This window comes from Coregonus clupeaformis, chromosome 16 (genome assembly GCF_020615455.1).
Source record: "Coregonus clupeaformis isolate EN_2021a chromosome 16, ASM2061545v1, whole genome shotgun sequence".
Taxonomy (NCBI): domain Eukaryota; kingdom Metazoa; phylum Chordata; class Actinopteri; order Salmoniformes; family Salmonidae; genus Coregonus; species Coregonus clupeaformis.
This window is the reverse complement of record NC_059207.1, coordinates 31532610-31604430: the sequence shown is the minus strand read 5'-3', so window position 1 is coordinate 31604430 and position 71821 is coordinate 31532610. Positions and strand designations below refer to the sequence as shown.

Genomic DNA, 71821 nt, shown 5'->3' with positions numbered 1-71821 from the left:
CTTTCGGGCTACGACGGTCTACATCTCAGCCAGACAGCTCAAATTAGGAATAACATAGTAATATCTCTGTGCAGTAGGCTAATCTATTGGGATAGTATGCCATCATTAAGCAAAGAAAATCCCGGGTAGTTAATTTTCCTAAACAGCTTAGCCACATAGATGCCTAGCATTAGAAGACGTCTACTTTATTTTTAGTAGAAACATTATTGTTCTTGGCCAGCTATGGGAAATACGATGTTGGAACAGACATGGCCAAAAATACTTTGCTAAATTCTGCTTCCCGATCTGATTCAATACTTGACAATGGTGGGGCTGGAAACACACCACGCTTGGTAGGCGTTGATGTCGATCGATCCCTGTCATAACTGAAAAAGCCGCAATATTTTTGTTCAAAAATATTTTCTAGCTACAGCTTTGTCGTCAAATAATGATCATGGCTATTCCGTGCCACTATTGTGAAGTGAAGTAGCTGACTAGCCAATTATATGCACGGTTTTAAGATCACAGACATCAGAAATATAACACAAGGTCAAGGATACATATAGCTAGCTACAACTTAATAGCGAAGCAACATTTTAAATAAAATGAAACAAACAAATGCCTGGTGCAGTCAGCTAGGTAACAAGCTAGCTACACTAGCTAGCATGGCTTGAAAACAACATTCCAAACAAGTAATCCATAGTAGCTATGAACACTCACTTCCATATTTACAACTTAAACGCAAACGCAACATATTACTTTATATCTAGCTAGCAAGATAGCTACATTAGCTAATGTATGTCTTACCTTTTCAGCAGATCAGTTTTGAATCCCTTAGCTAGCAAGCTCTCTCCATTTTGTGAACACAAATAGAAGGTTCACTCTCGACCCTCATCTTGGCACGGGCGCAATCATTTTCAATTTTCGCCAGTTGGCTCTTCAAAGTTCCCTGTTTCTTTGTTTTAGATGTGGTCCGAACTGCTGGGACAGGTTGTGTGCTACCCGTATCTGCCATATGGGCACCGAAGTCCCATTCATATCCATTGGAATCTCAGTCTGAGCTGGCACCACCTGCGGAAACTCGTCATTCATTATGTGCAGTAGTAAATCTGGCGGGAAAATCCGACCCGACAGGGAAATTGAATACAGCAGTTTTCAGGTAGGCTGGAGTCGCAATACTGTTACTGTTGAATCACATTGGATGACCACTAACAACTTAAGAGCTTTTGAACATTAAAAAAAGACTAAAAGTGACATATTGCAGCTTTAAATTCCTGACTTTGAAAATACAAGTACTTGGAAATGCCACTTAATTACAGTAACGAGAATAGTTTGTTACTTTCCACCTCTGGTCGCGTGTTGCATTTGTCTGTTAGCCCAGGGCTTTGGCATACAAGTGTGAATCCTTAGCCCAGGGCTAAAGCTTAGCCCAGGGTTAACAAATGCTTGTGTGAACAAAGGATAAGCTAGCCAAGGGCCAGTCTTAGGTCTCTTTCAGCCACTATTTGTGCAGTGTGAACACTCCAAAGGCACTCAGACCCTTCAAAAGAGCCCCCAAAGCGAACTGACACCATCTCGAGAGGTGGTCTGATTTCGGTTTGCTTGAATTCCGCGGTCCGGTTATAATTTTTTTAGGACAATGTGAACGCAAAGCTCCCCAGGTTCGCTTGTCATTTCCCGCACCACACACTAGACTACTGCAACACTGTTTCCCCTGCTATAAACCCTCACTTTGGTGCCACAAATGAGAGAAGATGTGCAGGTTCACAGAAAAAAAAGTGTGCTGTTTTTGGATATTGATTAGCGATTGTCAGTGACGCACAGAAATTCCAGTTTTTAGTTTAGATTATTTGTTTGAAACGTGATATATAGGCTAAGAGAGCTTCATAAGATGTTTATTGATTGTGGGGTTTGAATAGTGTGAGAAGACAATACAATTGGTGAGAATCACAACACACGGTACAAAATCTATTCTAGCTCTACCTTGGGTGTGCAATTTTCAGTTACAGCATTATTTATTGTGCAGTTATTGTGCAGACCCCTTGACTTTTTCTACATTGTTACGTTACAGACTTATTCTAAAATGTATTACATTGTTTTTTCCCCCTCATCCATCTACACACAATACCCCTTAATGACAAAGCATGTTGTCTTGGCTGTGTGCTTAGGGTCATTGTCCTGTTGGAAGGTGAACCTTCACCCCAGTCGGAGGTCCTGAGCGCTCTGGAGCAGGTTTTCATCAAGGATCTCTCTGTACTTTGCATCATTCATCTTTCCCTCGATCCTGACCAGTCTCCCAGTCCCTGCCGCTGAAAAACATACCCACAACAGGATGCTAACACCACCATGCTTCACCGTAGGGATGGTGCCAGGTTTCCTCCAGACGTGACCCTTGACATTCAGGCCAAATGGTTCAATCTTGGTTTCATCAGAACAGAGAATCTTGTTTCTCATAGAGTCTTTAGGTGCCTTTTGGCAAACTCCAAACGGCCTTTCATGTGCCTTTTACTGGGTCGCCGCTTCAGTCTGGCCACTCTACTATAAACGCCTGATTGGTGGAGTGCTGCAGAGATGGTTGTCCTTCTGGAAGGTTCTCCCATCTCCACAGATGAACTATAGAGCTCTGTCAGAGTGTCCATCGGGTTCTTGGTCACCTCCCTGACCAAGGCCCTTCTCCCTCGATTGCTCAGTTTGGCCAGGCGTTTGACCGGGCGGCCAGCTTTAGGAAGAGTCTTGCTGGTTCCAAACTTCTTCCATTTAAGAATGATGGAGGCCACTGTGTTTTTGGGGACCTTCAATGCTGCAGAAATGTTTTGGTACCCTTCCCCAGAACTGTGCCTCGACACAATCCTGTCTCGGAGCTCTACAGACAATTCCTTTGACCTCATGGCTTGGTTTTTGCTCTGACATGCACTGTCAACTGTGGGACCTTATACAGACAGGTGTGTGCCTTTCCAAATCATGTCCAATCAATTGAATTTACCACAGGTGGACTCCAATCAAGCTGTAGAAACATCTCAAGGATGATAAATGGAAACAGGATGCATTGGAGCTCAATTTCGAGTCTCATAGCAAAGGGTCTGAATACTTACAGTACCAGTCAAAAGTTTGGATACACCTACTCATGCAAGGGTTTTTCTTTATTTTTTACTATTTTCAACATTGTAGAATAATAGTGAAGACATCAAAACTATGAAATAACATCATGTATTAACGAAAAAAGTGTTAAAGATTCTTCAAAGTAGCCACCCTTTGCCTTGATGACAGCTTTGCACACTCTTGGCATTCTCTCAACCAGCTTCATGAGGTAGTCACCTGGAATGTATTTCAATTAACAGGTGTGCCTTGTTAAAAGTTAAGAAGGAAAGAAATTCCACAAATTAATAAATTTAAGCCAATCAGTTGTGTTGTGACAAGGTAGGGGTAGTATACAGAAGATAGCCCTATTTGGTAAAAGACCAAGTCCATATTATGGCAAGAACAGCTCAAATAAGCAAAGAGAAACGACAGTCCATCATCAGCTTTAATATTGCAGATAGATTGTAACTTCCATCAATGTAATTGTCTGCATCACTTCCAATCCCCCATATGTTTTTCTCGCAAATACATACATAAAAATATTGTCATTTAGAGCATTTATTTGCAGAAAATGACAACTGGTCAAAATAACAAAAAAGATGCAGTGTTGTCAGACCTCGAATAATGCAAAGAAAATAAGTTAATGTTCATTTTTAAACAACACAATACTAATGTTTTAACTTAGGAAGAGTTCAGAAATCAATATTTGGTGGAATAACCCTGATTTTCAATCACATCTTTCATGTGTCTTGGGATGCTCTCCACCAGTCTTTCACATTGATGTTGGGTGACTTTATGCCACTCCTGGCGCAAAGATTCAAGCAGCTCTGCTTTTTTGATGGCTTGTGACCATCCATCTTCCTCTTGATCACATTCCAGAAGTTATCAATAGGGTTCAAGTCTGGAGATTGAGCTGGCCATGACAGGGTCTGGATCTGGTGGTCCTCCATCCACACCTTGATTGACCTGGCTGTGTGGCATGGCGCATTGTCCTGCTGGAAAAACCAATCCTCAGAGTTGGGGAACAATGTCAGAGCAAAAGGAAGCAAGTTTTCTACCAGGACAACCTTGTACGTGGCTTGATTCATGCATCCTTCACAAAGACAAATCTGCCCGATTCCAGCCTTGCTGAAGCACCCCCAGATCATCACCGATCCTCCACCAAATTTCACAGTGGGTGCGAGACACTGTGGCTTGTAGGCCTCTCCAGGTCTCCGTCTAACCATTAGACGACCAGGTGTTGGGCAAAGCTGGAAATTGGACTCAGGGAAGCTGGAAATTGGACTCAGGGAAGACGACCTTACTTCAGTCCTCTACGGTCCAATCCTTATGGTATTTTGCAAACCTCAGCCTGGCTCTTCTTTGCTTCTCATTGATGAAGGGCTTTTTTCTAGCTTTGCACGACTTCAGCCCTGCCCCTAGAAGCCTACTTCAAACCGTCCTCGCCGTGCACTTCACCCCAGCTGCCGTTTGCCATTCTTTTTGTAGGTCACTTGATGTCATCCTACGGTTGTTGAGTGACATTCGAATGAGTTGGTGGTCATCCCGGTCAGTAGAGAGTCGTTTTCGACCCTCTGCCGGTCTGTAGCTTTGTTGTCCCCAATGTCTGCTGCTTGACCTTGTTCTTATGAACCGCCGTCTTTGAAATTATAAGGACGGAAGCAACCTGACGCTCACTGTATCCCTCTGCCAGTAAAGCCAGAATTGAACCCTGCTTTTCCTCACTCAAAACTTTCCTTTTCAACTCTTTTGGCATGGTCAATAGTTATTTCTTGATCAATATTACGTTTGAGGTACTATTAGCACTGTTTTTGCCATCCAGCTGGTCCTATTGCAAGAGGATAGTGATGACCACAGCAGTGGTTTTTATACTTTTCCTCGTTAAATAAGATTTGGTTCAGGTGATCACCTAATCAGTACCTAATTCAGTAGAATGAGGTGTGCCTGTGTTGGAATTCAACAGACACTGGAATGGAATGGCTGTCATACATGTAGAGATGCTGATTTAAGGAAAATGTGCAGTGGTCTCAATTTTTTCCAGAGCTGTACACACACACATACATACACATATAAATACACACACATATACTATTTTGTTGCCTTACAACCTGGAATTAAAATAGATTTTTGGGGGGTTTGTATCATTTGATTTACACAACATGCCTACCACTTTGAAGATGCAAAATAATTTTTGGGGTGAAACAAACAAGAAATAAGACAAAAAAACTGAACTTGAGCGTGCATAACTATTCACCCCCCCAAAGTCAATACTTTGTAGAGCCACCTTTCGCAGCAATTACAGCTGTAAGTCTCTTGGGTATGTCTCTATAAGCTTGGCACATCTAGCCACTGGGATTTTTTCCCCATTCTTCAAGGCAAAACTGCTCCAGCTCCTTCAAGTTGGACGGGTTCCGCTGGTGTACAGCAATCTTTAAGTCATACCACAGATTCTCAGTTGGATTGAGGTCTGGGCTTTGACTAGGCCATTCCAAGACATTTAAATGTTTTGCCTTAAACCACTCGAGTGTTGCTTTAGCAGTATGTTTGTGGGTCATTGTCCTGCTGGAAGGTGAACCTCCGTCCCAGTCTCAAATCTCTGGAAGAACAGGTTTCCCTCAAGAATTTCCCTGTATTTAGCGCCATCCATCATTCCTTCAATTCTGACCAGTTTCCCAGTCCCTGCCGCTGAAAAACATCCCCACAGCATGATGCTGCCACCAACATGCTTTACTGTGGGGATGGTGTTCTCGGGGTGATGAGAGGTGTTGGGTTTGCGCCAGACATAGCGTTTTCCTTGATGGCCAAAAAGCTCAATTTTAGTCTCATCTGACCAGAGTATCGTCTTCCAAATGTTTGGGGAGTCTCCCACATGCGTTTTGGCGAACACCAAACGTGTTTGCTTATTTCTTTCTTTAAGCAAATGGCTTTTTTCTGGACTTTATTTAACTAATTATGTGACTTCTGAAGGTAATTGGTTGCACCAGATCTTATTTAGGGGCTTCATAGCAAAGGGGGTGAATACATATGCACGCACCACTTTTCCGTTATTAATTTTTTAGAATTTTTTTGAAACAAGTAATTTTTTTCATTTCACTTCACCAATTTGGACAATTTTTTGTGTATGTCCATTACATTAAATCCAAATAAAAATCCATTTAAAATACAGGTTGTAATGCAAAAAAATAGGAAAAACGCCAAGGGGGATGAATACTTTTGCAAGGCTCTGTGTGTATGTATACATACATACATACATACATACATACATACATACATACATACATACATACATACATACATACATACATACATACATACATACATACATACATACACACATACATACATACATACATACATACATACATACATATATACATACATACATACATACATACATACATACATACATACATACATACATACATACATACATACATACATACATACATACATACATACATACATACATACATACATACATACATACATACATACATACATACATACATACATACATACATACATACATACATACATACATACATACATACATACATACATACATACATACATACATACATACATACATACATACATACATACATACATACATACATACATACATACATACATACATACATACATACATACATACATACATACATACATACATACATACATACATACATACATACATACATACATACATACATACATACATACATACATACATACATACATACATACATACATACATACATACATACATACATACATACATACATACATACATACATACATACATACATACATACATACATACATACATACATACATACATACATACATACATACATACATACATACATACATACATACATACATACATACATACATACATACATACATACATACATACATACATACATACATACATACATACATACATACATACATACATACATACATACATACATACATACATACATACATACATACATACATACATACATACATACATACATACATACATACATACATACATACATACATACATACATACATACATACATACATACATACATACATACATACATACATACATACATACATACATACATACATACATACATACATACATACATACATACATACATACATACATACATACATACATACATACATACATACATACATACATACATACATACATACATACATACATACATACATACATACATACATACATACATACATACATACATACATACATACATACATACATACATACATACATACATACATACATACATACATACATACATACATACATACATACATACATACATACATACATACATACATACATACATACATACATACATACACACACACACTGCAAGGAGGCATGAGGACTGCAGATGTGGCCAGGGCAATAAATTGCAACGTCCGTACTGTGAGACACCTAAGACAGCGCTACAGCGAGACAGGACGGACAGCTGATCGTCCTCGCAGTGGCAGACCACGTGTAACAACACCTGCACAGGATCGGTACATCCGAACATTACACCTGCGGGACAGGTACAGGATGGCAACAACTGCCCGAGTTACACCAGGAACGCACAATCCCTCCATTAGTGCTCAGACTGTCTGCAATAGGCTGAGAGAGGCCGGACTGAGGGCTTGTAGGCCTGTTGTAAGGCAGGTCCTCACCAGACATCACTGGCAACAACGTTGCCTATGGGCACAAACCCACCGTCGCTGGCCCAGACAGGACTGGCAAAAAGTGCTCTTCACTGACGAGTCGCGGTTTTGTCTCACCAGGGGTGATGGTCGGAGTCGCGTTTATCGTCGAAGGAATGAGCGTTACACCGAGGCCTGTACTCTGGAGCGGGATCGATTTGGAGGTGGATGGTCCGTCATGGTCTGTGGCGGTGTGTCACAGCATCATCGGACTGAGCTTGTCGTCATTGCAGGCAATCTCAACACTGTGCGTTACAGGGAAGACATCCTCCTCCCTCATGTGGTACCCTTCCTGCAGGCTCATCCTGACATGACCCTCCAGCATGACAATGCCACCAGCCATACTGCTCGTTCTGTGCGTGATTTCCTGCAAGACAGGAATGTCAGTGTTCTGCCATGGCCAGCGAAGAGCCCGGATCTCAATCCCATTGAGCACATCTGGGACCTGTTGGATCAGAGGGTGAGGGCTAGGGCCATTCCCCCCAGAAATGTCTGGGAACTTGCAGGTGCCTTGGTGGAAGAGTGGGGTGTAGCTCAGCTGGTAGAGCACGGCGCTTGTAACGGCAATGTAGTGGGTTCGATCCCTGGGACCACCCATACACAAAAATGTATGCACGCATGACTGTAAGTCACTTTGGATAAAAGTGTCTGCTAAATGGCATATTATTATTATTATTATTATTATATCTCACAGCAAGAACTGGCAAATCTGGTGCAGTCCATGAGGAGGAGATGTACTGCAGTACTTAATGCAGCTGGTGGCCACACCAGATACTGACTGTTACTTTTGATTTTGACACCCCCTTTGTTCAGGGACACATTATTCAATTTCTGTCTGTGGAACTTGTTCAGTTTATGTCTCAGTTGTTGAATCTTGTGATGTTCATACAAATATTTACACATGCTTAGTTTGCTGCAAATAAATGCAGTTGACAGTAAGAGGACGTTTCTTTTTTTGCTGAGTTTATACACACACACATCCTTTAAAAATATATATTTCCCTTTATTACTTTCCAACCCCACAGTCCATCATTACTTTAAGACATTAAGGTCAGTCAATCCAGAAAATGTCAAGAACTTTGAAAATGTCTTCAAGTGCAGACGCAAAAACCATCAAGCGCTATGATGAAACTGGCTCTCATGAGGACCGCCACAGGAAAGGAAGACCCAGAGTTACCTCTGCTGCAGAGGATAAGTTCATTAGAGCTAACCGCACCTCAGATTTCATCACAAATAAATGCTTCACAGAGTTCAAGTACCAGACACATCTCAACAGCAACTTTTCGGAGGAGACTGCGTGAATCAGGTCTTCATAGTCGAATTGCTGCAAAGAAACCACTACTAAAGGACCCCAATAAGAAGAAGAGACTTGCTTCGGCCAAGAAACACAAGCAATGGACATTAGACATGTGGAAATCTATCCTTTGGTCTGATGAGTCCAAATTTGAGATTTTTGGTTCCAACTGGTGTGAGACGCAGAGTAGGTGAATGGATGATCTCCGCATGTGTGGTTCCCACCGTGAAGCACGGAGGAGAAGGTGTGATGGTGTGGGGTGCTTTGCTGGTGACACGGTCTGTGATTTATTTAGAATTCAAGGCATACTTAACCAGCATGGCTACCATAGCGATACACCATCCCATCTGGTTTGCGTTTAGTGGACCTATCATTTGTTTTTGAAAAGGACAATGACCCAACACACCTCCAGGCTATGAAGGGCTATTTGACCAAGAAGGAGAATGATGGAGTGCTGCATCAGATGACCTGGCCTCCACAATCACCCGACCTCAACCCAATTGAGATGGTTTGGGATGAGTTGGACCGCAGAGTGAAGGAAAAGCAGTCAACAAGTGCTCAGCATATGTGGGAACTCCTTCAAGATTGTTGGAAAAGCATTCCAGGTGAAGCTGGTTGAGAGAATGGCAAGAGTGTGCAAAGCTGTCATCAAGGCAAAGGGTAGCTATTTGAAGAATCTCAAATATAAAATATATTATGATTTGTTTAACACTTTTTTGGTTACTACATGAAAATATGGAAATATGGAAATATTTGTTATTTCATAGTTTTGATGTCTTCCCTATTATTCTATAATGTAGAAAATAGTAAAAAATAAAGAAAAACCCTGGAATTAGTAGGTGTGTCCAAACCTTTGACTGGTACTGTATGTAAATAAGGTATTTCTGTTTATAATACATTTGCTAAATTTCTAAAAACCTGTTTTTCGCTTTTTTATTATGGGTTAGTGTGTGTAGATTGATGAGGAATTTATTTGATTTTATCCATTTTAGAATAAGGCTGTAATGTAACAAAATGTGGAAAAAGTCAAGGGGTCTGAAAACTTTATGAATTCACTGTATCTAGCTGTCCGTTAACACATTCTGATTGAATGGCTTGTCCTGCACTTTGTAAAAACCCGGAGTGCATGTTGGAAAAAAGGTCTTGGTTCCTTTCTAAACATAGCAATGTGAATGCAAAGAGGACTCGGCCCACAAAATAGGTGAAGTGAACTGGCAAAAGAGTCAAGTCCTCATTCAAATGCAAGGGCAGTGTGAATACAAAGAGAACTGTTATTTTGCTTATTTTTTACCCCAGAGTTCACTTTAAAGAGGACTGAGATCGGTTATTTTAAAGATGACTATATGTGAAAACACCCATAGCCTGGGGCTAAGGATAGCCCAGGGCTAAGAACAATGCAGCGTGAAAAGTCCTCAAGAGTCAAATGTCTACTCTGCCTCACATTTATCCTTTCTCTCAGGAGCTCACATTTCTGAGAAACCCACCCCAACACCCCTCGCACTTTCCTTTTTTTGGGACCTAAATTGAATCTCCAAGCATTGGCCTCAAATTAAGCCTGAGTTTAGCTGCCATGTTCGAGACTCATTGGCCAGAGCAGTGTATCTCATAACTTTACTGTGGCCATGGAGACTGGGATTTGCACAGTAACTAATAGTGTGAAGGTTGTTGAGTTATTTAGGAGTGAATCTACACCCATCATCAATTTTAGTAAAGATTAAACAGACCGGTTTTATCCTTACCTAAAATTCTCTCCATCTCCTCACATCTTTTTAGCTCAGTGACAAACTTCCGCTGGAATAGATTTACGCTGGGGTTGAGCTGAAACAGTAGGAGCAGAGCCACATTGTTACTTTCACCACAAACACACACACCTGTCCGAGCAGATTGACTGGATTTTGCAAATTATCGCCGACATTCCACATTATCCTCTACAGCAGTGGTCACCAACTGGTCGATCGCGATCGACTGGTCGTTCTCCAAGGCATTTCTAGTCGATCACCAAACATTTCTGTAAAAAACCCAACTATAAAGCATTTTGCGTTCCTATAGGCCTACCACTGGCCAATCAGATAGCTCAGATCACTGTGTCTGCAGTTTCCTCAAGCCATAGACTGTAAATAGAAGCCTCGAACGCACAGCAAAGTTGATACTGTGAGATTTCAAAACCATGACTAGAGACTCAACTAATACAGCAAAGAGCTAATGTTTTTATGTGTAAGTTCATGTTTGAATTGTTATTCAGCTCTGTCAACACTTTGTTCAACACCTTTATAAGCCACCAGCACTGCAGCTGCAATGAATGAGTATAGCAAAGTGTTCTTATAAGCTTGCGTTGTTATTATTAGCGGCTTGTATATATATTTTTTATATCAAGGAATATTTCACTTTCTCTGGTCATAGGAGTAACAACATCAGCTGGAAGACTGTGTCCCCTTTTCTCAGCGGAGGGAAGGAGGGCGGCGGGACAGTGAGTCGGGTTAGAGAGCCTCATGCTGCTCCCTCCCTTCCCTCAGACTGACCATCAGATACAGGCCATCAGTCCAGTAAAAAAAAATTATATATTATTGCTCACTTAGCTGTGCATCACAAGTAATATAACAAATGATCTATTACCAGTGTGATCATATACCTCAATTGTTTAAATATAATTTTAAAATGATCTGAGAAGAACAACATTGGCAGTGCAATTCAAATATTGCCAATATGCAGTGATAATGTATTGGGCCTATAACCTACTGCACAAACCTCATTACTACAGAAATGTTTTTAATTGGCTATTGTTGCATCGGCTTACGTTTTTTAAGTCAGTAGATCTCTGCTTGCATTTTGACTCAGAAAGTGATCTTGCCTCAGGAAAGGTTGGTGACCACTGCTCTACAGGGCAAGTTGCAACACTGAGATATCATCATGAAATCAAAATGGTCCACAGACTCCTCACAAGAACCTGTTATCAGTAAAACAAGCACAATCTACTGTATGGTTAGACAATACTTGCTATATAAGCCATCTTGTGTTAGGGACACCCATTGGGCAACATTTTACCTTCTTGATCATGTCTGACAGTGACAGCTCACAATACAACAGAACCAAAGAGAGAGGAACTTTTCAATTTGTTTTCATACAGCTGTGCTAGTTAGATGACAGTTTATTTGGGGATCAATACTTACGTCTCTGAATTCCACCATACCCATTTCTCCCAGTTCGCTGATGCAGTCGTATGCTGATCCAGACTGCAGAAACAGCTGGGTCAAACACATCTCTTCACTTCGGAACAACGAGCCCATCTTGACAGCCTGCTCTTCTCCTCACACAATACAACCGGCTTGCTAGTTTCAGCTACAGCTAGCTAACGTTAGTCGCGAGCCCAAACCACTTCACTGGGTAGGCTTAGCTGACGGCTCCGGCGTCTTAGAAGTAGCTAACTAGCAGGCACGCAAGCTAGCAGCTAGCTAGCAAACTACCGGTGCATTCGCTTCAACACAGTGTCAATCATTGGCCCATCAGTGACACGTCTCCAGTCCAGTGAGTCTCAAGACGTTCCCGTCGAAGTGGTTGTTGGAGTCATCTTGCTGTAGCCATATTAACGTGGCTATCGATTTAGCGAACCAGAAGGTCCACTCTGTCACTAGCGCTAGTAGTTGGCTAGCTAACTTTAGCTTGCTACCTAGATGGTTTCGTGAACTCTCTTCTCAATCCAGTTGTGGTAGCTAGCAGTAGAAACAATAACGCTTTGGTCGCTAACTATGACTATAAGCACATTTTAAACTTGAAACTTCAATAAATACCAACTTGCTTTAAATACTCATGCCCCCTTTGATATGGAGCTTGTAAGCAAGTTATGCCGCGTTCAAAACAACTCGGACATCTCCGATTTCAGTGCGTTCAATAAAACTGGTAACTCGGAAAAAAACGAGCTCTGATTAGGAAAAATCGTTTTGAACGGTCATCCAACTCCGCAAGTTTTCTTCTTCTTCTTTGGAGTTTAACGGCGGTTGGCATCCAATTTGTTGCATTACCGCCCCCAACTGGACTATAATATAAATCCATTAAACTTTCGTGATACAAAATGGGAAAATGAAAAACAAAACTCAACTAACTCTACACTCATTAAAAACCCACTACCCCATTCCACTACTTTGACCCTATCTGCTCCTGCACCATGCCAACGGCCTGGGAGGACGGGACACCACCACTAAACACACCCTGTAACTCTTCTGAAGTCAAATCTCGTATGCCCAAATACTTCTCTGCAGCTGCTACAACATCTATTTTCTGTGATTTACGTTCCATTTCTGCGGTACAGTTGATAACCATTGCTATGAACGCTAAGAAGCCAACCTTACTGAAGCACATGTCACTCGTTGGCCTATCCCTCTGTGCTGGCACAGATCTACTACTCACAGGGATCCTCTCAGGATTCCTCACCCTTGACCCATCATCCTCTACTTTCTTCACTGCCTCAGCATATGACACCTTCTGCACTACAATGACTCTAGCCACCTCAACCTGACTCTCTCACACCGGACACTTCCGATCCCCAGCAACATGGGCACCTCTACAGTTGACACACACAACTTTATCCACCGAAACTACACAATCCTCTATCTCATGCCCTCCTGCACACTTCCCACATCTTGGAATCTCCCTTTTACAAACTGCTGCGACATGACCATAAACATTGCAGCTGAAACAGCTCAGTGGATTTGGCACAAAAGTCTACAAATAAAAGGACATTATCCCAGGTAGAGAGGAAGAGGCGAAGCGAGAGTTTTTACTGTCCATGAAAAAATAAGCCCACAAAGTGAGGAATTTTTGTGTGGAGGTCAATGAGTGTTGAATTTGGTCAAAAATGTAATTGCTCATTTGCTACGTGAGGCTTATTTGATCAAATATAAGTTTCATAATGTTTAGGTTGTTACGAATGCACTGATATGAGTGGCAACTTTTAAGAAAAAAAAACGACTTTATATCGGAGTTGTGCCTATTGTCATAGAGGACTCATCATGGATATAACCCGCTTTAGCATGGGCATGGCCATTGAGGGCTTCCACCATTTTAAAGTAGTAAACTAGGTGGGGATTCCTTAGCCCAAGATGTACTGTTAAGGAGCCTACCGTTACTCCTTAAGGTCCAAGGACCTTATGTTATTTTCAGAGGTAGACTGGCTCTAGCAGCTAAAACAGCTAAACACTCCATCTAAACGTGAATCGATTCTCAATTACAATACGGTTATAGTAACATAAAGCCCTTTACTTTCATATTACATCAAAATAATTTCACCAATGCAAAATATACACTTACTGTACACTGTTTTAACCGGCTTTATCACAGTTTATCACAGTATTTTTCAGTGACAACACGTTTCTGGCGGCCTTCTTCCATTACACACAGGTGTTCGGAGCATGCTAGATAGCTAATTAGCACAGGCTGTCCCTCTGTCTTCTGTCTGTCTTCCGTAAATACCTGCTGTAACATGGAGATATGGCCGTGTGGGAACACTAACCCTAATCCTATAAACGTGTGTATCAATTTAACCTTTTTTTTTTTTTGCTGATATGAACGATAAGATCCTTATGCTTCCAAAACCGTACTGAAAGCGATGCGTGTTCAGACCCAGGGCGGGGTTCCCAGGTGGTGAAGGTAGGCAACAACACCTCCGCTACACTGATCCTCAACACGGGGGCCCCACAAGGGTGCGTGCTCAGCTCCCTCCTGTACTCCGTTCACCAATGACTGCGTGGCCACGCACGTCTCCAACTCAATCAAGTTTGCAGACTGACAACAGCGGTAGGCCTGATTACCAACAATGACGAGAGCCTACAGGGAGGAGGTGAGGGCCCTGGCGGAGTGATGCCAGGAAAATAACCTCTCCCCCAACGTCGACAAAACGAAGGAGTTGATTGTGGACTTCAGGAGACAGCAGAAGGAGCACGCCCCCATCCACATCGATGGGGCTGCAGTGAAGAGGGTGAAAAGCTTCAAGATCCTCGGCGTGCACATTACTGACAATCTGAAATGGTCCATACACACAGTGTGGTGAAGAAGGTGCAACAGTCTTGGCCCCTAAGACCCTCACAAACTTCTACAGATGCACCATTGAACTTTAGTCCGTTTCTAGCCGGCTACCACCCGGTACTCAATCCCTGCACCTTAGAGACTGCTGCCCTATGTACATCATTTATATTTATTTTATTTTGGGGATTTGCGTGTATTGTTTTGTATTGTTAGGTTACTGCTCTGTTGGAGCTAGGAACATAAGCATTTCGCTACACCCGCGATAGCATCTGCAAAATATGTGTAAGCGACCAATAACATTTGTTTTCATTTGTTAATGTTCAGACCGAGCGTCGGGGCTCTAACACAACTCCCCAGTACAGAAGACGCCTTCGTCCAATGACTCATATGTAATGTATTGGAGCTGAGAGTCATGATCAAGGGCTAGGGGGATTCCTATGAGTTGGGCGCAATCAGCCAATAAAGAAGAAAATTAACTACTAAAGTTCAGTACTTTATCTGAATGTTTTCCTTCCTCGCTTTTGTTATTTTGAGGTTACAGAGACTACCTTGTATTCTTGTTTATCTCCCTAATAAACCTTTATTTGACATGATCTGTGTAATCTGACTGACCTGTTTTGTACTGTATTTACACCAGAGTAGTCCATCCATCTTTCTAGAGGGCATTGCGTTCATCCACCTCTGGCCTGCTGGCTCCCCTTCCTCTGCGGAAGCATAGTTCCCGCTCAGCCCAGTCAAAACTGTTCGCTGCTCTGGCACCCCAATGGTGGAACAAGCTCCCTCACGACGCCAGGACAGCGGAGTCACTCACCACCTTCCGGAGACATTTGAAACCCCACCTCTTTAAGGAATACCTGGGATAGGATAAAGTAATCCTTCTACCCCCCCGCCCCCCCCCCCTAAAAAAATTAAATTAAATTAAAAAAAAATTGTAAAGTGGTTATCCCACTGGCTATAGGGTGAATGCACCAACTTGTAAGTCGCTCTGGATAAGAGCGTCTGCTAAATGACGTAAATGTAAATGTAAATGTAGATGTGTACCCTCCTGTAAGTCTGCTAATTTGAAGTGAAAACTGTCCGGAGCATAGATATAATTCTAAAACCATTTCAAAATTACAATAATGATGTCTATGCTAGATAAAGGAATGCACAAATATTGTTTCTTACACAAGTTTATTGTTGCCCACACAAACTTCCCTTATTTACATATGATTTATGTTTGGTTGTAGGCCACCCTCTCTCAACAACATTTCTGAGTACTCTGTAGGTTTTCACACTTTCCCGGGAACCACCAAGTCTGATGTAAAGGGAAAGCATTGTCTATTATATAGGGATTCCTATGAGTTGAGCGCAATCAGCCAATAAATAGGAAGAAAATTGACTACTATAAAATGGAGATAGCCTCAATGGCACTGCCCATGCCATCACAGATGCTATAATGGCACAGATACAAAGATGAGTCCTCTATCTAGCTCTATGCCTGTTGTTCACACACGTATCTGCCCTCTCATTGGCTAGAATGGTCCCACCTGATCTCACCTCCTCCATCGTTAGAGCAGTCACTCGACTATCTCATCAATATAATAGACAATCTTTGTCCCAGTCCAGATTCACATTTCAAGTTAATCATACATTTGATTTTCCAAAAGGTAACAAAAACTTTATTACAAAATACAATCAACTTGATAATTTACATTCTTACAAACCATGAAAAAACCTGCTGAAACTGGTCAAGCTTACCACCTGAAAATGACTTCATTTCTTTACATCAATAACAATGTTCAGCCATTATTTTTCAAACAGCAGGATCAAGCAGATTCAAGCCTCAAGAGTTAGTGCATGTCAATTTGTCTGATTACTACCTCACTCTTTCTCAGATACCTGGGTTTAGAGAAAAGTACTTCTCCATGCCTGTTCGGATCGGTTTCCATGGAGTCCCGAGAATGGAGGCAGCGATGAAGGAAAAACCCCAGGATAAGGCCCTTGGCCAAAGACAATACGACTCACCTGGAGGTAGAAGGGTGAAGGGACAGCTTTAATCCTAGTGCCATCACCTATTTATCACATCTTGGGACAGCAGTGTCTCACCCGTGTAATACCTGCTGAGGGGGAAACAAGCTGGGGCCAGCACACATCATTCCTGTCGAAGTCATACTCTGTAAAGTTAATCTGAAACTTGAAGGACACCAGGGCAGAACCACATCAGCGTTTTATTCACTGCACTTACCAAACCTTTCAACGTAGTCATAAAAACATTACACTGAGGCTGTTTATTTCAATTCTGAGGGCTTTAGAATGTCAGGGGTCACCTGGTTTTGGGTATTGAAGTGTTGATGGGGATATTAGTGAAGGTGATGGAGGAGGTGACATGGAAAGACTGAGTCCCAGTCGGGTCCAGACAGGGTGTTCGGATTTTTCATTATTTAGCCCTCCGAAAAGGCTCACCAGGAAGCACACAATGTCATGACTCGTGTTTTGTCCTTAATTTTATTTTAAATCAAATGACCACAGGTCATAAACCTGAAATACAACAAACAAATAATGACAATATATTATTCAAATATATAATGTAAATATATTATTCAAATAATATAATAATAATGTAAATAATGAAAATCAAATAAGCCTGCAACACCATCAAAAATGTGGTAAATCTGGCTTAAAACAACATTGACTACATCACCCAGAATGCCAGCGCCAGAGGAGCATGCGCACAGTGACTCTGCCGTCACTGGTTGCTATGGACGCTGTCACAGGACATAGAACCCATGCCACCACATGCCTCGTCCAAAGGATTTACACACGCACAAACGCAACATAACGCGGCACTCCACCATGGATCACCGAACCAAACCACCGCCACCAGAAACCAGCAGAGTGCTCCGATCAACACAACGCAAATGGCTGATAATGATAGCCTAATGCTATACAGCATCTGGGTCGCTGAGCTACCGCACCCAGCGAGCTACAAGTTACTCTCGACCATCTAACACCGACTCAGTGCTCAAACATATAAGTGACTTAAACATTAATGCTAGACTGTGAGTAGTTCGCAGTTACATACCAACGGGCTGTGTGCTCCTGATGATTGTCTGCGGTGAAATGATTACCAGCTGCCATAATTTAAGTCTCTAGTGAAGCTGCGCATGCGCACATAACGTAACGATTAGTTACCGGAGTGTAACTCCAGTTCTATGAGTGGAGCGGAGCCCCATAGGGGAGCTCTGCTCCTAATGGTTTACCCTCTGCCCTAAGGCAGCAGCAGCCTGAAACAAAATTATGCACACACCTACAGCCAATAGGAGTACAGGTGTCCCTATAAGAGGGGGTGCCTCCCCTCAATCAGCCTCCCGAGATATTTTTCTTCAGCGAGACTAGAGAGGGTCGGCAGGGCCTTAAGTCCTATGGGGCTCCGCTCCACTCATAGAACTGGAGTTACACTCCGGTAACTAATCGTTCTATATCGTGGAGCTCCGCCCCATAGGGGAGCTCTGCTCCTAATGGTTTAAGCCAAAATGTACTCCCTGCCGAGCCTAACACTTCCCATCGAAACGAGAAAGTCAAGCCTAGCAATGGCTGCAACCGAGTCCCGCAGTACTGCAACTAAAAACCCATACGGGCGTCACAATATACCGCGTCATCGGTTAAAAAAACCCGCCCCACCTAGTCCAATGGCAATGCCAATGACTAGTGGGCAGATCACCAGAATAGAAGCCATACTAATCTGTACTAGCAGATAGATGTGCCTCAATATCCTGTGAAAACACTACCGACCACTAATGGAATGACATCAAGTGTCACTCTACATTATGAACGCGGTAGACCGCCTCACTCACTCAATGGAATCCCAGAGATTAGTGGGCAGGAACAAAAACATGAGTCATACTAACTGAACAAGCAGATAGATGACCTCATATTCTGTTAATCAACGCATGCCTCTACTGTACTGATCCTGTCAGTCAGGATTCATGTCACAAAATATGTTTTCTTATCCAAAGCGGACCTGATGGAAACCCAGTCCATAGTCCTGCTTTTTCCCTCTCTTCCTAGCTCCAGATCTCCCTTCAGCTATGCTGAGTACAGACCGAGCCAAAGAGTTAGAAAACACATCTGTCAAAAACACGTCTTCCTAACCAAAGCGGACCTGATGGAAACCTGTGTCCACAGTCCTGCTTCTCCTCTCTTTCTTGCTCAAGATCTCCCTTCCGCCACGCTGAGTACAGATCGAGCCAGAGAATTAGAAGACATATCTAAGAGATAGAAACGGATAAATGGAGACGGCGTCGACCAGGATGCTGCTCTACAGATATCCTCTACTCCTGTTCCTCTAAAAAGGGCAGTAGAAGCCGCTACTCCACGAGTGGAGTGAGCTCTGATACCCTGAGGCAATTGCCGCCCTGCTACCTCATGAGCTGTCTCAATGCCTTCACAAAGCCAGTGAGACAGCCTCTGTTTTGAAAGTGGTCTACCTAGTGCAGCCGCACCGTGACACACAAACAACTGAGGCGATGACCTAATCGCTGCTGTGCGCTCGACGTAACACGCCAAAGCGCGTACCGGGCACAGGCGATGGAGCTTCTCCTCACTCCTCTCTCTATGAGGAGGAGGAGAAAAAGCCCACAGCTCCACGGTCTGTGACCTATATGAACTCTTAATAACCTTAGGCACAAATGCCGGGTTAGGACGTAACACTGCTCTGCTCAGGTCACCATTGATGGCCAGGCAGTCAGGTCTCGTCGAAAGAGCACACAAATCACTGACCCGCTTAGCTGTAGTCAAAGCGAGCAACAGTGCTGTCTTGATAGACAGCATCTTGAGGGGTATTTGATTCAATGGCTCGAACGGCGACTTACATAGCGCTTCGAGTACCAAAGCCAAATCCCACTGAGGAAGCGTGACTCTAGGTGTTGGCCTAAGTCACCGCGTTCCTAATAGGAAGCATTTCACTAGAGGGTGACTAAAGACATTGTCTCTGCCAAAACCCTCATGACAAGCTGAAATCGCTGCTGCAAACACTCTAATCGTGGCAGGCGATTTTTGCTTATCAAACATGAGCTGCAGAAAGAGAGAATACTCTCCACCTGACAGCTCATGGGGTCCACACCTTGTGTGACACACCATCGTGAAAACACGTTCCATCTACTGGCATACATCTTAGAAGTGGAACTGGCACGTGAACCCTGTATGGTCCTGATCACTTCATCAGATAACCCACAGCGCTCTAGCCTGTCCCTCTCAGCAGCCAGGCCTTCAGTGGTTGGCCGATTATGGGCAATTTCCCTATCGTGCCAGCCGCCTGAGACAACGCGTCCCGTCGATGTGGAATTGGCCAAGGTGGCGCAATCAACATCTGACTCATCTCCGCAAACCACGGAGACCCCGGGCGATCGGGCGCTATCAGTATCACTGACAGCCCCCCTGACCTCACCCTGGCTAGCAGTGGGAGAATGCAGGACAGCGGAGGAAATGCATACAGGAGAACTCTCGGCCACGGTTGGTGCGCAAAGGCGTCCCTTCCCAGTGGCGGTTCGTCCTGTTCCCTCAGACAGAACCACAGAGGACATTGCGCGTTTACACGTGACGCGAATAGGTCCACCTCGGCTCTCCCAAATTGTTCTCAAATCTGGAGAACAATGTCTGGATGCAGACACCACTCGTCGTCTCGAGGACCCCCTCTTGACATGAGGTCTGCTCCTACGTTCAAGTAGCCCGGAATGTGTGCTGCTCTCAATGAGCGAAGGTGCTCGTGAGCCCACAGCCACAATTCCTCTGCCGCCCGATGGAGAGCAGGAGACCTGACTCCACCCTGGCGATTTATGTGGGCTACTGTGGTCCGGTTGTCTGACCAGACCAGCACATCGCGACCCCGAAGGGTAGACGCGAAGTGGGTCAGAACCAGTCGAACCGTTTCCAACTCCAGGAGGTTGATGTGACGACCTGATTGAGGCCACACACCTCCTATCGCTTGTGTCTGACATGTCCCTCCCCCATCCCGTCAGGGACGCATCCGTGAATACTGGGATGTGAGAGGACACCTTTCCTATCGGGACTCCGTGCGTGAGAATGCGCGAGTTTCTCCAATAGTTTAGGTCTGCACTGAGCGAGAGGGGGAACCACCACCAACCGATGACGTTGACGCAATGGGTCTAGTCTTAGTTGGGCGAACCATCGCTGCGTCCTGCGCATGTGCAGGAGTCCCAGCGGAACCACAGAGTGGGCTGACGACATGAGACCCAAAAGTGACATGATCGACAGCGCCCCGTCACCGTGTGATTCGGACGACACTTCCTTAGGGCTAGCAACAAGGCTACCCTTCGGGGGTCCGAAAGTCGAGCCCTCATCCTCACAGTGTCTAGCTGTATCCCCAGGTAGACAATCTGATGAGTGGGCCAGGGCGCGCTCTTTTCCAATTCACAGCGAACCCCAGACTTGTGAGATGCATCACTGTCTGTGTTGTGTGAGTGATCGTCAGCTCTGCTGACGGGCGAGAACCAGTAGGTCGTCCAGGTAGGCTAGTAGCCGTATTCCCTGACGACGCAACGGTTCCAATGCCGCCTCCACACACTTGGAAAATGTGCGAGGTGCCAGGGCGTACCCAAATGGCATCCTCGTGTATTCGTACGCCACCCCCTTGAAAGGCGAACCGCAGAAACTTCCTGTGACGCGGCTGAACCGGCACATGAAAGTACGCGTCCTTTAGGTCTATGCTCGTACAAAAGTCCCCTCTCTGGACACATTCCAGCAGACGTTTTGTCGTTAGCATTCGGAAGGGCCGTTTGGTTATGCTCTCGTTGAGAATGCGTAAATCCAAAATCGGCCTCACTCCCCCCGTCTTTTTGGGCACTAGGAAATAAGGCGAATATAGCCCTTTGTTCCTTTGCTCCCGGGGAACTACTGTCACCGCCTCCTTCGCCAAAAGTTCCGTAATCTCTGTCATCAGAGCGGCCACTTTGTCTGGCGTTTTCATCACCGTCTCCACCACTCCCCTGAACGGGGGTGGGGGTCCGGTGGAATTGGAGAGCATAACCCTTCTGCAACGTCTGTTCTAGCCAGCGTGAGAGGGTGCAGCTTCTTCGCCACTGCCAGCAATGCAGAGAAAGTGGCTGGGCGCGAAGCTGTGGTGCATCCAGTAGGAAGGACCTGTATTCCTCTATGGCCTTTACCGCCACTGTTCCCCAACATTGAAGTGGTGGAACAGCCCAAGGTGGGCCTCCCGTGAAAGGGAGAGGAAATGCGTTCTGAGAAAGAAAGAGGAGTAGGGACGTCGGTTACGTATTCCTGCCCTCCTTGAACGCATCGCGGGTCTGAATTGCGCTGACCGAGGCCACAGCCTGCGGCAGGGCACCATCCCCAGCAAGCGATTGCGTCATCTTAGGTGACTGCAATTCGCTATCAGAGCCCTTCACTACAGTACTCCTAGAAGTCTATAGTATGAGGTCTCTATGAGGTAAAACAAGGCGGCGCCTTGATACCTTCTTAACTTTCACCTTCTGTGTGTGTTCAACTCTGCACCCCTGGTGGGTTGATTCACGCTCAGTGTGGTGAGTACTGGCTCGTTCTGTCAGGGGAGCTGATACTTTGGTTATACCCATAACGCTAGTAATCCTGCCCTCCGTGAACGTAGCATGGGTCTGAATCGCATTAACCGAGACCTTGGTCTGCGATAATGCGCCGTCCCCAGATAGCTGCTGTATTACAATGCCTGGGGGCGCCGATACTCTGGGCACCTTGGTGACCGCGGTAATCGGGCCCTCCGTGAACGCAGCATGGGTCTGGCTCGTACTAGTGGAGACCTTAGTCTGTACTAGTGCGCCATCCCCAAATAACGGCTGCGTCCTCATGTCAGAATCTGACCGGGACTGCTGCCTTCTATGTAAAGCACTTCTTATACGTGAAGTGTGATGTGACGACCTGATTGAGGTCTTCTGGATACCTACTCTTAGTGCCTGTTCAGCAACGCACCCTCGGTGGGCTGAACGGCTCTTAGAGTGGTAAGGAAGAGAGGGTGAGATTTGAACGCTCTCGGACGTATTATGGAAAATAGGCTCTTTTTTGACAAAGTCAGGTGGAGCCAACTCTTTATTAAACACATCAACAAAAGCATTTACATCAGCACCCGTCCCTTCAACCGAAGGGTGGGGGGGAACAGTGGGCACGTTCGACACCATCGATGCGTCCTCCATCCTCTCCCCCGCGTCCCGTCACGTACGCCTCCTCTTGCCTCCCTTGGAGGGCCAGGTCGGCGTCCTCGTCACCTCCCTCGCCGGCTGTAGTGGGGCTACCGTAGCTGCTGGGAGGGCCGAGACCGCTCCCTTGCTGCTCGTGGCCGCCGGATGACGCCGACACGCCGCCTCGTCGTAGACCCCGGTCTACTTAGAGGGGCGGAGGTAGATGGCCTTTGGGGAGGAGGGGGGCCGAGTCGTCCTGCCAACGCCAGGTGCTTGGCCAACTGCTTCTTCTCCTCCTCCAACTTCGAAAACGCTCCGTCGCCTCTTTGACTGCGACCCCAAAGAGGCCGTCGCCAGAGAGGGGGGCGTTCAAGAGAGACGTCCTGTCTGCCTCTTTCATGGAAGTCAAAGACAACCAGAGGTGTCGTTCCCCGACCACCGAAGTGGCCATGGATCTCCCCGCGCAGACTGCGGACGCCTGTGTAAGGTGGAGTATGGCGCCAGAAATTCTGGACGCCTCCTCCACCTCCTCCGGTGCCATCTCTGTCTTACCCGTGGTTAAACGGGACAGAGAGGCCGCCAAGAGGGCAATGTTGTTAGCTGCTGCTACAGCTTGGGCTCCCAACCCAAAAGACTTCTCTAACAGCGACGCTGTGAGTCGGTCCTTCTGGGATGGCAACGTGGCCTTCTTGGAAGAGGGCCAAGGGCTCGAACCCGGTACGAGATACGCCGCCATGGCGCTCTCTAACCTGGGGATTCCCTGACCCTGAAGCCTTCCTTCCACTCTCGTGAATGGGAGATACGCTTTTACAGGCGAACGCGCCGCTAAAGGTGCCTCCCACGAGCCTCCAACGTACCTAGCCAAAGAAGGCATGGCAGGAGCCACTGGCTCTGCCGCCTTCCTTGGCCTGGAATAAGGACCGCCCTCCATCATATCAACCTCCGGTGCGGAGGGAAGAGGGGGCAGCTTTATTGCCAGCCGTTGAGCAGCTCTCTCAATGAGACCCGGAAAATCCGCTCTCAGAGAGGCTGCAGCGAAAGAGAGAGCTTCTGATCTCTCAGAGCTCGTATCCCCTTCGCTATAGGGACTACAAGCCCTCTCGCTCTCCAAAGGAAAGGTGGGCTTGAAAGTATGAGGGACGGGGTCCGACTGTTCCATTGGAATGCCAGACCCTTCCTCAAAATCCCTATCTTCCTCCGAGTCTGCGCCGTCGGACGACGCCTCTGAAGCAGAGGCTAGTATCGACAACACATCCTCAAGGGGGATGTCCTCCCTGAAAAACGCCCAATGCTGCTTCCTCTCCTTTAAAGAAAGGAGGGCGCAGGAGGCGCAATTCGGGGGACTGCAGACGCCAACCTTGGCATGCTGGGATCCCAAACACACGAAACATAAGTCGTGGTGGTCACCGGCCGCATTGGAAGTGCATCTGCACTGAGCTCTGAAAAGAGCTTTTGGGGGTGGAAAATCTCCCGGTGTGTTCATTTAGACGACGTTGATGACTGGAATATCAACGGCGTTTTCGTCCTGAGTCTTCGTGCTTCGTCTCTTCTTGGCTCTTCAGTCTAGTCATCCAGTCGCTGAAGAAAAAGGGAGGCTGATTGAGGGGAGGCACCCCCTCTTATAGGGACACCTGTACTCCTATTGGCTGTAGGTGTGTGCATAATTTTGTCTCAGGCTGCTGCTGCCTTAGGGCAGAGGGTAAACCATTAGGAGCAGAGCTCCCCTATGGGGCGGAGCTCCACGATATAGAACATATCTGAGCATCTAAGAAACTTAAAGAAATCACTCGTTCCCCATTTAATTGAACACATCAGACCCATTTGCTTCTCTTTTATTTATATATTTAATATATTATTTATTTTTTTCCTGAGTGAACTAGAAGTCTCAACACAGGGTGTTGGGTCACCCCCTCCACGTGGACACATTGTCACTATGCAGGAGCAACACTCACATCAGAGACAGTAGTCCTAACAAGGAGGACTTTATTCAAATCACACCTTTTTTTTTTGTACGAACAGAGGGACAGCACAGACAGAAAGGAAAGAAAGATAGGTGTGATGGCAATGGACAGGGTTATAGGCTTTTACCACTTATCTGACTTCCACTGCTTGCATCTCCCACCGAGGCAACCCCCCACCACCTCGTCACAATGTTCCTACCGTGGATGTGCCCGTGAGACGGAAGCTGGCTGGAGTTCAGTTCCACAACTGTGACTTATTCAGTGTGTTGGTCACAGAAGTGGAATGGAAGAAGCAACAAAGCCAAAATAATGAATTAATAGGGTGAATTTTTAAGCTAATATTAGGATTGAATTGAATAGTTAAAAAGGTTTGTTCAACCAGTCAGCCAGGGTCAGGAAATCTGAGTCTCCATTCCTGGCTGTGTTTTGCTGTGATCAGTGCCCTCTGAAGAGAGGCCACAGTCTGACTAACAGAGGTAAAAGAGGAAGGTCAAACATTCTACAGAGAGACATGGATCCATCTCATTTGTATGCATTGAGCGGTATTTTGACCAACTTGTCAGTGTGTGTATCCAGTGATTTACCCGAGCAGAATACATTGGGTCATGTTCTGTAGGCTCACAGGTAACAGTTCTCCCCAAACAGAACTGGCCTCATCTCAGCAGAGTCGCACAGTCCAATGCTTACTGATGACAGAAATAGAAAAACATGAATACACATGCACCTACTAAACCAGGAAACAACCGATCTAAAGCAGTGGTAAATAACACCAGTAACTGCTGGTTCTCACTATAGTCCAATCCAAGTGCCTTAGCTAAATAAAAATGTACATAAAGACATGCAGTTTGGTAATTGAGACCTTTAAAGCCATTGATTTGAGTGCACTATTCAGGTTACAAAGATGGCCGTTACCTGGCTTCCAAAGATTGACTGGGGTCCTCTGTATGACTGTGCCATTCTCCAAGGTGTTCACAACCCCAACAATCACAGGCCTGCCCACCTGGTAAGCTGAGAGAGTTAACACAAAGCTTTATACGGAAATCTGTGAAATTGTCAGTCAAACATCAGTCTCATCTTTTTATGTTGCACATTAAGCTCCCCATTTTGAAACGCTTATAAGTGTACAGTTGAAGTCGGAAGTTTACATACACCTTAGCCAAATACATTTAAACTCAGTTTTCACAATTCCTTACATTTAATCCTAGTAAAAATTCCCTGTCTTAGGTCAGTTAGGAACACCACTTTATTTTAAGAATGTGAAATGTCAAAATAAAAGTAGAGAGAATGATTTATTTAAGCTTTTATTTTTTTCATCACATTCCCAGTGGGTCAGACGTTTACATACACTCAATTAGTATTTGGTAGCATTGCCTTTAAATTGTTTAACTTGGGTGAAACGTGTTGGGTAGCTTTCCACAAGCTTCCCACAATAAGTTGGGTGAATTTTGCCCCATTCCTCCAGACAGAGCTGGTGTAACTGAGTCAGGTTTGTAGGCCTCCTTGCTCGCAAACGCTTTTTCAGTTCTGCCCACAAATGTTCTATAGTATTGAGGTCAGGGCTTTGTGATGGCCACTCCAATACCTTGACTTTGCTGTCCTTAAGCCATTTTGCCACAACTTTGGAAGTATGCTTGGGGTCATTGTCCATTTGGAAGACCCATTTGCAACCAAGCTTTAACTTCCTGACTGATATCTTGAGATGTTGTTTCAATATATCCACATAATTTTCCTTCCTCGATAATGCCATCTATTTTGTGAAGTGCACCAGTCCCTCCTGCAGCAAAGCACCCCCACAGCATGATGCTGCCACCCCTGTGCTTCACGGTTGGGATGGTGTTCTTCGGCTTGCAAGCAACCCCCTTTTTCCTCCTAACATAACGATGGTCATTATGGCCAAACAGTTCTATTTTTGTTTCATCAGACCAGAGGACATTTCTCCAAAAAGTAAGATCTTTGTCCCCATGTGCAGTTGCAAACTGTAGTCTGGCTTTTTTATGGCGGTTTTGGAGCAGTGGCTTCTTCCTTGCTGAGTGGCCTTTTAGGTTATGTCTTTATAGGACTCGTTTTACTGTGGATATAGATACTTTTGTACCCGTTTCCTCCAGCATCTTCACAAGGTCCTTTGCTGTTGTTCTGGGATTGATTTGCACTTTTCGCACCAAAGTACATTCATCTCTAGGAGACAGAACGCGTCTCCTTCCTGAGTGGTATGACGGCTGCGTGGTCCCATGGTGTTTATACTTGCGTACTATTGTTTGTACAGATGAACGTGGTACCTTCAGGTGTTTGGAAATTGCTCCAAAGGATGAACCAGACTTGTGGAGGTCTACAATTATTTTTCTGAGGTCTTGGCTGATTTATTTTGATTTTCCAATGATGTCAAGCAAACAGGCACTGAGTTTGAAGGGAGGCCTTGAAATACATCCACAGGTACACCTCCAATTGACTCAAATGATGTCAATTAGCCTTTCAGAAGCTTCTGAAGCCATGACATCATTTTCTAGAATGTTCCAAGCTGTTTAAAGGCACAGTGAACTTAGTGTATGTAAACTTCTGACCCACTGGAATTGTGATACAGTGAATTATAAGTGAAATAATCTATCTGTAAACAATTCTTGGAAAAATTACTTGTGTCATGCACAAAGTAGATGTCCTAACCGACTTGCCAAAACTATAGTTTGTTAACAAGAAATGTGTGGAGTGGTTGAAAAACAAGTTTTAATGACTCCAACCTAAGTGTATGTAAACTTCCGACTTCAACTGTATATGGTTGCACGAACCTGGGTTCCCTGAGTTGGGCTAAGCCAAAGCATCTGAGAAACACAACTGAATACCTGCCTGTCAAAGCCACTGTGAGGAAGAGGAAATACAAACACATAACAGCAGGACAATTAGGTGTTAATCGGTGACAAACACAACGTCAGCTTTTTAATGATATTACAGATACGCAGTTATACCCAGCAGAGAAAACTAAAAGAAAGAGGCCCCTACCACTAGCAGAAGGGACATTCCCAAGTGTGCGGGTTAGTGTGATATATGGGCTGTTCCCTCCCCAGAATAATTGATAATCAAGGTTATATTTTCTCACAGCGGTCTGCCATCTTCAGCCACAGGACTCAAGACAAAGGGGCTCAGGTCAACAGCCATTTCATCCGTGACATCCACTGTGACCACACTTAAAATGTTTCCCCAATGAGCACACAAAAACACAATGCAAATCAATCAGAAAAAAACATAATAGTCAAGTAATTGCTCTGCTCATGGAGAGAGAGACGTACCCCCTTGGCCATCCCTCACATGCAACCTCAGCTCAGTTGGTGTCATCAGTAAGGGGGGGTCGAGTTGGGCAGGACAGGAGACGGGCCACACACTGCGCTTAGTTTTTCAAAAATGCCACAATGGCATTATCTACACACTGGCCAACCAGGAAGAGCTGAGGGATTAAGAGAAATTAGACATAACAGTTACTGTGAGAGTTCTGACTGTTCATTTACAAACACATACAGTTCATACACACATAAAGAGTGATAGAGAGAGCGGGTGAGAGAGAGAGAGAGAGAGAGAGAGAGAGAGAGAGAGAGAGAGAGAGAGAGAGAGAGAGAGAGAGAGAGAGAGAGAGACACACACACACAAGGCTAACCAGAGGAATGGCGAAACTGATCACTTGTGACGAAAATGGGATGCCCCTGCTGGTAGTCATCGGTGGTCAGTGGCGCTGACAGCCCTACACTTTGGAAAGATGGCCTGGGCTTTGGTGTGCTGGAGCAGTTATAGAAGAAGGCACAACACATTTCAGGTCAAGACAATGATAATGCTGTAATAAGGGACATATAGCAAACACAAAAAAAGCTATCAATTAAGATTAAAGTCTGTCTATGACAACTGGATTTTGAGACACAAAAATGTATTGAGGAAATAGGTGTCTCACATTGTGTCACCTTCATAAAAAAAGTCAAAGGAAGGGATTGTAAAAATACGTAAAAATGTATGCACACATGACTGTAAGTCGCTTTGGATAGAAGCGTCTGCTAAATGGCATATTATATTATTATTGTTGTCAGGCAGCAAGATGACGCAGAGAAATGGGAAACAATCGGGGGCTTTTTCAGCAAACTGTGCATAGCACAGGTAATCAGGAACTGGAGAGACTTCCTCTCCAAAGGGCCCCAAGAGACACTGGCCCTGAAACAGTCCTGTGGGAGGCACATGACAGAAACACCATTACCCGATGAACAGACATAAACAGAATCAAAATGTCTACTCTATCCACAAAGCAAGTGGATCAGTATGTGTAACGATGGATGTAAATACCTTGTCAGAGCAGCAGCACACGTCACAGGCTCCCACAGTGAGGTCACAGGGACATGAGGTCACAGGGACAGGAGCCCAGGGGCCAGTACATTTGGTTGGGAATGACTGTTTTGTTGTCTGACAAAAATGAGAGAGCACTATTAAAAAGGGGGATAACCAGACAAACAATTAAAATAAGTACTAAAATATCCCTTGGATTCGCCAAAGCATACCTGCTCTAAAAAGAGACAGACTTACCAGACATGGGTTCAGTAGGAGACACCTGGGCATAAATCCTAGCCCGGATGAGCAGTGAGGCAGACACACACAGTCTCCAGCACACACAGTGACTTAGGACAGCAGTCTGTGTCATTATTATTACCACACAGGAGCAGGCTGTGGTTCAGACTCAGCTGCACTCGCACACAGAGGCAAGAGTTTGCCAGGAGACAGAAATTAGGCAGTTAGCATTATTGCCGCTAACTGCCATGAAGTAAAAATCTGAATGGCATCAACCATTTTATGTCTTTGTGTGTTGACAAGCCTTATTGGTTGCTACATATTTTATGACTAATTTAATTTAAGCCATGGTTTGTGGTGCTGAAAGGAAAGTCCTGCTACTTGGCCAGATAGAGATAGCAGCCCTCTTTGATAGCAGTGGTCAGGGTGTACTCTGCGGTGCTGAACAACAGCTACCCAATTCAATCAGTTTAGCTCTATAGAACTCTCACTGGTGAGAGCAGATGGTGGGCAAGGTGTGTGACAAACTCCCGTGAGTCAGAAAGTTTGAGCATGATGGGGGTGGAAAGCGACCTGTCAAAATGAACCCAGAGGGAAATACCAGATGTGTTTCCAAGCAGGAACGCCGACAATCTAGGTCCAGATGTGTCGAGATATGACGGCTGAAAAACTAGAAAAAGGGACTGATTGATTGATTGGTGTTACCCAGGTAGCTAGCCAACGTTAGCTATCTAGCCTTAACAGTAGTGGGCCATCCATCAAGTTACGTTAGTTGATTGATGGGACATTTCTAAGAGTTGAAAGACTTACCGACATTGCTCTTTGCATCCGTAATCAAAACAATCAGAAGTATGCATGCACATCGACATAAAGCAGATGCAGGTGGTGGCGACAGTATATTAGCCATTGCTGAAAATATCTGTTCACCAGGTAGTAGTCTTCTTCTATGGTATATTGGCGATCGCACAATTTCATGTGCAGCCCGCCACTTACTGTGCGGGATGGAAACAGGATTCCCAAAAATTGAACTAAATAAATAAATATATTGTAACGACCCTGTATTGTGTTCTGTACAGGGGCGGTGTGTTCATTAGGGCGATATGGGCGACGCACTGCCAAACGGGAAAAGGAAGGGTTTTTTTTCTAATCAATTATATCACGGCAACAGTAGTTATCAGTGTTCTAATCTAGACGTCTGATCTGCCACTAAATGTCCAATCAGGCTAAAGTCGTGCTTCAAATGTCCCCGCCCGTTTTGGGGCGATTTCAGTCAGGTTGAAAATCGCCCAGAAGTCTCTCATAGCCTCTAATGTAAAATCAATTTTTTTCAAATATCAGAGCTTTCAATACAATCTCTATGGGTTTCTGAGGGCTTGCACTTACGCTTTCGTCATACGTAACATAACCATGAACGTAACTAAGAAAAGAGCGGGTAGCCTCATCAATCAATTCACTACTACTGTCAAAATGGCTAGCCTTCAGTGCAACTCGATTGTCTCTTTGAAAGAAGTTCCTTTTTGTTGGCGAACAAATCAAGATAAATTGGCAACGAAACAATTAGGACCTCCCAGACCAAATTTAATAATTCAACAGGTTTCTACTAAGCAGAGTCGTGAACACTGTCTACGAGAATCGAGACGACCTCATAGAATGTTTTGAAGCCATTCGGACGGGTTCATTGGGTTCATTTGACCAGCCCACCGTGAGAGAGGCATCTGGCTACATGAGGATGCTACATGATGAAGATTTTATTTTTTTCCTGCGGCTTTTTCACAAAATCATGCCCCACGTCGACATTCTGTACCAGAAGCTACAGAAGAAGGACATCGATGCTGTCTTTATCAAACGTGCCCTCGACAGCTTCACAAGCAGTGTGCAGGCCATAAGGTAAGATTAAACAATATCATTCGATCTTTCTCAAAGCAGAGCTTTATTTGAAAATGTATGCATGAAAGGAGACTGCATTTGTGTTTGAAATTACATTATTCTCATTATATATGGCCAGTGGTGTAATCTAGCTTATTTTATATACTATGTGTACTGTACAGTGGTGCTCATAAGTGTATGAACACATTCTAAAGTTGACTAAAAAGAGGAATAAAAAAATAAAAAAATCATCTTTTGGAAATTGATCTTAATGACTTAATTAAAAAAGTTGGAAAATCCAACCTTTAAGGACACCAATTTTCTTTTCTTTTTTATTCCTCTTTTTAGTCAAATTTAGCATGGGATCATAAGCTTATGAGCACCACTGTATACTGTGCTGAACATCCAGGCTATGTGAGACACAAAGGCTAACTTAAACACTAAAGACTTTATGCATCCCTGCCCATTTTAAGTGGAACTGAAGTATTTGTACTATACATGGATACATTGCATATACCTGTGCATCACATAGACAACAGTACTGTACAAAGCCAACAAACACATTGGTCTGTTTGCCTTCAGGGACTCCTCTCAACAGCAGCTGCAAGAAGCAACAGGAGCCAAAAGACCCAGAACAGCTTTGAGAGAAGAGGAGAAGCAGAGGCTGTCTGAAGAGGTCTGCAACACCATACTGGATCACACCAAAGAAAGGTTTTCTTTCTCTGGCCACCTTGTGAGTGCTACCTTACTGCAAGCAGACATGTTTGAAAGGTACTGCCATTCATTTCCTGATGAGGCTCTGAATGCCACTGTGAATGCATACCCCATGCTGAGCAAGGCAAAGCTCAAGACAGAACTATCTCTGATCTATGAGAATCCTGAATTCAAGGGCTGCTGTGGTGCACTGGCACTGTACCAGGTTCTCATGAGCTACAACCTCCAGGAGACGTTCTCTGAGACTGTGACTCTGTTGAACATCCTCATAACTACTCCCATGACAACAGCTGAAGCTGAGAGATGTTTCTCAACTTTGACACGAGTTAAGACATTCCTGCGAAATTCAATGGGCCAGGAACGTCTGAATGCACTGGCCATGCTTTCCATGGAGAGGGAACTAGTCCTCAGCATGCCTGATTTCAATGAGAAAGTCATTGAACGCTTTGCTGTATTGAAACAGAGAAGAGAACAGTTTCAGTACAAGTAATGTAGCCTCTCTCTCTCTTTGTCCCTCCCTGTCTGTCTCTTTAACACACACACGCCCAAATCAGTTCACAGTTGATGTTGTTTAAAATAGTTATTTTTCATTTAAAAAAAAGTTTTAAAAAAAATAATCTGTTCATGTTCATTTTTACAAATCTATACAATTGGCCAGAATATGGTTGTTCATATTTACAAATCTATACAATTGGCCAGAATATGGTTGTTCATTTTTACAAAGCCATACAGATAGCTGTGTTTACCTTTTCTATAAATTATTTTCAAATTCTGTTTTCAGGCAAAATGTCTATCACTGTTCATTTTCACAAATCTATACAAGAGGGCAGAATATGGAAGTCTATAAAAATGTCTTATTACCAATAACTTGCATCAATGTTTTCAGTAGCCTCTATCAAAAGCTCCTGCTTGCTTGTTGTGAATTATGCTCAGGTGCACATATTTCCAATTCAACCATGAGGCAAAAAATGTGGTAAAAGCTCTTGTTGATCCTGCAATCTGAACAAATACCAAGATGCTGTATTTTCAGCTGATATTTCATTTGTTTATGGAAATGCATATTGTTTATGCAGTGTTGAGGAATGTGAAAGAACACCCTTGATTATTTTTACTGTGATAACTTATTTTGATTTTGTAAGCCAACACTTTTGAGATCAGTCAATAAATGCTTCTGGTATTGACTTATATGCTGCCCCTGTCTTCATGTTGTTGCTGGACATATCTTTTTAAAAATGTGTGTAGGTCACCTAAATCATCAGAAAAATTGCCCCCCCTGAGAATTTTTTCAGGAGCCGCCACTGGTTCTGTGTTCATGGATGTGTTATCGTTCTCATGGGTGCTAGCAGGGGTTAAATATGCCAGGACAGATGGAAAGGTTGGGGGGGTATGATGGGTAATCCCGCGGGGTTTTGGAATGCTTAAATAGGGGTTACGGTCTCATCTCTCTTCTCTTCTGTTCGGGACCCTTGATTTGACATGTTCTATTTGTGTATGTTCGAGGTTTAGCGGCGTGGGTTGTGGCCTGAACAATAGCCCATTCAGGAATAAACCTGTGTTCTGCCTGTACACCTGGTGCCCGTCTCTCTTTTACTTTATGACCCAGCCGGGTCATTACATTGGTGTCAGAAGTGCTTTCGAACGACGGGATAGATCGAGATTAGGCGAGTTAGCTGTTTCAGTATAGGCCGTGGTTAGCTTTAGCGTGACTCGCATCTACGGTCATGATGATCGGGGCGAGGCGGAAAGTTAAGGAAGAGTCGGACAAAGTGTCCGTTGTGGGCTCGGGTGTACCCGGTCGGGAGGGTCAGGCGATGACGGCTGTAGAAGAGCTGGAGAGCCACATGGCGGGAGTTAAATTGTCAGTCAGCAAGATGGCAGAACGGGCGGGTTTTCCTTCAAACCGCTCGACCAGAACAGACGTCACGGCGACGGAGATATCGACGTCACCGCGTGCGAGGAAATGGCTGGACCTCCTTATGTAAACAGAGATGGCAGCGCCCTATTGCCATTAGCCACGGTAGCGGCTAAACTTCCAAAGTTCAATGGACAAGGTAAATGGGAAGTTTTTTTCACTCAATTCGAGTTGTTGGCTAGAGCCGGGAGGTGGTCTGACGAGACGAAAGGGTTACAGCTTGCCCTGAGCCTGTCAGAGGAGGCGTCGGAATGCCTGCTAACGCTAGCCCCGGACGAGAGGGGCGACCACAGCCCAACATGCTGCGGATTGAACATAATAACAAAAAGAGACTTCAGGGGGAATCATTAAAGGCGTTGGCAAGTGATATTCTGAGCCTGACCAGGCGGGCTTATGCAACTATGCCGATTGGGGTGCAAGACGAGCTGGCACGGGACAGTTTTATTAGAGCGCTCTCCCCCACCGAACTGGGTAAGCATGTGCAGATGTCGGACCCAGCATCTCTGCGGGCTGCAGTGGAGATAGCCAGGAAGAGGGAGCTGATCTGGGGTGAGGGAGTGAGAGTGGAGGTTGCCAGTCAACCAGAGGTGAGAGCAGCGGCGGCCGGGGTGCCGGGGGTCACCAAACCAGAGTGGGTCGACGAGTTGGGAGGGTTAGTCAAGACCGCTTCGCTTGTCATTGAGAGGGGCTCCAGACAACATCGCAGTGTCAGCTCAACTTCCATTGTCTGCTGGGGTTGTGGCCAGCCTGGCCACATTCAGCGGGAGTGTGGCAGATTCTCCAGTCAACAGGGAAACGACAGCGGGTTCTCGCGCAGGGGGCAGCGCGGGCCCATTCCTCCGCCCCCGAACCCACAGTAAGCAGAAGAGGTACCCAGCAGTGCAGGCAAGAGGGTGGGGACCTGCTTCCCCAGGGTGTAGCTGCCACCGTGTTTCCTAGTCCGGTAGTTGTGGTGGGACGTACCACCATTGGGGACTTCTGCAATGTCATCGTCAAGGTAGAGGGGGTGGAATGTTTGGCCCTGGTCGACACGGGCTCTACAGTAACCCTGGTGAGACCAGACATACTACCTGTTGGGGTGCGGGTGGAGTCGACCCTTGTCCAGCTACGGACTGTCACGGGGGAGCTAGCCCCCATGTTAGGGAAGTGTCGGGTGTCTGTGACTGTGGGGGGGAGAACTGTGGGGTGTCCGGTGTGGGTAGCAGCGGTACAGGACCCCTGTATACTGGGAATGGACTTTTGAAAAACTGTGGGGCTCAGTTGGACTTAGCTTCGGGCACTTTGAGGCTGTCGGGGGGGCCCACAGTGGGAATGTCGCCTTCGGGAGGGCCAGCAGGGGGCAGGGCTGTCCCTCCGTCTTCCTCCAAGCTTGCCGAAACTCCACTGGTCGTCCCGGCTGCTCCTTTGGTCGTTGTGCCATCCCAGCAGCTGTCTCCGGCGGCAACGACCTTCACTCCCCATAATGGTGCAAGCACAGGCATCCCAGTAGCCCAAAACACACTGGCTCCTTCACCCCATCAGCCCGACGGGGGGAAGGAGGAAGTTATCGACGCCGTTGAGGCTGTGTGGCTGAAAAACTGTCAAGGTCTGGATGAGAGACAACAGAGACAGTTAAAGCAGCTGCTGTTTGACTTTAAAGATAGCTTCGCTTGGGGGGAAGATGAGGTAGGGCAAACGCACCTGGTTCAGCACGACATCGACACTGGGGACAACCAACCCATTAAAATTCGGCCCCGTCGCATTCCCCTTGCCAAGAGGGAAGCAGCAGCCACAGCTATTGCTGACATGTTGCCGGCTGATTTCATTGAGCCATCAGATAGCCCATGGTCCGCTCCGGTTGTCATGGTGCCTAAGAAAGGGGGTAAACTTAGGTTTTGTGCGGACTACAGGGGCCTAAATTCTGTCACCATTAAAGACTCTTACCCCATACCGAGGATCGATGAGTCGCTAGACCACGTCAGAGGGTCCTCGTGGTTCTCTTCCCTTGATCTGCGCAGTGGCTACTGGCAGGTGCCCCTCTCGCCTGGGGCACGTGAAAAACGGCCTTCTCCACGGATAGGGGCCATTGGCAGTTCAAGGTGCTGTGCTTCGGGCTTTGTAATGCTCCTGCCACCTTTGAGAGGCTCATGGACAGAGTGCTGGCGGGGGTTCCGAGAGACGAGTGTGTCGTGTACCTAGACGACATATTGGTACACGGCACGTCGTTTGAGGGGGCACTGGGGGCACTTAGGCGAGTGCTGGAGAGGATCTCGGGGCGGGGCTAAAATTACACCCGGAAAAGTGCCATTTCATGCAAAGGGAGTTGGCGTTCCTGGGTCATCAGCTGGGTGGTGAGGGTATCAGCACGATGCCAGACAAAGTGGAGGCTGTGAGGGGGTGGCCAATTCCAAGGGGAAAAAAAGAGGTTAAGAGCTTCCTGGGTCTGGCATCCTACTATCGTAGGTTTGTGAAAGGGTTTGCGGGGATAGCAGCTCCTTTGAACCACCTTCTCAAGAAGGACACTGTTTTTCAGTGGACCGAAGAGCACCAGCGGGCGTTTGACGCCCTCAAACGTGCCCTGGTGGAGGCCCCTGTCCTGTCCTCACCAGACCCAAACCGTCCGTTTATCCTGGACACCGACGCAAGCAATGAGGGCTTGGGGGCCGTGCTGGTTCAGCGTGGTTCTGACGGGGAGCACGTAGTAGCTTATTACAGCAGAACTTTTGATAAGGCTGAAAAACGCTACTGCGTGACAAGGAGGGAGCTTTTGGCTGTCGTGGCAGCAGTACGCCATTTCAAGTACTACCTGGGGGGCCTGCCGTTTGTGGTGCGGACGGATCACTCCGCCCTGCAGTGGCTTCTCTCCTTCAAGGAGCCAGAGGGTTAGATCGCCCGCTGGTTGGAGGAGCTGCAACCCTACGACTTCCAGGTGGAGCACAGGGCCGGCCTTCGCCACAGCAATGCAGACGCCTTGTCCCGCCGCCCGTGTGCTGAGGACGGCTGTGGGTACTGCGCCAAACGGGTGGAGCGAGAGAGGGAACTGTGCATGGAGGAGGGAGTCACCGCCACGGTGAGTCAGCTGAGGGTGACAGAGTGCCGGGAGCTTGAGGCTGTGGACGTCGGGGAGTGGAGGCGTCGCCAGGAGGAGGACGCAGAGCTGCGTCCTGTGCTGGGGTGGGTGGAAGAGAGAAGACGACCGCCATGGGGGGAAGTAGCCCCTCTATCACCAGTCACCAAAGGACTCTGGGCTAAATTCTCAGTCCTTAGAGTGGCTGAGGGAGTGCTCCAGAGGGGGTGGAAAAAGCCAGCTACTGGAGAAATGACGTGGCAGGTAGTGGTTCCCAAAAGGCTGCAAGGGAGCGTGTTACAGCAGCTTCACGGTGGAGTAGGCGCCGGGCATTTTGGGGTCTCCAAAACGTTAAAGCGCGTACGTAAAGGCTTCTATTGGGCCAGGCACAGGAGGGATGTGGAGGACTTTTGCAGGCAGTGCGATGAGTGTGCTGCTAAGAAAGGACCTCCAGGTCAGTCACACGCCCTCCTACAACAATTCCCAGTAGGGGAGCCCATGGAGAGACTGGGGGTAGACATAGTTGGACCGTTTCCAACCACAGACAGCGGTAACAGGTGGATTCTAACTGCTATGGACTACTTCACCAAGTGGCCAGAGGCTTACGCTCTCCCAGACCAGGAGGCAGAAACAGTAGCTGATGCATTGGTAGGGGGAATAATCAGTCGGTTCGGGGTGCCACAGTCTATACACAGCGACCAGGGGAGAAACTTTGAGTCACGGGTGTTCTCAGAGTTGTGTAGACGGTTAGGCGCGGAGAAGACGCGCACTACTCCGCTTCACCCCCAGAGTGATGGGCTGGTGGAAAGATTTAACAGAACATTAGCACAACAGCTGGCTATCGTTACCTCAAAACACCAGAGAGATTGGGACACCCACTTACCGTTTATTCTTATGGCATGTAGGTCGGCTGTTCAGGAATCGACTGCGTGCTCCCCAGCGCTACTAATGTTAGGTCGTGAGTTGCGCACCCCAGCCGAACTGACGCTTTGGCCACCCTCCTGATAACGACGACGGGGTTTTGCCTGGCCCGAACTATGTTCGTCGACTGCAGAACCGGTTAGAAGCGGCTCACACCTTCGCAAGAGAGCAACTCGAGAACGCAGGAATGCGCCAAAAGCGCCACTATGACTCACGCGCTAGGGGGAGGCACTTTGGAGCGGGAGAACGCGTGTGGCTTCACAACCCCACGCGCAAGAAGGGGCGGTGCCCAAAGCTGGACAGTGCCTGGGTGGGGCCGTGCCTGGTGATAGAGAGAGTGGGGGAGGTGACGTACCGGGTGGAGGTTCCCCCACGGGGCAGGAAGGTGGTGGTCCACCGGGATCGATTGGCGCCCTACAGAGGGAGGAAAACGGTAGGGAATGGAAGTGAGGACTCTGATGTGAGCACACGGGGACAGTCTAGCGAGGAGACTCTAGTGCAAGCTGAGCCTGGGACGGGGCTGCCTCTTCGGAGGGCGCTGGAAATGACATTGGGGCAGATGAGTGTTCTGGGGGTCCACCAGTGAGAGTCAAGGGGAGGCACAAGAGACTGATGCGACCTCCGGGTCGTTTTAAGGATTTTGTTTTGTAACCCTAGGGGCTAGGGTTTAGAAAGGGGGGGGCTATGTAACGACCCTGTATTGTGTTCTGTGTTCATGGATGTGTTATCGTTCTCATGGGTGCTAGCAGGGGTTAAATATGCCAGGACAGATGGAAAGGTTGGGGGGGTATGATGGGTAATCCCGCGGGGTTTTGGAATGCTTAAATAGGGGTTACGGTCTCATCTCTCTTCTCTTCTGTTCGGGACCCTTGATTTGACATGTTCTATTTGTGTATGTTCGAGGTTTAGCGGCGTGGGTTGTGGCCTGAACAATAGCCCATTCAGGAATAAACCTGTGTTCTGCCTGTACACCTGGTGCCCGTCTCTCTTTTACTTTATGACCCAGCCGGGTCATTACAATATATTATCCCTACACAAGCTCAAGGGCAACCTAGGAGGACGGGTCTTCCAGCTCCAGTACCCCTTGCAAGTCTTCATATGTAAAATCTTTAAGTCCCAAAAACGTTTCTGCCGCAGCCACAATAATGTCCAGTTTCTTAGACATCTTTGAGACTTGTGCCGTACAGTTTATGACTGTGGTAATATACGCCACAAAATCCACCTTTTTAACACACAGGGTATCTTTTGACTGGTAGCAAACATTTACTACAGGCTGTGGTGCGTCCACAACCATATCTTCACTAGCGTCACTTGTTTCTCAATTATTTTAAACGCCTCCGCATAGGAGATTCGATTGACTGCTCTAACTTTTCTCAATCGCCACCTCAATCTCCTTCACTCTTACAGGACACTCCAGGAACTCGGGATCATGATCACCACCACTTTCCTTCTACACACCGTTCTTCAATATACTCTGTCCATCTGCACACACTTTAAACATGGCCAAATCCTTTACAATTCTTACACTGCAATTGTTTGGGGACGACAGCTCTTACAGCGTATCATACATAACCAAGCTTCACATGCGTAGGTATTTGCTCTTTATAAAAATAAAAAACCGGACCGACAGACTCTTATTTTTCTCCATTCACCCAGCAGGTCAGACGCCGGGCACCGACCGACCACACCAGGAATTTTCTTCAGATATTCAACCTGAACATCCGTCGTACCCCCTGAGATTACTCATTTGACGGGTATCTACTCCGAAGTTCAAAACACAAAACTTCTGTTGTTCGGATTCTTTTGAGGCTCACTGCAATATTCCTCTGTTCTTCAGAAATACGATTAATCAAAATAAGACCACTCCTGGTAACCGACAGACTCCGCTTTTCCCAGCGCATACTTCACCATTTTCGACACCTCAAACGGGTGTCCCACATATGCATCCTTACTCAACAAACGCATCCCAACAAGAAGCGATTCATTATCATTCATACACCTATCTTCCACTCCAATTTTAGACAATTTCCTTTTTGTTCCAGTTTTCGCTAATACTGTTGTCCATTCAATCATTCGTCTTCACCAACTTTGCTCAACGCGCTGCTTGATTCGAACTCAGCATCGGCTTCCTCATCTTTTTCCTGAACCGGAATTAACCGTAGTCCTCCCCGGAATCGAACTGCGAGCCTTCCAAAGATTTATATAACTAAACCTCATTGTTCTATCTGTGAACCTTCCCTACAACCTGCAGTAGAGAACACAATAGTTCCGCCTCACCAGGGAGTCACCATTTTCGCAAAGTGTTGTAGAGAGATGTCTATGGCAACGACATATCAACCAATCACAGTTTAGGGGATTACTTGTGCTCATGCTCCAGAGCTACTACTGAGACAGCCAACAGTGACCCTCGTGGGGCTGTTGTGTACTTCGGAAACAGACAAGAAAATCATCATCATCTGTTATAGCTAACTTCTAGAAGCAAATTTGCAACATGCACAATTATATAGACTCTCTGCATGCACCCTAATGAATTGACAACAAAACATGAAAACAAAAGCATAATGTAATGTCACAAAGATGATTTGCTGACTCAATGCATACTCCTATACACTAGATGGCGGTAATTCATCATACACTGTTCTGTAACGACTCAACTACAACAGTAGAGTTAGTTTGACAAGAAAAACACGAGGAAGCATGTTCTCTTTCTTTTCAGGGATAATTTTAAAACAAACTTTAGGAATTAACAAACAATGGTGCCTGTTGAATCGGTCGAAGATCAGATGAAAGCTGTACTAGACTGTGTGGTCACTGAGGATAAAATACCCACAGATGTCAGCACTACGTTAAAGCTTTTCATAAACAAACTTGATGAGTGCTCAAGGTAAATCTGGTTGACAAGTGCTTAATGTATTTTATTCATTACACCGAGTATGTTACAAAACGTTTCTTAAACGGAAGCAAACGGAACAAAACGGGAAGGGACCTACCTGCATTTGTCCAATAGAAACTCTCGTTTTGCTCTGATGCTTCCGTTTGGTGCTTAAACGTTCAACTGTTTCCATAATGAGTACACCCCTGATGTTGTTATGACAGTGCATGTTTAGCCTCCCTGTATGTTAATTAATGTACTACTGCCTATGCCAAGCGATCTGGGCTTTCATGGCACAGGTGGTAATGCATTCACACCACAATAACCACAGGGTTGTTGACTCAAGCCCTGCAGCGATTGTTCTCTCTCCTTTACTACATTGGTGGCAGCAGTTCTCCCTGCTGTCTCTCTGAGTTACTGGTTCAAGCTCTACTCCGACTGTTCCCATTTCCAACCAATTAGTACTCATTCATTGTTTACCGTTTGTGTCACTCTCATCTTAATGGCATGTTTGTCTCTGAACAGGAGCAGCATAAAGCGATGCAAAGAGCGCAGTCTGGAGGAGGCAGGCCAGCTGCTGAGGAAGATCCCAGTGAAGCAGCTCCAGTGTTTAGAGGAGAAGCTCCTCCTGTCACTCATCAGGCTACTCGTCGCCATGCAGATGCAGATGTTTAACATCGCCAGTCGCAAATTAGACCAGGTCCAGAACAAGCTCTTTCATCTAGAAGTGATGTTTTCAATGCTGAATAACTAAAGTGCTATTCTGAATATGTATTTGATCATGCCATTACAGATGTTGCAACATCTGGCGGAAGTCAATCGTTTTCTGGTTTTTCGAGAAATCCACCACTGTTTGTCCACCATAGTGGGAAAGGAACAGGTATGTGTCAATTGTTCTAAAAAGAATCCATGGTTAGAAGTATTCTTTAGCAATGCAATAATGTTTCAGCATCTTTCCTTTTCAGGCATTATCAATTGGGGACCTCCAGAGAGGTTAGTTGTGGATTAGAATCATCTTGAATTGTTCTTTGTTTTAGTGTGAGTGGCATTGTCAATATGAACTATTATCTTTTTGGCCTAATTTTAGGTGCCATGTTATCTCCTCTGTGTGATTTGTGTTTGCAGCCTGCATGTTCCTGGAGGACAGCTCTATTGGTCGTGAGCTGTGGAGAGAGGCCTGCCCTTCCTTGATAAATAAAGTTGCTGAGTTATTCCCTGTAATACTGGAGCAGGAGGGTTTGAGAAATGGCCCACTGTGTTACCAAGCTGTCAAGGTAAATACTGTATATGCACTTTATCAACCTTTAACTTCCTGGCTCTTGTCTCATGTTAACAAAATTGTACTTGTCTTTTTTCATTTGAAGCACCGTTCAGAAGACGTCTTGTCACTGAATTGACCTGTGAGTTGGCTGTGTTAGTAGGTGTCTAACTGATCTGGGACCTGTCCCTTCAGGTGTGTTTGCAGGTGTTTCAGCTGTTGCCAGGTGAGGTGGCCCCTCTGGTGTGGGAGAAGGAACAGGGGAGTTTGGCAATGCAGAGGATCCTACAGTCTCTAATGGACATCATCCTGGGACAGGTCTGTGTTTTACATCGATTCAGGTTTGCCAGTCTGTTCTCCCTGATGTCCCTCCATGGTCCAGCTCTTACTCTTACTACATGGTCATTTGTAGCTCAATTAGTAGAGCAAGGCGCTTGTAACACCAGGGTAGTGGGTTCGATTCCCGGGACCACCCATACGTTGAAATGTATGCACGCATGACTAAGTCGCTTTGGATAAAAGTGTGTGCTAAATAGCATTTATTATTATTATTATTATTATTATTATTATTATTATATTACTTGTTTCCTCTGTGTGTGGGCAGTGCTCCAACAGGGACACCCGTCTCCTGGCTGGGACCACAGTGGCCATGCTGATCAACACGGTACTAGAGGGAGGGGAGGGAGGAGCAGCTGCCTGGAGTCTGCTACAAGTCACTCACTCAGGTACACATTCAAGGACTTTCATATTGTTGACATTGTATGTTGACTTTTGATTACATTCTATATTGTTTATTGTTTACATTCCAAATCACCACAACACATATGAAGGATTTGAACCATAAACGATTAGTTACCGGAGTGTAACTCCAGTTCTATGAGTGGAGCGGAGCCCCATAGGGGAGCTCTGCTCCTAGTGGTTTACCCTCTGCCCTAAGGCAGCATCAGCCTGAGACAAAATTCTGCACACACCTGCAGCCAATAGGAGTACAGGTGTCCCTATAAGAGGGGATGCCTCCCCTCAATCTGCCTCCCGAGATATTTACCTTCAGCGAGACTAGAGAGGGTCGGCAGGGCCTTAAGTCCTATGGGGCTCCGCTCCACTCATAGAACTGGAGTTACACTCCGGTAACTAATCGTTCTATATCGTGGAGCTCCGCCCCATAGGGGAGCTCTGCTCCTAGTGGTTTAAGGCGGAGCGTAGCGCTCCAAAATGTACTCCCTGCCGAGCCTAACACTTCCCATCTAAACAAGAAAGTCAGGCCTAGCAATGGCTGCAACCGAGTCCCGCAGTACTGCAACTAAAAACCCCTACGGGCGTCACAATATACCGCGTCATCGGTGAAAGACCCGCCCCACCTAGTCCAATGGCAATGCCAATGACTAGTGGGCAGATCACCAGAATAGAAGCCATACTAATCTGTACTAGCAGATAGATGTGCCTCAATATCCTGTGAAAACACTACTGACCACTAATGGAATGACACCAAGTGTCACTCTACATTGTAAACGCGGTAGACCGCCTCACTCACTCAATGGAATCCCAGAGATTAGTGGGCAGGAACAAAAACATGAGTCATACTAACTGAACAGGCAGATAGATGACCTCACATTCTGTTAATCAACGCATGCCTCTACTGTACTAACCTTGTCAGTCAGGATTCATGCCACAAAATATGTTTTCTTATCCAAAGCGGACCTGATGGAAACCCTGTCCATAGTCCTGCTTTTCCCTCTCTTCCTAGCTCAAGATCTCCCTTCAGCTATGCTGAGTACAAACCGAGCTAAAGAGTTAGAAAACACATCTATCAAAAACACGTCTTCCTAACCAAAGCGGACCTGATGGAAACCTATGTCCACAGTCTTGCTTCTCCTCTCTATCTTGCTCAAGATCTCCCTTCAGCCACGCTGAGTACAGATCGAGCCAGAGAATTAGAAGACATATCTAAGAGATAGAAACGGATAAATGGAGACGGCGTCGACCAGGATGCTGCTCTACAGATATCCTCTACCCCTGTTCCTCTGAAAAGGGCAGTAGAAGCCGCTACTCCACGAGTGGAGTGAGCTCTGATACCCTGAGGCAATTGCCGCCCCGCTGCCTCATAAGCTGTCTCAATGCCTTCACAAAGCCAGTGAGACAACCGCTGTTTTGAAAGTGGTCTACCTAGTGCAGCCGCACCGTGACACACAAACAACTGAGGCGATGACCTGATCGCTGCTGTGTGCTCGACGTAACACGCCAAAGCGCGTACCGGGCACAGGTGATGGAGCTTTTCCTCACTCCTCTCTCTATGAGGAGGAGGAGAAAAAGCCCACAGCTCCACGGTCTGTGACCTATATGAACTCTTAATAACCTTCGGCACAAATGCCGGGTTAAGACGTAACACTGCTCTGCTCAGGTCACCATTGATGGCCAGGCAGTCAAGTCTCGTCGAAAGAGCACACAAATCACTGACCCGCTTAGCTGTAGTCAAAGCGAGCAACAGTGCTGTCTTAATAGACAGCATCTTGAGGGGTATTTGATTCAATGGCTCGAACGGCGACTTACATAGCGCTTCGAGTACCAAAGCCAAATCCCACTGAGGAAGCGTGACTCTAGGTGTTGGCCTAAGTCGCCGCGTTCCTAATAGGAAGCGTTTCACTAGAGGGTGGCTAAAGACATTGTCTCTGCCAAACCCCTCATGACAAGCTGAACTCGCTGCTGCAAACACCCTAATAGTGGCAGGCGATTTTTGCTTATCAAACATGAGCTGTAGAAAAGAGAGAATACTCTCCACCTGACAGCTCATGGGGTCTACACCTTGTGTGACACACCATCGTGAAAAAACGTTCCATCTACTGGCATACATCTTAGAAGTGGAACTGGCACGTGAACCCTGTATGGTCCTGATCACTGCATCAGATAACCCACGGCGCTCTAGCCTGTCCCTCTCAGCAGCCAGGCCTTCAGTGGTTGGCCGATTATGGGCAATTTCCCTATCGTGCCTCCCGCCTGAGACAACGCGGTCCCGTCGATGTGGAATTGGCCAAGGTGGCGCAATCAACATCTGACTCATCTCCGCAAACCACGGAGCCCCCGGGCGATCGGGCGCTATCAGTATCACTGACAGCCCCCCTGACCTCACCCTGGCTAGCAGTGGGAGAATGCAGGACAGCGGAGGGAATGCATACAGGAGAACTCTCGGCCATGGTTGGTGCGCAAAGGCGTCCCTTCCCAGTGGCGGTTCGTCCTGTTCCCTCAGAGAGAACCACAGAGGACATTGCGCGTTCACACGTGACGCGAATAGGTCCACCTGGGCTCTCCCGAATTGTTCCCAAATCTGGAGAACAATGTCCGGATGCAGACACCACTCGTCGTCTCGAGGACCCCCTCTTGACATGAGGTCTGCTCCTACGTTCAAGTAGCCCGGAATGTGTGCTGCTCTCAATGAGCGAAGGTGCTCGTGAGCCCACAGCCACAGTTCCTCTGCCGCCCGATGGAGAGCAGGAGACCTGACTCCTCCCTGGCGATTTATGTGAGCTACTGTGGTCCGGTTGTCTGACCAGACCAGCACATCGCGACCCCGAAGGGTAGACGCGAAGTGGGTCAGAACCAGTCGAACCGTTTCCAACTCCAAGAGGTTGATATGACGACCTGATTGAGGCCACACACCTCCTATCGCTTGAGTCTGACATGTCCCTCCCCATCCTGTCAGGGAGGCATCCGTGAATACTGGGATGTGAGAGGACACCTTTCCTATCGGGACTCCGTGCGTGAGAACGCGCGGGTTTCTCCAATAGTTCAGATCTGCACTGAGCGAGAGTGGAACCACCACCAACCGATGACGTTGACGCAAAGGGTCTAGTCTTAGTTGGGCGAACCATCGCTGCATCCTGCGCATATGCAGGAGTCCCAGCGGAACCACAGAGTGGGCTGACGACATGAGACCCAAAAGTGACATGATCGACAGCGCCGTCACCGTGTGATTCGGACGACACTTCCTCAGGGCTAGCAACAAGGCTACCCTTCGGGGGTCCGAAATTCGAGCCCTCATCATTACAGTGTCTAGCTGTAGCCCCAGGTAGACAATCTGATGAGTGGGCCAGGGCGCGCTCTTTTTCCAATTCACAGCAAACCCCAGACTTGTGAGATGTATCACTGTCTGTGTTGTGTGAGTGATCGCCAGCTCTGCTGACGGGGCGAGAACCAGTAGGTCGTCCAGGTAGGCTAGTAGCCGTATTCCCTGACGACGCAACGGTTCCAATGCCGCCTCCACACACTTGGAAAATGTGCGAGGTGCCAGGGCGTACCCAAATGGCATCCTCGTGTATTCATACGCCACCCCTTGAAAGGCGAACCGCAGAAACTTCCTGTGACGCGGCTGAACCGGCACATGAAAGTACGCGTCCTTTAGGTCTATGCTCGTACAAAAGTCCCCTCTCTGGACACATTCCAGCAGACGTTTTGTCGTTAGCATTCGGAAGGGCCGTTTGGTTATGCTCTTGTTGAGAATGCGTAAATCCAAAATCGGCCTCACTCCCCCCGTCTTTTTGGGCACTAGGAAATAAGGCGAATATAGCCCGTGTTCCCGGGGAACTACTGTCACCGCCTCCTTCGCCAAAAGTTCTGTAATCTCTGTCATCAGAGCGGCCACTTTGTCTGGCGTTTTCATCACCGTCTCCACCACTCCCCTGAACGGGGGTGGGGTCCGGTGGAATTGGAGAGCATAACCCTTCTGCAACGTCTGTTCTAGCCAGCGTGAGAGGGTGCAGCTTCTTCGCCACTGCCAGCAATGCAGAGAAAGTGGCTGGGCGCGAAGCTGTGGTGCATCCAGTAGGAAGGACCTGTATTCCTCTATGGCCCTTACCGCCACTGTTCCCCAACAGTGAAGTGGTGGAACAGCCCAAGGTGGGCCTCCCGTGAAAGGGAGAGGAACTATTAATGCGTTCTGAGAAAGAAAGAGGAGCAGGGACGTCGGTTAAACCCGTAACGGTCGTATTCCTGCCCTCCTTGAACGCATCGCGGGTCTGAATTGCGCTGACCGAGGCCACAGCCTGCGGCAGGGCACCATCCCCAGCAAGCGATTGCGTCATCTTAGGTGACTGCAATTCGCTATCAGAGCCCTTCACTACAGTACTCCTAGAAGTCTGTAGTATGAGGTCTCTATGAGGTAAAACAAGGCGGCGCCTTGATACCTTCTTAACTTTCACCTTCTGTGTGTGTTCAACTCTGCACCCCTGGTGGGTTGAGTCACGCTCAGTGTGGTGAGTATTAGCGCGTTCAAAGGAAAGTGGGGGCGCCGATACACTGGCACCTTCGTGACCGTGGTAATCGGGCCCTTCTTGAACGCAGCATGGGTCTGGGTCGTACTAACAGAGACCTTAGTCTGTGATAGTGCGCCATCCCCAATGTGGTTATTATCAGCGCGTTCTGAGAGAAACGGGGCGCCGATACGTTGGTTACGCCCGTAACCGTAGTAATCAGGCCCTCCGTGAACGCAGCACGGGTCTGAACTGCACTGACTGAGGCGTTAGCCTGAGACAGAGCGCCGTCCCGAATAGCGGTCGCGTCATCATGCCATTATCTGGCTGAGACTGCAGCCTGCTATGTGAGACACTCACTACAGCACTCCTAGGAGTCTGTAAAGTGAGGTCTTTATAAGGTACACTTAATACCTTTTATATACCTGCCTTATGTGTGCGTTCAGCAACGCACCATGGTGGGCTGAGCTGCACTCATAGTGGTAAGAGAGAGAGCGAGAGTGAGGAAGGTCGAACGCTCTCGGATGTATTATTGAAAAGGGGCTCTTTTTTGACAGTGTCAAGTAGAGCCAACTCTTTATTACACACATCAACAAAAAACATTATCCTCCATACACTCAACGGTAGGGTGGGGGGGAACAGTGGGCTCGGTCACAGCAGGCGCTGTGCCGTCTTCCGTTCTCTCCCCCTCGCCTGTCATAAACGGCGTCTCTTCGGCCGCCCTTCGGGTGATGCCAGGATGACGCTTTAATGACCTCTCTCGCCGGCACCTCTGGCGCTGCAGGGGGGGCGAGGCCCGCTCCCTTGCTGCTGGAGGCCGCCGTCTGACGCCAAGCTGTAGCGAGAGTAACGGCCGCCCTTCCTCATATCCACTTCCGGGTTGGAGGGAATGGGGGGCAGCTTAATCTCCCGCTGTTTAGCAGCCCACTCAATGAGACCTGAGAATTCAGAGCACAGAGAGGCTGTGGCGTCATCATCCAGGGATGTAATGACCTCACAATTTCCAGAAGGAAAAGGGGTGTTAAACATCTGGGTCAGTGTAATGAATTGTTCCAATAGAATATTAATTTCTTCCCCAATAGCCCTGTCATCTCCTGAGTCAGCGCCTTCAGATGATGCCTCAGAAGCTGAGACTAACACTGATAGCACATCCTCAAGAGGAATATCCTCCCTAAAAATGCCCAACGCTGCTTCCACTCCTTCAAAAAAGGAGGGCGCAGCTGGCGCATAGTGGGGGATTAATGAGGCCGTCCCTGGCGTGCTGTGTCCCTCGACCCACGAAACATATGTCGGGGGGGGGTGACAGCCACCAAGGGGAACAGCGACATTGAGCTCTGAAAAGAGCTTTTGTTAAATACTTACCCTATGGATAAGCTTGGTGTGCTCATTGTAGGACGACGTCGATGATCTGGAAAATCGACTGCGTTTTCTTCGTCCTGAGTCTTCTCTTCGTCTCTTCTTGGCTTCTTCAGTCTAGTCCAGTCGCTGAAGATAAAGGGAGGCAGATTGAGGGGAGGCATCCCCTCTTATAGGGACACCTGTACTCCTATTGGCTGCAGGTGTGTGCATAATTTTGTCTCAGGCTGATGCTGCCTTAGGGCAGAGGGTAAACCACTAGGAGCAGAGCTCCCCTATGGGGCGGAGCTCCACGATATAGAACCTATTCATATAAGGACTGTGACGATTAAGTGTTTTTTTAATGCCACTGGTTGATGTGTGTTGCTCAGAGCCCTGGCAGCTGTGTGTGGGTGGTCTCCAGGTGCAGTGCAGCCCCCGGGCGCAGGACGGAGTGGACAGACTGGCCGTGAGCAGGGGTCTGCTGACCTGCTGTAGAAGGGGCATCCTAGTCAGTCAGGTGGACACCACAGGGGTATGTCTCACAGACTGCTCATGCTAACTGATATCTTCTTCATTCGTTCTTATGAAATTCTCCTTGGCCAATTTAGAAAATGTCACTTGTCGTTTCTGATTTAGGGTTTTCTATCTATTGTTTCAGACTTGTCTACTCCTGGATGGTTTGTTTCCTTTGGTCTCTGCTCTGTGTGAGGAGAAGCTTGACTGTCACTACTACGTCTTTGAAGGTACTGTAAAACAAAACCAGTGTGTTTCTGTACGTGCAAACGTAATGAAATTAAGAAAACCTGAGAATCAAATCAACGTTTATTAAAACCTATGTCTGATGGCAGTGTTAACACTGTGGCTGAAGAGTGTTAAGGAGAGTCTAGCTGAGATCTGGGAGGTGACCAGTGCTCCCCTGCTGCCTGATGACTCTAGCCTGAGACAACAACTCATCCAGGTCATCTGGAACAATGCTGAGAGTCCAGTAAGTTTCCAGTCATCTCCTTATCAAAGTAATGGTGTAATAGTATATTAGTAACAATAACATCCCATTTCTCCTAACACATTCCCAGGTCGAGGGTGTGTCAGAGGTTGTGCGCAGTGCGTTCTGCCTGCTGCTGGAGATCTATGAGATGGACTGCCAGCGTTTTGGAGACACACAGAAGAATCTACACATTTCCTTACTGCACCGCATAACCAAACTGCCCTGGGAGGCCAAAGCCAAATACTTCCCCCTCTGTTCACTGCTCCCCTATGTAGGCACTGACTTGGTGAGGGTATACAAAGTAATCTTAACCTCTGTCAAAGTGTATGTTCAGTTGTGGAAATTGTGATTATAATTCATTTTCCGTTAACCCCTCAGGTGCTGGAGCAGTACTCTGAGCTTCCCAACCATCTCCTGAAGTGCATGTCCACCAATTATCTGTCCCCATGTGCCTCAGAGCTTTACAAGTGTCTGATCCAGAAGCAGAGACGGGAGCTGTGTGAGGAAGTGGCCCAGGATGCTCCTCCCTTGGAGCTGGATCTGGCCAATCAGTGGGCCAGGCGTTGGCGGTCCACTCTGCTGGAGGCCTTGACCTCTGACGTGACCCTTCTTCAGAACAACGTCTCCAGCCACTTGCTGCCCTGGACTCTGCGGGTCTTCCCCTCTGCTGTGGAGCCCCTGCTGGCCCCTCTAGACCCTGCCTCTCCAGGGCACCTCCATGCCTGGGCCTGTGTGATGAGTGCCCGCCGAGCGACTTGTGGAGGCTCCCCCTGGGCCCTGGAGAGTGGCTCTGCCCTGGAGACCCTCCGTCTCGCCCTCGGATGTGTGGACGATAGAGTCCGCCTGGCCGCCCTCAACCTGCTGTGCTGCAGCCCAAAGACCAAAGAGAGCCCGACGCCGGAGGAGCTGTCTACCATGAGGACCTTCATCCCCCAGAACCTCAACAGTGAGTCGTCACCATTCCGCCAGCACCTCCAGGCGGGGGTGAAGAGGTTTCTGGTCCGGATCCGAGACAGCTGCCTGGCCCACCTCAGAGGACTGAAGGGAAAAAGAGACGGTGGTGCCAGCCTCACAAAGGAGACAGAGATGGCACTTGATCAGGGAGTAGGTGAGAGCTGTGAAAGTTTGAAGCACTAAATAATGGTTTTAAAATGTCTTTCCTTGTCCCGTCTAGCTGTGAGGTGCAATTTATTAATATCCTATTTATGCTGATCATTGTAGGGTTTGTGGACTGGCTGTCCCAGCTGCCCTTGTCCTATCTGGCACCAGGACACAGCTACCAGAGGAAGAAGACTGTCCTGCTGCTGCTGTCTGCTGTACTAGAGACGTGCACAGACACCTGGAGCCCAGACAAGAAGAAGGGCCAGCCCCCAGGTCAGTAAAGGGGGCATGAGATGGTTGACTCTTCATTCTGGGGCTTTAAAGCCTGTATGAAGCTAATTCCAAAAGGTTTTTGTTCCCTTTCTGTAGTTAACATGGCCTCTTTGATCAACTGGGCAAGGCTGAGAGGATGGTGGGATTTCTTCTCTAGATCAAAACAGCTGGTCCTTATTGGCTGTTTAGAGGATTCCACCAATGAGGTAGACTTAATACTTATGTTACAAATTCATTTTTGTATTTTTAATACATTGTGAGTGACAGAAGGATAAGTGAAATAATGTATTTTCTCTGCTCTATTTTCTTCCTATGTAGATTCGGGAGCTCTCTGCAGGGTTACTGGTGAGATTTTTCCCACCTAGTTTTCTGGAGGACATTACTCCTGTGCTGTTTGGCCGAGCAGAACTGCTCCTCTGCAGTCCCCGTGTACCGGAGGCTCAGATGGGAGCTCTGATCATGAAGGTCCTCCTCCAGAAGTAAGTAGTGCTTAATTTATACACCCCCTGTACCCAGAGTTCTGGTTCTCTAACTCTGTGTAGCATAACCCCCTCTCTGAAGGTCTGGAGGTCAGTCTCATGTGCCCTGGCTGGACAGCCGTATCAACTACGTCAGTTCTGGGGACTCAAAGGCCTCTACTCTGGTCAGGTATCTACTCAAGGAACTCGAGCAGCATTACCTGATTGCTAAGGATGATATGATGCTTGCTGCAAGGACCAAACCCATACATGGTGAGACCTGTTGCATCATTGCTATTTCACAAAATGTAATTTTGCAGATATCTAACAGCTTATAAATATAAACATGTTGAATTCCAAAGCATTTGACATTGCAACCTTATTTGAGTGATGTATTTGTTTCAGGTATTTTGACTGCCCTAGAGAGGTGTATACTAGAGGTACCTAACACCCTGTGTGATGTGGTCGATCACAGAGTGACCATAGAGATCCTGGTTCTCCTGGAGAGGATCACTCTGCTCCTCCTGGGTGTGCTGTATGGAGACCAGGACGCCTGCGGTGATGAGAAAGGTATCACCAGTAAAGAGACATCATAAAAGAGAAGATCGGAGAAGGAGAAGGGTAAAATTGATATGGAATGGTTGTCTCACCCCGCTCCCTTGTCTTTTCCAGATGTACCCCCATCTTTCTGTGACATGGGGAATGCCATCACCTCTCTGATAGGCCAGGTGGCAGGAGAGGACCAGGGGGAGGGGGATGAGTGTGTGCTGCTGTCTGAGGAACACAGCCTGGTCCTCACCTGCTGCTGGGTCTCCCTCAAGGTACTCTACATAAAACCGATCAACACTCACACTGACCACCCGGCAGCACATTATAACAAATGTTCAGCACCACTAGGAAATACATTCTGGCCTTCAATAAGTATTGTTATGTTTTCCTCTTCAGGAAATAGGAATCTTTCTAGGTTCTCTGGTGGAGAGAATCCTTGCTCAGGCCAAACAGACAGAATCCTTTCTAACTTTAGAAGACCTGAAGAGGGCCTCTAAAGTGTTCAAGAACATTCTTCTCAAATGCCGCCACTGGGTAAGAAGGACATAACATCCATCTATGGGTCACAACTCAAAGCTTCTTGTCGCATCTTCAGTCCTGACATACATGTTTCTATCCCCCAGGGGGCAGTAGAGGGCTGCTGTGTGGGCTTTACCAGGTTCTGTGCCTGTCTCCTGAGCAGCAGTGACCCAGAGCTCAGGGATATCCCAGCACACATGCTGAAGCAGGTAATCTCTGATCCATGCCCTTTTGAGGGACTCATCCACACCGCACACAGAGCTATCATGGGGTAAAGGTTTCTGTAGAGTATGTTTTAGGTCCAGGCCAGTGATGTACCTTATCATTCTCTGCCAATTCATATCTAATTTTACCTGCAACAATGAAGCTATGTTGCATGCATATTTAGCTAGTATGGTTAAACTGTGTGTGTGCTAACTGATATGGGGTTTTCTCTCCAGGGGCTAGAGGTGCTGCAGTCTCGCTGTACGTCAGTGACCCGGCGGGCGGCAGGGCTGCCCATGCTCATCCTGTGTGTTGTGTCAGCAGAGGAGGCCAGTAAGGCCCGGCCCCTCCTGGCCCACAGCATTCACACCCTGCTGGACACAGCCAGGTCCCCTCTGCCCCAGGAATGGGACCAGACGCTGGACCTGCCACAGGTAATACACATCATGAATTCACCAAATGTTAGCCAGATATACACACGCACGTACACTACTTCCCATGAAATATACACATGCACTACATGTACATTACCTACCACGAACACAGATGAGATGCACAGCCATCGAGATACACACATGCCAATAGGATACTCAAGTCCAGGTCAGTTAGCATGCTGTCTAATGTTGGCTTTCCCCCTCCTCTCCTCCAGGTGTGTGCAGTCCACACCCTGCAGGCCCTGGTACGAGGCTCTGGGCTGGGGGTGGCTGTGCTGCAGTTTGCCCCGGCTGTGGCCATCCTGTCCCTGACCCTCCTCAGCTCCCCCTGCTGGGCCATGAGGAATGCTGCCCTGCAGCTCTACAGTAATAAGACAATCTCTCCTCTCACTACTGTAATGCACACACTGTGGACAGAGTCAAAGCTCAGGTTTCAGTGTAATTTGTATTCTCTGAAACTGACCAGCTCAAACATTAGATTATATAGACCGGGAGAGAATCCATTTGGTGCACTTGCGCGGTCTGCTCCAATTTCTTTCATGTAGCTATCAGACATGCATGTTAAATTATTCATTTGTTATTGTGCTCCCTCTGACTGAACCCTTTCCCATGCACAGGCTCTCTGTGCTCAAGGTTGCTGGGTCAGCGCTCTGGAGGTGAAGAGGGCTCCACCCAGCATGGCATGTCTCCCCCCGCCTTCTTCACCCACTACCCTGCCCTGCAGCCCTTCCTCCTGGGAGAGTTGAGGGGGGCGGCAGAGGACTTGCAGTGTCCCTCTGGGGAGGCCCGGCTCCGCCTGCACCCCTCCCTCTACCCTGTCCTCACCCTCCTGGCCAAACTCCAGCGAGGGGTCCAAGACCAAACAGGGTGATTACTGTTTTCATGTCATTGTTTAAATTTCATCAAACAGTCAAGCTAAAGAATCCCTTCATAGCTGCATCTACTCAATGAAGCAGGTGATTATGTGCATGGACCTGTTTAAGGATAACAAACCTGTATTCATTTACAGTGTTCTGTGCATCTCCCTGCAGTATGTAAACTGGTCCATGTAACCTTTGTTCCCAGCAGGACTCTGTCAGACTTCCTGATTCCACTGCTCCAGCTGGCTGCCAGTCCTATCTACAGTGTGAGGGTCATGACCTCCAAAGCCTTGGTTGCCATGACGCCCCCCTCCCAATACGTGAGCACCCTGCTCCGGTTGACAGGAGAGCTGCCGGAGCCCCAGGACCCCAGCTGTCACAATCGTCTGCATGGACAGCTACTGCAGATCAGAGCCATCCTGGACAGGGGTCTATGCACACAAAGGTGAGGGTTTACAGAATGGAAAACAAACAGGGAAGGATTCTATGGAGGCCATAGAGATTCTATAATTCATGTTCTCTTTATTCTGTGATTAAGGCGCTGTCAGGTTTTGTAATTTGTGTTATTTCCCCAGTCCTCCCCCAGATGCCCTTTGTGACGTGGTGGACCGTGTAGAGTCCAGACTGTGGTTGGTGACAGGGGCTCAGCACTGCCCCCTGGTGCGTGGGGCCTACCTGGGTGTGGCAGGCCTGCTGAGGGGGCTCTGCTCTCAGGGGTTCCTCCACCAGATGAGGGATGTGCTCCTGTCAGAGCTCCACTCACCACACCAAAGGCTCAAGGTACCCAACAGACCCTGTCTTTCTCACACACACATGTGCACACACACACACACACACACACACACACACACACACACAGTTCTTATCCAGAGATACTTTGTCATGATTTGTTGTCATCTTCATCATCTTGGTATGTTCTAACTGATATCAGTGAGGTTGTGTTAGCCGTACCACCATACTTAAGGTTTATGGCATGCCATTTTACAGGTTGGGTCCGCCTCCTTCCATCAGAACGCTATCCACTTCCTGTGTGCAGAGCCCAGGTGGGCTTGCCAGGTGTGGGGGAGTTTCTCCACAGAGAGCTCCGACCTGAGGCTGTCATTGGTCAGTTGGGCGGCGGAGAGGCGGAGATGGAGTGGGACCAGCATGCAACAGGTGCTGCAGACGGCACTGCAGGTGAGACATGAACACCCTGTCTAGACTAGAGCATGCTGGGAAAGTCACCCTGTCCAAAACCTACCAACAGTTTTAAACGATTAGTTTTCAACATACAATATGAGAAATTCAAGGCACTAAAGATATGTTTGACTTTAAACACAATGCTGCATGGGGCTGAAATCAAGCTGAGAATCTTTTTTTTCCTCATGAAAATTAATGGGTGTATCAGCTCACAGATATTATATACACTCACTTAACAGGGTCAGGGAAATCTGATCTAGACCAATACAGTCAAGGATATCCATCCTTTTTCTCTGCTGTGTTATGATGTATGAGTACTTTTGGGTGTCACGAAAAATGTATGGAGTAAAAGGTACACTATTTTCTTTGGGAATGTAGTGAAGTAAAAGTTGTCTCATCAATATGCCTGTGTCAGTGCCCCTGTTTTATACCTCTTTCAGTTTCTGGACAGCAAAGTGTTCCCACCTATTGGCTACCCTTTAATGACGCCACATTCCTGATTTGACAATGGTGACCTGACCATGCTGTGTTTTAGGGGAATGGTGTTTAACATTCCTCTCTGTACTCAGGCCAACCTGAAGGAGGCGCTGTTGGACCAGAGTGTAGAGTACAGCAGGACATATCTGACAACCCTAGTGGCAGTGATGACTCCTGGGGCTGACCCTACTCTGTCCCAGGAGCCCTCCCCTTCTTCCCCCCTGGAGGGTCTAGTCCTGCTGGAGTGTGTGGAGCTGCTTCTGGGGGCCCTAGAGGGCCACAGAGGGGGGCCAGAGTTCCTCTCCCAGGCCTTGTGTGCTGCCAGCCTGCTGCTCTCCCAAAGGTCAGGATACAAAATTCTGCACAGCGCACTCCTCTCTGTTTTCTCTGTTAATTTACTTTACAACAACAAGTCATTATTGTGTCAGATCCACAAAAAACATACTGAACATTCACACTCTTTTTCTTCTTCCTCTGTATCAGTCTTCAGACATCTCTGTTCCCTCGGTGGTGCAGTCTGTTGGAGGTCCACCGGGGGCCGGAGGCCCCTGAGGCTCTCAGGATGGCCTGTGCCTGGGCCCTGTGTCATGCTGGGGCCCCCTTACTGAGCACGGCCCTGAGGGACCACACTCCTCTCCCTATCTTCAGCACTAGGTAGAGATCTAAAGCAGGGACGTAGGTTAAAAAGTAAAATACTGTATGCATACTGCATACTGACCTTGTCACAATCTACTGCTGTTTGTCTCACGTCATAATAATAATGTCCTCTCTGTTTTTCTTCCTATGCAGGTTGATCAACACAGGGCTTTACCTGCTGCAGGATGAGAGCCAGCAGGTGAGGATAAAAGCGGCCGGTTTTGCCTCCACACTCTGCCAAGCCAGGAGAGGAGGAGGGGAGAGGAGCATGTACCTGATGCAGGTCAACCAGGCTCTGCCCTTCCTGCTGGAGCTGCTGCTGGAGGAATGCTGGGATAGTCCTGGTGTCCTGGAGGTGTTGCTGTGTCACCTGCCCCAGTCTGACCTGAGCTCAGTACTGAGGGAGGCCAGGGACACTGGGTGAGTCATCACACACACAGGTAGTCAACAAACTCATGACATGTAGACAGGGTATGTCTTTTGTTTTGTTTGTTGTTCATCAATCCCTCTCTGTTCCACAGGTGTGCCAGTCTCTATGAGCAGGATGAAGCCAACGTATTTGCAGAACCGTCTGTGATGTCAGCATGTCTGCTTCCATACCTGCTTCAGCTTGCTGAAAAGTACCCAGCATCCTCAGTGGTGGTAGAACGCCTGGGTGTGTGGGCCAGGGAGAATGTTACAGACCTGCTGGAGAACCTCCGGGTCTGTAAAGACCTCCAGCCAGGTAACACACAGGCCAAGGACCACATACTTACTGATTGTGTCTGAAAGCTACAGAATGAGTATGGTTACATGCACATAATAATATGATTATTGTGGATAGACATTAATATAAGTTTGTTTAAAATGTTTACATGCTTTGCAAGAAGAACGATTTCCCTAATAATCATGTTTACATGGGCACATCTGAAATCAAGCTACCTGAGGAGACTTAAATAAATGCTGAAAATCGCCAATGAAAATAAACGTTCTACCACAGCGACCACGTTATTTTTGCGAAGCCTATTTGAGTTCGGGCATATAAAGTTTGTATGTGAACCATTTCTAAGATACTCGCGCATAAGAGGGAGGCTTGCGCTACCGGTGCTGGCACATGTTCAGATCGAATACACCGCTGGAACACCGATTTTAAGCTGTTTACATTTCCCAATAACTTGAACGATTGCTCTGAAAACCAGGTGTTTTAAGCAGCGTATGCTTACTCTGATTTTGACCTCACGCCGATTTTAAGATAAACAGAGTAAAGTGTTTACTTGACTATTGCCATACTCGGCCTACTGCCGTAATCAGTTTAATATCTAATTATTAGTGTGCATGTAAAGTACTGAAAATGTCTTGGCTGAAAGTATTATGTGAGCTTAAAGGGATACTTCGGGATTTTGACAGAGGCCCTTTATCTATTTCCCCAGAGTCAGATGAACTTGTGGATACCATTTTTATGTCTAATTTTTATGTCTCCGTATGTAAGAAGTTAGAGGTAGTTTCGCAAGCCAATGCTACCTAGCATTAGCGCAATGACTGGAAGTCTATGGGTATCTACTAGCATGAAACAAACATTTGACATACAAATGCTATCCACAAGTTCATCTGACTCTGGGGAAGAAGATAAAAGGGCCTCATTGCCAAAATCCCGAAGTATCCCTTTAACTGTTCTTCCATTCTAGGTGACACCCTGGACCCGGCCTGGTTGGCTCTTCTCATGGATTCTAGTTTCCATGGCGCCCTGTGTGGCCTGTGGGCCAGGGCAGCATTCCTCCTGCGGCTGCTAGAAATGTCTGATGACCTCCGGCCCCTCTGTGATCCTGATAGTTTACGTAAGAACATCCAGGAAGTTAACTGTGTGCTCAGCCAGAACGGTGTCCAGTTGCCTGCTGCCTTTACTGCAGTTCTGACTAGAGACCTGCCTTGATGATACAGTAGTCTGGTCCACACTCTGACAACAGATTGCCTTAGTACTCCTCTTTGACGATCCAAATGAATGAATCCATGGATGCTGCATGAATGCCTACGGCAGCTACAAACAACGTGTGTAGGCTTTGAATGGACTCTCTCTGCAGCTGCTGCACTACAGTACAGTAGCATTTTGCAGGCAGGCTTTCAGATTAGTTATGTACAGCCAGATGAATGCAATGATCAGATTACTTACTGCTGCTGATGAGGCCTGCTAAGTATTGAACAGCTATAGAGAGCATCTCCTTACACCTACTATGACTGAACTGAGTGTCTATACTGATCCAAAGAGCCTCTTAGAACATTTCAGTTGACGCTATTGTTTATTTTATTTACAATGTGTTAATGCATTTGCATGTCTGTATAATCATGATGCAACCATGATGCAAGTAATTTTGTATGGTTTTAAAGGATAAATGTTTAATTCTATAGATTAAATAATCTATTAAAGTGGGGTTGTCCTCTCTTTCCTGTAGTCTTTCGTGTTTAGGATGTCTTCCTTTATCTGTCTCCCAACATTAAATCCCTCTCAGCTGTGCTTGACTAGACTGTGAACAAAGCCTCTCTGTGTGAATTCTCCGACCGGTTCCAACTGCCTCCGACCACTCCTGGTATATCTGTCATACCACCAGCAGCCACAGTAAGGCACCCCCTTCATTCTAGTCTACAGTAGGCTACATTGCCTTTTCTCCTCTCCTGTACATCTTTCCATATTAGCCACGTGATGTAATGCCAGCAGCCGTCAGGAGTAGAGGCAGACAGACAGGAGGGTTGGTGAACAGAATAGGAATATAAGGCTTTATGCTCCATTAGTGGCTAGTCTTCTGCCTGGATAAGTGTCCATTGTCAGACTGCCTGCCTCCCTCAGATGAAGATGATTGACTGTACTGTAGAGGTGCTGGTTGCCACGCAACACCCCACACTAGAACAGTCTTACATCATCATCACAGCAGTCCACTCCTTTTGTTGGAGATGTGCTTCTATTAGTGGCAGGCAAATATTTGATGAGGCTACTGTTCACCCTCTTTAGAAGTGTTTGTGTGTACATTGGGGCTGAATGACCTTTCTAATATCTGGAGCAGGCATTATAAAGTAAGACTATTTCTGAACTGGTAATTTTTTTTCTTCTGTTTTTCCTGTGTTAATTACAATGTTACTACACAGGTCTAAGAGCAACTGGATGATGTGTTAGCCAGTTTCTTTATCAGTTCCCTATTGGTTTTCTGTAGACAACTTTCTTGGAGAACAGTCTGTAACTCACTCCTCGTACCGGTGTTCACTTACTTTATGTAACCACTTAATGATTCATACGTCATAGACATGAGACACCGAGAGATAAAGTGGGTGTATAATCCTACAGGATTTAAATGTATCTGAGAGCAAACCACAGCAGGCTTGGAGGAGGAACAGTACTAGAACACTAACACAATCTATAAAACGGGTCTAGTGACTTACCCTTTGTGACACTGGTGCTTTTAAAACAAACAACTGTGAACTCTGTGCTAATTCCAGACAAAGACATACAGATAACATGTTCTGAATTCTGTCCTTGAGTATGCCTGAACTAAAACATACATATCATGAAATGAATAATAAAAATATGACTTGCGTAACATTATAAACAACAATTTCCTATTTTCTTGCTTCTTTCATTTTATTTCAGTGTTTTTCCATCATCGGTCTAACTATGACCTATTTAACTGTCCAAATGTTTTTCCATTAGAAACTTTCCATACATAATTAAGAAAAGGAAAGTTGGGCCTTTTCTGGAAGGGGTGTGTGTGTGCGTGCGTGGGTGCGTGTTACCTGCACTCTGCCGAGGGTTTAATAGGAACCTGAAGGCTGACCATCTGGCCTGATTAGAGCCTTTGTTACCATTCCCTGAGACCGCAGGGTTACCTGGATACAGCCTTGGAGGTTTCATTAAGTCTGTGTCCAGGTACTGAAATGATTAGCCACAGCAGACAGGAACAAGGCCAAGTAAGCACAAAGGCTTTTATGAGCTGAGCATTCCATCAGGGTCACAAGGAATCTGCTCTTCCACTGACATACTGCCAGTCAGTGCAGTTTTGGTTAAGAAAACAATAAGAGGGGACATTCACACTTTACTCAGCATCAACACAACTTGATTTAGGTCAACTCAATATAGAGTTAATAAATATACCAAGTCTGTTTGTGTGAGATTGGTTTTAGGACTGTACAATGAAGTCATAGACTGCATTAGAGAGAGTGTTTGTGTGTGTGTGTTTACATGACCCAGAGAGAAAGTTGGGTGTGAGAGTGTGTATTTGTGTTGGCATGAGGAAGAACGACCGAGTGACTGTAGAATGGGATAGAGAGTACGAGAGAGAGGGAGAGTGTTTGTATTGGTAATTGTTTGAAAGCAGGGTGACGTTTGTTTGAAAAGTGGCTGCTGAGTGAATGAGTCATGCTCTGCCAGTGGCCTGTGGCTCTCTCCTTCTGCTGGGGTCAGCCAACAATGACAGGGGCCTCTCTCCTTTGAGCATCCAGCTGCCTGCACAGGGAGAGAGGCAAGCGTTTAACATCTGCCCCCTCCAGTCCCCATGGCCTTCTGATGACCTGTCCTGTCAGTGGACAGGACATCAACATGGGTCAGGGACCGAGGCTGAGGGAGAACATGGTGGAGAGAGAGGGGGTGGGTGGTGGAGGAAGGTTGTGTGGAGGGGTGAAAGGGGCTAGCTGGGATAAAGTGTTGCATGTTAAGTCTATTGCCAGCACTCATACATTATAGTGTGAGTCTTTTGGGGTAATCTTTGGACAGCTGGGGAAGGCAGAGAGGCTTTTTGAGAGATACAGTGGGACGTGTCTGGACTCTGGACAGTCTCTATATTCAGAGTGTTGTTTTGAAAGCTGGCGAATTAGGGAAGTGGGGAAATTATTTACGAGTTCCATAATGTGTTCTAATGGGCCAGCAGGCTAAATGGGGAACAAACAAGGGAGAAGTTTTTCAATGCTGTTACTGTAAGGAGCTTCTCCTTGTTTCCTTTTCTGCAATTCATTTTGCCATGTCTCCCGCAGCCGACAATGTAGTTGGCAAGGCAGTGGGTTGGCTTTGCTCTGTGCTGCCAAAGGAGATCACCTAAATCTTACCATCAAAAGAAGATTAGAAAAACGGATGATAAAACTGATTAGTGATCAGTATAACAAGGCCATGTAAAAACGTCATGGTTCTTCCACCTTTTCATTTAACACAGTTCATTCAAATCAGCAGATCCTAAAGGAACCATATATTACTTATAAAAACAACATTTTAGCTGCTCAAACATCAAGAGAAACAGTTAGTTATTCAAACCGTATAACTCTATCACGATACGATAATAAAAAGGTGTACTATTCAGTGCCGAGTAAACAACCCGAGCATGTAAATATGGTCCCAATGGATTTCTGGGTGGAGCACTTTTGGCTCTAGGTCTAGGACCTTGAAAAGGCAGCGCGCCGGCGCCGCCGCCCGGTACTAGAGTGCAAATGGGCGTTCCTTCTCCAAGAGAGGGAGAGAGAGCGAGGCTGTTTACGAAGAAAACAGATCTTGCTTCTACAAAAACAAGGGCTGGTCTGCAGAGAGGAGAGCAGTTTGACTGAATTATTCAGCATAGGCTCTTCCACACAAAAGCAGATAGGCTATTTAAATAGCCTATCTATTTCCTTTTGTACACTGATTATTTGTCGTTTTTATTCATCCTGTCAGCTCTACAGAATGTTTTTCTCGCTGCACTTTGTTTTGCTAAGCATGGCTTTAGCGGACAGCACACCCAATGCTGAAGGTAACACGTTACTCTAATTATGACGACTGAAAAGCAATGCCTTTGTTCACGCTAGTCTATTTATTATTAGATAGAATTATGTTTATTTGTTTTTGTTATATACTCAATATATTAATTTTATCAGTTAAGAATTTGAATTGTATACATTATGGCATAGGACCTGAGAAATTGAGTCCAAGAAAATGCAAGTTCTAAAATGTATTTGTTTACAACAAGGAGATTCAAGAATACATATTTTGTTGATTATTAATATGAATGTATAATTACAGTACGTTCGTGGCAATTCCTTGTTGAATGTATTACTTTTAGATTCTACACTTAAAGTATGTTAATATGTTTTATTTGCTATTAATTTGTCCTCTTTATTTTCAATTCAACGTGTTAATTTTTCCATAAATCAATGTGTACCCAGACTGCATCAAATCCAATGGTGTGGAGTACAGAGGGGAAAAACAGAGCTCCTCCACAGGACTAACCTGTCTAAACTGGACTAACACAACCCGGGACTATGATGTTATGGCATATACAGATTCACAAATGGGTAAATTACATTGTAATTTCATGACACAATCAAACATGTAATATGCCATCAAATTGATAATTCATTGATTTGACACAAGTTCTCATCTGCCACCATTGCTGTGGTCACTAGAAGTGCCCTGGTTTAAATGTCACATTTGTTGTGATGGTAAAAATGTTTGTTTGGTTATAGATGTTCCTGACATGAGTTTATAACTCCAGGCTCTAGTCTCTCCGTGTGGGTTATATTAGTAAGGTCAGGGTTGACGTATTTCAATATTGTTGGCAAAATACAGAGCCAGAGCATGCATTTCAGTAGTACAGTATATTTCATGCCCTGTGTGTTCATTATGCAAGCTTTTAATTAATTATACCGTGATGAAGTAAATGATTAATGAAGCTGGTTTTATCCAGACACCAGGACAGACAGACAGAGGGAGAGGGCTTTCTCCACCTGCGAGGCACAGTGAGGATGTTGATGTCCTTTTCTTTATGCTCTGTAGGTGTTGGGGAACATAACTACTGCCGTAACCCAGACTCCTCTGAGAAGCCTTGGTGCTACGTGACTGGCCCAGATGCTGAGACACAGAGACAATCATGTGCCATTGACACCTGCAAAGGTATTTAGCTGCCCAGTCATACAAAGAAGATATCAGTCTAATAGAAATGCATACACTGACAGTACACAGGTCAACACACTACATTGGGAAAATGTATGTAAAATGCTGTTTAAACATAGCCGTGACGGAGTGAATATATATTATGCACACACATTGAAATGTAGGTCAGGGCTGGGTAAAAACACATTACTGAATGGGGGAAGAAAAGACTGCTTCCTCTGCCCTTCCCTTAATGTTTTCTCAATGCAGTTCTTGCAAAGGGAAGTCACTGTAGTTGAGAAATCTCTAACTTTAAAGAGGTGAAATGTAAATGTTTTTCTGAGGATCTTTCTAACCCTGTGAATATTATTATTAAGGCCAAAGTGCGAAGCTCTGGAAGTGTTGTGGTGGGAATGTCCCCCTCAGAGTTGGCCTTGAGAACCAAGCAAACTATGGGGAGGCATGTGTTTGTTTCTTGGGAACCTAGAATGTATTTCTTCTCATAAGGAAACTAGAGATCTTTAGCTGAAGATTTTTAGACAAGAGATATTTGTAGTTCTTTTTTTTATTTATGGTTACGCAACAATTTATACACATAAACTGCTGCATTCTTTTTTAAATAAGCCTGCTGATTGGGCATATCTGGAGAAGTCTCTTCTCCCATGTGAGAAGCTGTGAGAGAAGAGTTAATCCACTATGAGGCTGTTTCCTGGGGGTTTGACCTTTGCTCTCTCATTGTCTGGGAAGGCAGTGCATGTCAAACAATAACAAGGGCCCTGTCCTTACTGAACCTGCAGATGCTACATTTTAAAGAGCCATAACTTGTTAGGCAGGTGGCTGCCTAAGGTTAGGTATAAGCCCCAACCTCTTACTCAACCCATTGGTGTGAAATCGATAACTTTCCCATGGATACATCAGGCAATTGGCTACTGCTGGCTATGACCTCACGCTCTAACTCCAGCAGAGTTGGTAAACAACTTTTTTGGAGAGCAGATGTTGCCATCCGCAGCTCCAGTTTCCTTTCCCATGAGACCAGGATCACATCACCTGTAGTGCACTTCTGCCCCATTTTGCTGTGAAATGGCTGTTGTTTTTAATTATGTAATTTCTTTATAGAACCGCTTCCAAAGTAAACAAATTAGACTAATCCAGTAGCTCTCCCTGTCCATCTGAGGATAGCCTCTGTGTCAACCAAGTGGAAATTAGTTTCCTCCTCTATTCACGCATTTATTTTATCTCAATGTTTATTCTACAATAAAAGCACGTAAAAAGAGCCTCTTCCGACCAGCCTGGGAAATTTGAATGATTAAACAAGAAATCGAGTTAAAGAATCTAATCAACTATTACTATGTGTCCTCAAGTACAGAAACCCAAATACAACATCAGGAAACACAGAAAGCAAACTAACATGGCGTTTGGTCAGTGTTTGGGGACTTGATGTTGAACTTATTGTCTCCACAGACGAAGCCCCTACAGAGGCAGAAGCATCAGAGGCAGGCCCCCTCACCACAGCACAGACTGAGATCTTTGAGCCGGCCAAGTCTGGGCTTGCCCAGGGAGGGGGTAATGCAGTCCAGCCAGTCATGGGCATCAGCCAGCGGGTACGCACAGGACCCAAGAAGAAGAAGGACCTGGGCACTCTCGGTATGTCCTGATCTCACTGCTGAGGCAGAGGGGTTATAGGGGAAAGGGGGGATGCCATAGGGCCATAACATGTGAGCCTCAAGGGATACTCCTAAAAAGAGTGGGCCAGCTTGATGCAGCTCGGCTTGGTACAATAAGATGGATATAAATGGTCACATAAATGAGTTATAAAGGATTCAAAATATTCTCATAGGGATACAATCATTATTTGCCTCACTGCAAGTGAAGTGCACCAATGTGCAAATGTTCAAATACATACCGTATATACACTTTTGTGAATTCAGTTTGGTAACCATAGTGCCTGTGTGTCATGGTTCTTTCAGGCTATGTGGTTGGTATCCTCATGATGGCCATTATCATCCTCCTCGGGGTGGGCATCACCTTCGGATACTTCTACAAGAGGTCAGTATCTGCCACTATGCTACACTAGGTGCTACAACTGGAGACACAGAACATTACAACCCTAGCTATGTTTTACTACTTTGTTAGGTTGCATCATGTGGTATGTGTGAGTGACATAAGAACTAGAACACGTGTCGTGCACCGCTAGACTAAATGGTGCCTCTCCAGAGAGTAGGAACACAATGTTACATCGATTTGCAACAGATTCTTCTTTCTACTGCAGAGAGAGACAGAAATCAATCAACACCAAAATGCTCCGCTGTAGTGGTGATTCAGAACTCGAATGTAGCGTTGCACAGTCTTGGCACAGCTTAACTTGTTGTGTCCATGATGAAGGGAGCAGCTCTGAGTGCTTGGAACCTCTTAGGCGGAATGTCAGTGAGGTGAGGGAGGGCATGTGTGGGCAGTGGGCACAGAATGTTACCAGGATGTAGAGCGGTGTCGCTCAGCAGTGACGAGACCCACTACCACAAAGACAACAACAACATGAAAACAAGGAACGGAAGGGAAAAACGGGGGAAGAAAATGCCTGCAGCCTGGGTATTTTAGGCACCCACGTTAGACCTGCCCTCAGAGACCAGTGACATCAGTAATGTGATGCTTGCTTAGCCTCCTACATGTATAGTAAACACGCATCATCACATATTGATGGGGAATCGATGCCACCAATGTTATGTGTGTACTTTTAAGAGTAGCTTGAATTAAAATCGGTCAAGGAAATTGATTAGATCAACTTCCAATCATACGTACATACAGAGTTTTAGCCTTTTTCTTTCTCACGCAGTAATATCAGGTTTAGGGAAAAAGTATAGCCACTGAAGCCCAGGCTTGTCGAGTTAATGAGACAAGATTTGGAAGGATGGCCACACAAGAAGAGCCAATGGGTAGAATCAGTGCTGTAGTGGGGCATAGTGGAGCAGAGCAAAGTTGCGTAAAGTGTCGCATAGAAGCAGCGGGCAGGAAGAGGCTCCCGTCCAACAGTATGGCATGTTCCCTGTGCTGGCTGGGGCTCAGCAGATAGCAGACCTCATAACACCCTCAGATTGTGTCCCGAATGGCACCCAATTCCCTACATAGTGCACTACGTTTGACCAGAGCTCTATATAGGGAATAGGGAGCCATTTGGGACAGCCCCAGTCACCTGCCTGGACTGGCTTAGCTCATACTGTAGCTTGCCTGCCACCGCCTACCCCCAGACTCCATCAAAACGTTCCCTTCCCTGTACCAGACCAGATACTGCCTCGAACCGCCCCTGTCATTTCTGCCTCCACAAGATTAATGGACACCGTTAAAAATATCCTCATCCAGTGAAATGAGACTCAGCATGGGACACTGCCTCTCCTTCTTGTCATAAATAGAAATCATGACCCAAGCTGGCTCTCCAAGTGTTTTGAAAGATGATTCAGGTCATAGGTTGCTGAGGGTGCTATGATGAGCCTCTCTTAGTAATAGCCATGTTTTCCTCAAGTTAAAGACATTAGTCCTGCAAACAGTCCTGCAAACTGCAATGTGAAATAGCAACTCTCAACCCCATGTGTGTATAAAATCTGCCCCAACACTATGATCAGTACCACAGTCATCCTAACCTGTTCTGTCTATGTGTTGTTTGCTGCAGGGGTCGGGACCTGAAGAAGCAGCATGAGCAGCGTGTGTATGCGCGGGAGATGCAGAGGATCACCCTGCCCCTGTCGGCCTTCTCCAACCCAACCTGTGAGCTGCTGGATGAAAACACCATCGTCATCACGTCCGAGAAGCAGACCCCCACCCAGGATGGCATGGTAGGGGAGGGGGGAGACCCCCTGATTGACCAGCAGGCTGGTACACCAGGAGCCTGAGCACTGACCACCCCACTGGACTGGGAATGGACCATGATATTCGAACCTCAGAGGACCAAAACACTCCCCTACCCTGACCTCCCTCTGTCCCCAAATCACCCCCCTTTTAAAGGTCTACGAGGAGAAGGGAAAAAATACGAGGAGGACTAATTTCACTCCACGTGGAGACCATCAGGTGAATCTGGTGATGGTTGTGTACAAAAGTGCATATCAGGGATGCTCATTGAGAAATAGTGCATTTGATATCCAAGAAAACATGATCATGGGCTGACTCTGAGTCAGAGTTACTGCTTGGAAAGGGGGACTTCATAGCCTTTTATTTTCTGCTTTCTTTTTCATATTGAGGTGTGGCAGAGTGGTGTTATGGGCTTACCGGAGAAAACAATGCTACTCACGTCCCCTGACCCTTTGGCTGTGCTAGGTCAGTTATGGGAGGGCATCTAGTATACAGTAGACGTATAGGATAGCCCTGTTAGACATCTGTTTTTCTATCTGAAAGACAGTGTTGGGACAGATGTGTGGAGTAATGAATTAGCTTCAGAGAAAATTAATATTAGGTCTAAATCAGATCTGCAAAAGAAAAGGCAACATCTCCCGCTCTCTGAAGCTGTGACGTTGCCTTAGCATGATGCATCTGAATGTATTACATTGTTTCACTGGTGACCTTTCTGTTTAACTAATCTTAAGGCTAGGTGACAGAAGCCAATGTGTAGTAACTGCAAACATCAGACATTTGTTGGCTATACATGCGACAGACTGTATCTCAGGTTAAGGAGTGACAGGAAAAGGGAAACCTCTTGAAATCGAAGAGACCGTTTGTTCTCAGGACAAAAATGCAGCAGAACTGCTGTGAAACAGAATACCGCTCAGTCTGTTGTCTGGCTAGAACCGGACAGAGCCTGTCTGAATGACGCCTGGGCAGAAAATAACAGTCTCGTTAAGGGTTGACTCCTGTGGCATTAGATTGAATTTAGACCATTGAATTACGTGTCCCAAACGTTAGGGCAAGCAGTGGAGCAAAGTAAAAGAGTGTAATGAGGACATAAGTCCAAACCTTTTGAGGTAACCTAGTTTATTAGATGTACAGGATGGTTTAACTGCTTAATAAGCAGTCTGTTACATTTTGAAATGGGATGCTGAAAGTAATGCCACAGAGTTGGTTAGAAAATGTAACATATCATCTGATTGATTGACTTCAGCACAATCTCTTTTGTTGGGATGAAATGTAATATCTTTCTGCTTTACATGGTTGCTCGATTGTTCTGCTAATGCAACCTTGCATCATTCCAAATTGTATTTTGTGATGAGACTATTCATCTTTCAAATGGTTGAAAATCATTGGTTACTTCTCAATCATTGTGGTTCCTTAAATTTTGGTGCACTGTTGTTTTGTAAATATAGTTTTTCTTCATTTTTGCAATGCATCAAATACTGTTGCTCCTCAATGGAGATTAGTACTTGTATTTGAATGTTTGGCAGATTTTTACTGCTGCGACTGAAATAAAACGGATTTTGAAAAAGATGATTATCCTCATTCCTCACCCTTAAAAAGGGGCAATATACAATTTACGGGCCAATTGAAACTAAGATTGGCCACTAGATTATAGCCAGCTGTTCTCTCCTTAAACCTTCAATATGCTCTAAAATCCCCCACACTGCTGATCTCAATTGCAACCATCATCCACCACCGATTGACCACTTCATAATGCGAATGTCGGCGTTATCTTGTCCTGATTGCAACCAACATTTTTCAAGTCGATTTCGCCCTCTGGTGGATATTATCATCAGAACAATTTGATATTGCCATTTTAACTGACTAAGTGCTATTTGTCTATTTGACAATCATTCTGTACACTGAAATAAAGTATTTAATTTCCTTGTTTACAACAGCAAATCTTCTATAGCAATGTGGCCCACCCTACACATTTATGAATGGAAAAGTCATGGTGTAGGATTCATTTTTCGTTTCCAATTTATGCAATCCATTAATGGTAATTTCTTATCAAGAAGGGAAAAGCAAGGAAATATTCCTGAACTGTAGGCTACACATGACACCAAATCGTGGTTTTGTTGTATTTGGAATCACATTATATTGTATTCTAATATTGTGCGGATAGTGGAGATTATTTATTTAGGCTATTTGTAGAACAATGTGATAACACTCAATAGTGAACCTTTATAATTTTGTTTAGGGCTACTGTGCGAAATAATAATTAGGCCAGTAGGCCTACTGTAGCATATTGTAGCCTACTTCATTGAAGAAGCAATGTCTGAATTGTGGTAGGGAGAGTAATTTCTTATTATTTGGAAGTCGTTATCCAAAGAAACAGATCCAAGAAAATTATGCAATCCATATCACTTTCATTTACAATGTAATATATTAAAACTTGGTTTTCAATAACTTTATTTTCGCAGTCATAATCATCGTAATTGACATAGGCTACATTTCCAGTCTAATAATATTATTTCAGTTGTAATTTCTTGTAACGCCAGGGTAGTGGGTTTGATCCCCGGGACCACCCATACGTAAAAATTTATACACACATGTAAGTCGCTTTGGATAAAAGCGTCTGCTAAATGGCACATTATTATTATTATTATTATTATTATTAATAAGTCACATTCTTCCATGTATCTTTTTCATTTCGATTTTGTTGTTCCTGATATACTACATGAACAAAAGTATGTGGACACCTGCTCGTCAAACATCTCATTCCAAAATCATGGCCATTAATATGGAGTTGGTCCCCCTTTGCTGCTATAACAGCCTCCACTCTTCTGGGAAGGCATTCCACTAGATGTTGGAACATTGCTGCAGGGACTTGCTTCCATTCAGCCACAAGAGCATTAGTGAGGTCGGGCACTGATGTTGGGCGATTAGGCCTGGCTCGCAGTCGGCATTCCAATTCATCCCAAAGTGTTCGATGGGGTTGAGGTCAGGGCTCTGTGCAGGCCAGTCAAGTTCGTCCACACCGATCTCGACAAACCATTTCTGTGTGGACCTTGCTTTATGCACAGGAAACAGGAAAGGGCCTTCCCTAAACTGTTGCCACAAAGTTGGAAGCACAGAATTGTCTAGAATGTCATTGTATGCTGTAGTATTAAGATTTCCCTTCACTGGAACTAAGGGGCCTAACCCGAACCATGAAAAACAGCCCCAGACCATTATTCCTCCTTCACCAAACTTTACACTTGGCACTATACATTAGGACAAACCCAGATTCGTCCGTTGGACTGCCAGATGGTGAAGCGTGATTCATCACTACAGAGAACGCGTTTCCACTGCTCCAGAGTCCAATGGAGGCGAGCTTTACACCACTCCAGCCGACGCTTGGCATTGCGCATGGTGATCTTAGGCTTGTGTGCGGCTGCTGGCCATGGAAACCCATTTCATGAAGCTCCCGACGAACAGTTGTTGTGCTGACGTTGCTTCCAGAGCCAGTTTGAAACTCTGTAGTGAGTGTTGCAACCGAGGACAAGACGATTTTTACGCGCTATGTGCTTCAGCACTCGGCGGTCCCGTTCTGTGAGCTTGTGTGGCCTATCACTTCGCGGCTGAATCGTTGTTGCTCCTAGACGTTTCCACTTCACAATAACAGCACTTAAAGTTGACCGGGTCTGCTCTAGCAGGGCAGAAATTTGACGAACTGACTTGTTGGAACGGTGGCATCCTATGACGGTGCCACATTGAAAGTCACTGAGCTCTTCAGTAAGGCCATTCTACTGCCAATGTTTGTCTATGGAGATTGCATGTCTGTGTGCTCGATTTTATACACCTGTCAGCAACAGGTGTGGGTGAAATAGCCAAATACACTAATTTGAAGGGGTGTCCACATACTTTTGTATATATAGTGTAGGATGTTTCTTCATTGGGGCGGGAATACTGAAGGCAGACAATGACCATTTCCGGTGTCAGTAGGGGGATACCAAAGAGGAAGAGGAAGAGCGGGCCCCAACTCGGCGGAAAATCTATCTCCCTCCAGCAGGTGGCGTTTTTTCCTTGTTTCGCCCACCAAGCAAGGAGTTTTTGTATGGAGGTCAATGAGTGTCGAATTTGGTCAACAAAAAAAGTAATGGCTTATTTGCAACGTGAGGTTCATTTGATCAAATTTCGTAATTTCAAGTTTCGTAATGCTTAAGTTGTGTACTGATATAAGTAGGACACGTGACATCCCGGCAAATTTGAGGTTAAACACTTTATATCAGAGTTGTCTCATGCATATTCATAGTATGTGGCTTGTAGATGGTGGTCCTCTGTAGTTCAGCTGGTAGAGCACGGCGCTTGTAACGCCAAGGTAGTGGGTTCGATCCCCGGGACCAACCATACACAAAAATGTATGCACGCATGACTGTAAGTCGCTTTGGATAAAAGCGTCTGCTAAATGGCATATGATTATTATTATTAGATAGCAGATAGAACAATGAAACAGATATTTCCCCGGATGTATAAATGTGAAGCATCCGGTTGGCGTTTCCACTC

General features: G+C 46.2%; 3 protein-coding genes across 4 annotated transcripts in view; 2 read left to right on the top strand and 1 right to left on the bottom strand.

The window, feature by feature from the left end:
- LOC121584900 (V-type proton ATPase 116 kDa subunit a2) overlaps positions 1 to 13030 on the bottom strand; it is a 40152-nt gene extending 27122 nt beyond the window's left edge. Inside the window, exons 1-2 of the mRNA XM_041901142.2 lie at positions 12262 to 13030; positions 10834 to 10912 (exon numbers count right to left, since the gene is read on the bottom strand). Coding sequence (XP_041757076.1) covers positions 10834 to 10912; positions 12262 to 12378 — 196 coding nt within the window. The 5' untranslated portion in view covers positions 12379 to 13030. The remainder of the gene's footprint in view (positions 1 to 10833; positions 10913 to 12261) is intronic.
- A 27883-nt stretch (positions 13031 to 40913) lies between these two features.
- Positions 40914 to 59098, top strand: si:ch211-225b11.4 (thyroid adenoma-associated protein homolog). Of its 2 annotated transcripts, none has more exons than XM_041901144.1 (31): positions 40914 to 41111; positions 41625 to 41799; positions 41893 to 41979; positions 42065 to 42092; positions 42225 to 42373; positions 42553 to 42675; positions 42962 to 43082; positions 49325 to 49467; positions 49594 to 49678; positions 49784 to 49920; positions 50009 to 50206; positions 50299 to 51028; positions 51142 to 51294; positions 51391 to 51500; positions 51613 to 51773; positions 51856 to 52025; positions 52158 to 52322; positions 52425 to 52573; positions 52698 to 52835; positions 52925 to 53029; positions 53261 to 53458; positions 53674 to 53824; positions 54076 to 54325; positions 54527 to 54763; positions 54894 to 55098; positions 55306 to 55494; positions 56067 to 56317; positions 56458 to 56628; positions 56764 to 57030; positions 57132 to 57334; positions 58275 to 59098. In XM_041901144.1, the coding sequence occupies exons 1-31, from the start codon at positions 40981 to 40983 to the stop codon at positions 58517 to 58519; spliced, it is 5625 nt and encodes a 1874-aa protein (XP_041757078.1). In that variant the 5' UTR covers positions 40914 to 40980; the 3' UTR covers positions 58520 to 59098. The 2 variants fall into 2 exon arrangements, with proteins under 2 accessions (XP_041757078.1, XP_041757077.1); XM_041901143.1 differs by having other exon boundaries at positions 54524 to 54763.
- A 2941-nt stretch (positions 59099 to 62039) lies between these two features.
- Positions 62040 to 68863, top strand: LOC121584902 (phosphoinositide-3-kinase-interacting protein 1). The gene is made up of 6 exons (XM_041901145.2): positions 62040 to 62342; positions 62755 to 62883; positions 63365 to 63481; positions 64922 to 65104; positions 65428 to 65506; positions 67122 to 68863. Exons 1-6 carry the CDS (start codon positions 62276 to 62278, stop codon positions 67339 to 67341), a joined length of 795 nt encoding a protein of 264 aa, XP_041757079.1. The 5' UTR covers positions 62040 to 62275; the 3' UTR covers positions 67342 to 68863.
- The last annotated feature ends 2958 nt before the right edge of the window (positions 68864 to 71821 follow it).

Excerpts from the sequence above, each read along its gene's own strand:
- si:ch211-225b11.4 (XM_041901143.1), top strand. The coding sequence starts at position 40,981 with ATGGTGCCTGTTGAATCGGTCGAAGATCAGATGAAAGCTGTACTAGAC. Across the intron at positions 54,764-54,893 it reads AGGGGTCTATGCACACAAAG|TCCTCCCCCAGATGCCCTTT; the intron begins GTGAGGGTTTAC and ends TTATTTCCCCAG. Across the intron at positions 55,495-56,066 it reads TGCTGCAGACGGCACTGCAG|GCCAACCTGAAGGAGGCGCT; the intron begins GTGAGACATGAA and ends CTCTGTACTCAG.
- LOC121584902 (XM_041901145.2), top strand. The coding sequence starts at position 62,276 with ATGTTTTTCTCGCTGCACTTTGTTTTGCTAAGCATGGCTTTAGCGGAC. Across the intron at positions 62,343-62,754 it reads CAGCACACCCAATGCTGAAG|ACTGCATCAAATCCAATGGT; the intron begins GTAACACGTTAC and ends ATGTGTACCCAG. Across the intron at positions 65,507-67,121 it reads TTCGGATACTTCTACAAGAG|GGGTCGGGACCTGAAGAAGC; the intron begins GTCAGTATCTGC and ends TGTTTGCTGCAG.